The 72,089-nt window shown below is 36.9% G+C and overlaps 1 protein-coding gene and 1 long non-coding RNA gene across 2 annotated transcripts; one reads left to right on the forward strand and one right to left on the reverse strand.

Annotated features, from left to right (window-relative positions):
* Positions 1 to 25,919: 25,919 nt before the first annotated feature.
* On the reverse strand, positions 25,920 to 28,649 carry LOC129899570 (uncharacterized). The gene is made up of 2 exons (XR_008769552.1): positions 27,984 to 28,649; positions 25,920 to 26,317 (listed from the first exon to the last, which is right to left on the reverse strand). It is a non-coding gene; the product is annotated as an uncharacterized LOC129899570 (long non-coding RNA).
* Positions 28,650 to 30,621: 1,972 nt separating this feature from the next.
* On the forward strand, positions 30,622 to 35,703 carry LOC129899799 (uncharacterized). Its single transcript, XM_055974813.1, has 6 exons — positions 30,622 to 31,028; positions 31,128 to 32,369; positions 32,655 to 33,150; positions 34,595 to 34,786; positions 35,258 to 35,298; positions 35,406 to 35,703. Exons 1-6 carry the CDS (start codon positions 30,622 to 30,624, stop codon positions 35,701 to 35,703), a joined length of 2,676 nt encoding a protein of 891 aa, XP_055830788.1.
* The last annotated feature ends 36,386 nt before the right edge of the window (positions 35,704 to 72,089 follow it).

The following is a 72,089-nucleotide window of genomic DNA, read 5'->3' on the forward strand; positions in this document are numbered from 1 at the left end:
ATAAATAGGATTCCTTTTTCATTCATTAAAACACATTACATTGATATTAATATTATTTGAGAGAGTTGTTTTGAACCTTTGTGACTTGTTCTTTGAAAATTTATCTTTAAACCTTTACTAGTTTCATAATTTAAGGTATAAAGTAATTTGTTCTTGTGATATATTCGATTCGTTTTGGTATTCTTTAGAAGGTGATTAGTTTATACATACTAATTATTGTCTTTAGTTACTCATAAAGCGGTCAAGATCCAAATCTATTATTTTGATTCATTTTCTCAAGTAAAGGCACTATATTTCTTTCATAGATATATACATTGTTACTTGGATCTTTTCAAGGCCTCAAAATATCAAAGTCTTGGAAATTCTTGGTTCTTTCCTTCGAATTTCCCATATCTTTAGTTAGTTTTGCATTTCTTTTCTCTTGTTGCTTCCGCATTGTAATATTCAATTTTATATTTGTGATCTTCTTATCTTTATAGTTATCAAGTGGTATCAAAGTGGTTCTATCAAGATTCCATTCTTGATAAATCTTGGGAATTATTCATAACTTAAAGCAAAAAAAATATTGTAGCATGAACAGTAGCGTGGAAAATGTTTTTAAAAAGATGATGACTTGCTCTCTAAGAAACCTTATTACTTGCCTCCAAGAAATTTGATTACTTGCTCTCCAAGAAATCTTATTACTTGCTCTCCAAGTTTTGCATTAATTTGTTTCCAAATAATAATGAAACAAGAAGAGGGGATTCTAAATCTTTAAGGATAAAAGGAATTTTTTTTCTTGTTCTTATAATTCTAAAACAAGTTTCTTTTTATTCGTGTTTTATTTCAACTAAATCCTACTTGTTCTAGGACTAGTTCTTTGTTTTTTTTTGTGCCCCAAAATTCCATACTTTATTACTACGAATGTGATACACGTTTTGGTTTAATTATAAATCTACAAAGTATTCTTGTTCAAAGGTTATTTTGAGGGAAAAAAGGCAAGTGTGGGTGAGTTTAAAAGAGGGTAAAAGCCATATTAAAAGTGTGATATTTGATAATTTATTCTTTTTTATAGATGTCTAATTCATGTGGTGATGATGAAAGGGCTCATTTTAGAAGCCAAGATCAAATGAAGAAACGACTTCACCCTTCAAGCTATGCACCAACAATTTGAGAGATAGAACCTTCAATTTCAATAAATGAGGAATATGATTACCGAGCAGAATGGAGCCATAGCTGCAATTAGGAGGGATAATAATGTTGTATGATCCCCTAATAATATTAGAACCCAAGTTAGAAGGAATGTACCCCGTATCCCTTTTGTAAATTCTAAATATGATAATGATGATTTTGATCTTGAATTTAATCTAGAAAGAAGAGATAGGAGGGGAAAAAGAGGTAGAGTAGAAGATGATAATATAAGTAGTATAAAGATAAAAATATCATCTTTCAAGGAGACAAGTGACCCATACTTTTACCTTGATTGGGAAACACATGTTGAATCCATCTTTGACTATCATAACTACTCTGAGGGTAAGAAACTTAAACTTGTTGTTGTTGAGTTTTCTAATTATGCTACTTCTTGGTAAAAAAGCTTGCTAGGGAAAAATTTTAAGATGAGCTACCACCTATTACTACTTGGGCAGAGATGAAGAGGGAGTTGAGGAAGAGATTTATTCTATCATACTTTTAAAGAGATCTATAGTCTCGCCCTCAACACTTGAAGAAAGGCTCCATGTAGGTGGATGAGTACTCCAAAATCATAGATATGGCTATGATCCAAACTAACTCCATGGAGTAGGAAGAGGCTACAATGGCTAGATGTTAAATGGTTTAAATACAAAAATAGCTGATGTAGTAGAGATACAACAACATGTAACTTTAGATGAGTTAGTTGATTTGTCTGTTAAAGTTTAAAAACAAATTAAGAAAAAGCAGAAAAATTACTCATAGAGAAGTCGATCAAACACTATCTCTAAGAAGCCATGGTCAAATCAAGAGGGTGAAGCTCCTTCCAAACCTCAAGAAGATAGAGATAAAGGTAAAGTTGAGGAGGGAGGTAAAACCTTTAATCCTAAATCTTCTAAATCTTTTATCTCTAATATTCAATGTCATAAATGTGACGGAAGGGGACATATAATGCATGAATATCCAAGTATAAGAAACATCATACTTAGAGAGAATGGAGAATATGAGAGTAAAACAAGTGAGGGGGGAGAAGAAGATGGAGGAGAGGTAAGTGAGGAAGATGATTTAGAACTACCTAATGATGGTATAATTGAGGTGGTTAGGCAAATTATGACTATCAATTTGGATAGTATTGATGAAGGGCAGACGAAACATTTGTTCCATACTACATGTGGGATAAAAGGAAAAACTTATTCTATGATTATTGATGGGGAAAGTTGTGCAAATGTGGTGAGTTCATACTTGGTGGATAAAATAGGAATTGCATACATGAAATGTTGTACCCCATATAGGCTCAAAGGTTGAATGATAGTTGAGAAGTAACACTGCATGATTTCATTCAATGTTGGTAGATATGAAGATGAAATTCTTTATGATGTAGTTCGAATGCAAGCATGTCATGTTTTACTTGGCCAACCTTGGAAATATGATAGGTACACTACTCATCACGGAAGAAATAGTAGGCATAGTCTTCTACACAATGGCAAGAAGTTTACTCTTGCACAATTATCTCTTTTTCAAGTGTTTGAAGATCAAAGACGATTGAGGGAAACAATGGGAAAATAAAGAGGGGAGATAAAAAGTGAGCTTGGGGAAAAAGAAAAATACCAAGAGATAGAAAAAAAGAGATGGCCATGACAAAGAAAGAGAGAGGGCAATAATCTAAGTAAAGAGGTAAAAGAGGGTTTGAGTAAAAATGTAAAAAGTTTTGATGAGAGGAAAAAGGCTAAGAAAAAGAAAAATAGGCGTATTTATATAAAAGTCAAAGAGTATTTGAATGCTAGAAAAGAGGGATTTCCCATAATACTACTTACTTACAAAGAAGTGTTGATTAATTTTGAACAAGTAACTCCTTTGACAAATAGTGTTTCTTCTCTTTTGTAGAGTTTTGAAGATATTGTTTTATGATGACACTCTAAAGGTATTGCCACCTTTGAGAGGGATTGATCACCAAATAGACTTTGTGCTTGAGTCTCAACTTTCTAATATGGCTACCTATAGGAGAAATCCAGAGAGACCAAAGAATTACAAAGCCAAGTTGAAGAATTGCTTAAAAAGAGTTTTTTATAGAGAGCATGAGCCCATGCTTTGTTCCATCCTATTAGTTCCCAAAAATGATAGAACAAGGAGGATGTGTGTAAATTGTCGAGCCATCAATAATATAATGGTAAATTATTGTCATCATATCCCTCGTCTTGATGATATATTGGACCAACTGTATGGTTCCAAAATGTTTTCTAAAATTGATCTAAAGAGTGGTTACCATCAGATTTGTATGAAGCCTAGAGATGAATGAAAAACTACTTTTAAGATAAAATATGGACTTTATGAGTGGTTATTTATGCCCTTTTGTCTTGACAAATGCACCAAGCACTTTCATGAGACTAATGAATCATGGTTTTTAAGATTTCCATGGAAAAAGTTTTGTGGTGTATTTTGATGACATCTTGATCTTTTCTCAAAATCTAGATGAACACCTAGAGCACCTAAAATAAGTTTTTGAAGTTCTTAGAAATCAACGCTTATTTGCTAATCTCAAAATGTGTACTTTCTATGTAGATCATGTGGTTTTCTTAGGTTTTGTGGTCAGTTCTAAGAGAGTTGAAGTAGATGATGATAAAATCACGGCAATAAAAGAATGACCTAAACCTAATAGTGTAATTGAAGTTAGGAGTTTTCATGGACTTGCTAGTTTTTATAGGAGGCTTGTGCAAGACTTTAGCACCATTGTTGCTCCTTTAACTGAACTTATTAAGAAAGATATGATTTTCAAATGGGTAAAAGAACAAGATGATGCATTTAACTTGCTGAAGGATAAATTATGTTTTTCTCCTCTTTTGCAATTACCTGATTTTTCAAAGTTGAGTGTGATGCCTCTGGTAAGGGCATATATGTTGTTTTGATGCAAGATTCCAAGCCAATTGCTTACTTTAGCGAAAAGCTAAGTGGAGCAATATTGAATTACTCAACTTATGATAAGGATCTATATGCCCTGATAAGGGCGTTAGCTACATGGAAGCACTACTTGTGGCCTCGCGAATTCGTGGTCAAGACTGATCATGAGTCATTAAAGTACTTGAAGAACCAAGGTAAACTTAGTCGTAGGTATGCTAAGTGGGTGGGTTTTATTGAAACTTTTCCTTATGTAATTGCTTACAAACAAGGAAAGGAGGAGAATGTAGTTGTTCATGCGCTCTCAAGAAGGTATGTTTTGATCTCTACTCTTTCTTTAAAGTTGTTGCGTTTTGATCAAATCAAGCTCTTTTATGCTAATGATTCTGATTTTGGTGAGATTTTTGCTGAATGTAAGTTGGGTCCTTTTGAGAAATTTAATCTTCAAGATGAATCTCTATTCAAGAAAAATAAATTGTGTTCCTAACTGCTCGTTGTGTGAAGTATTTGTTAGGGAAGCACATTTTGGAGGACTAATGGGACATTTTGGATTACCCAAAATACTGGAAATACTTGCTAAACATTTTTGTTGGCCTATCATGAGAAAGGATGTTGAAAAAGTGTGTTCTTATTATCTTAAATTTAAATAAGCTAACTCTAAAACATTGATGCACGATCTTTATACTCCTTTACCTGTTTCTAATTACCCTTGGATTGATATTTCTATGGATTTCATATTGAGGCTGCTAGGAACTAAATATGGTAAGGATAGTATATTAGTGGTAGTAGATGGATTTTCTAAAATGGATCATTTTATCCCATATAAAAAGACTAATGATGTATCTCATTTGGCTAACTTGTTTGTAAAGGAAGTGGTTAAATTGCATGGAATACCTAGAACTATTGTTAGTGATAGGGATGTGAAGTTTTTAAGTTACTTTTGGAGAATTCTTTGGGGAAAGTTGGGAACTACATCTTGCCACTCACAAACTGACGGGCAAATAGAATGATTAATAAAACTTTAGGAAATATGTTGAGGGCTGTTTTGAAAGGAAAGTTGACTTCTTGGGAAGATTACGTACCTATTGTGCAATTTTCTTATAATAGTACCTTCCATTCATCTACTAGTAAGACTCCTTTTAAAGTTGTATATGGATTCAACCCCCTTACACCCTTGATTTATTGTCTTTGCCTACTAATGATTTTGCTAATCTTGATGATAAGAAAAAGTCTAATATGCTGAAGAAGATTCATGAACAAACAAGGCTTACAATTGAAAACCAGATTAAGGAAATTGCATTACGAAGGAATAAGGGAAGAAAATGTGTTTTTTTTAAAACCTGGTGACTTGGTTTGGATGCATATGATAAAGTAAATATTTCCTTCCAAAATAAATACCAAATCTAGATCTTAGAGAAAGTGAGCCATACAAATTGAAAGGATTGGAGACAATGCATTTAAATTCGAGGACGAATTCTCTTCAAGAAGAGGGGAATGATAGCATCCAAGGAAGCTCCACTCTATTGAAGGACAAGGATTAAGCTTTAGAAATTCCAAGGAGGCCCATAAAAAGATCTCAAACCAAGGAGTTCAATGGGTTTTAATCCCTGATCCAAAGGTGTCTTATTGGGGAAGAATAGCTCAAACCCAAGGGAGATGAATTGTCCAAATGCTATAATTATTTTGTGCCCAAATTCAAGTCCAAGAGGAGGAATATTAAGGTCCAATTTTGTTCAAATTATGTAACGCCCTCCAAAATTCGTCTCTAAGATTCGGACCCTTCTTCGTATACGTGTAGGATCGAACCCGACTACTTTGAAGCGTATGCATGAGAAAGATGAGTTCCCAAGTAATTGAAGAGTGTTAGGGGTGATGTGGGGTCACAAAGGATCCCTAAATCCAAGCTAAGTCCAAAGAATTCATCTTGGCTAAGTTTTAGAATGAGTCCGTAGAAGGGGTCGACTTCTAGCGACCATATCTTTTGAAATATGACGATATGGGTGGCCCATGACCTATTAAATTAAATATCTTCGAGTCTTCTCTCCAATGCCGCCAAGAATGTAATTTTTGGAGTTTGGAGTCAAGAGTTATAACTATCCTAAGACGGACTAGTACTGCAGGAATTTCAGGCCTGGGTGGCAACTGCTTGAAACCTGGGCTTGGCGCGATGCGCCACTATCGTGCCAGGAAAAAGCCTCAATAATTTAGTCCCTAGCGCGGCGCGCCACTACGAAAATGGAGGGTTTTCAAGCTTATTTTCCAGAACCCAGAAAATATAGGCTTGGCACAGTAAGGGTGTGACGCGCCATTGTAGCGCCATAAAACAGCCTCAATAGTTTGGTCCTTGGCGTGACATACCACTATCAGATATATAGGTTTTAAGCATATATTCGACTTGGCGCCGCAGTGGTGCGAAGTGCCACTATCTCACCAAGAGTGTTTTAGCCATTTTTCCAGATTTTCGAAGAAAGGGCAAATTGGGCATTTCCCAAATTATATATACACACTAGCCTTGGACATTTTGGACCATTTTTCAGTTCCACTCTATCTCTCTAAAAAGCCCTAGAAATCCCCTCTCTTTTCCTTCAAATCCTTTTCCAACAAGGATTGCCTTCAAGAACTTCAAGATTCAAGCTTTCCATTGAAGACCCAACATCAAGGTTTTCTTCAAAGTCTTCACCAAGGTATGTAAGGCTAATAAAAGTATGGGTTGAGTCCACCCATGTGCCCTACATCTTCTTTGAGATTGATTGTTCATAAGAATGAAATTTATTGATGGAGTTAGGTCCAAATAGGTCCTTTTCATCTTTTACCCTAATTTCTATTATTATGTTGATGTTTTGGAGTCAAGAAAGTGATGTACTACATGTTGGTATGAGTTGATTGAGATAAGAGGTCGAACATATATTGTTAATTTCTTAACTATGTCGATTATGATAAAGAATGTTAATTTTCTTAAATATGTTGCTTATCTTGAATTGTTGATTTAAAATCTTGGAGTTGTGTTGAGTCCCAAAAGATTTGTTAAATGAATAGAGGAACGATTGGATAGGTTTGTATGTTTATAAATGCATATTTAATCTACTCTTGAAAGTTATGATTGGGATTGATCGAATAGTATGATTGGGAGAGGTTTGATTGTGATAGAGTTGATGAGTTGACAAGGTCCTAAATGAGACTTGTCAGTATAATTTGATTGAGTTGATTGGATGGAGTTTTATGAGCATTGAGTCTTGGAAGGAGTATCGAGCACTGAATTGGATAAGAGTAGGTAATAACTCGAACCCAATAACTACGTCGCCAAACGTAGGAGGGGATTGAACCATTAAAGTCGGATGCTTCCCCAAAATTATTGTCCTGACATTATAGGACTTGGTTGGATTGGATACATGATTGGTTTATTCATTCATACCCTGGCAAAGTATGAACGGAAGCGACAATAACGTCAGTTTGTTGTACTGTCATTGTCTCATAAGTGATGGTTGTCGGATAAGAGAAACTCCCATATAGGTCTTGATAGTACTCTGAGCCGGATTGGGTTGAATTGTATGTGATTGGTCCCATCTAAACCATATTCTTGTTTAGACTTAGGACACTTGATTGAGTTGTTCTTCATTTTGAGTTGAGATTCCGAATTGGTTCGATTCTTTTTGATGTTGTTTCATTCATCCATTTTACATACTCGTACGTTCGATGTACTTATGCCATTTGTCCTGCATCATTTAATGATGCATAGACAGGTACTAGAGATCATCAACTGGCGCACCATTGAAGATCGACTTACTTCCAGCTAGTTGGTGAGTCCTCCCTATTCCAGAGGATACCGAGATCTATCTTTGTAGTTGTGATTTGTTTTTCCTTTATTTTGATTTTTTGGTAGCCATGGACTTGTCACTGGCACCTTTGGATTGTTGATAGAGGCTTCATAGACTAGAGTGTAGAAGTGTTGAATTGTCCATTTTGACTAGCTTTATTCTAGCTGATTATTGATTTGATAGTTGTTTGGCCTTATATTATGGTTAGTAGCCCATAATAGAGTCTTCCGCTGATAAAATGTGATTGAATGAAAGTGTGACTGGACCAATGGTTCGCTTGAAGGCCAGAAATGGCTTTCAAGTGCCGTCCATGTCTAGGATACCCTCCCGGGGCGTGACAAACATGGTATCAGAGCATAGAGTTCAAGAGTCCTAGGGAGTCTATGAAGCTGTTTCTAGTAGAGTCTTGCTTATGGGTGTGTTGTGCACCACACTTATAATTGGGAGGCTTTAAGAAATTAAGAATTGTTTCATTTTTTTCATACTCTGAATTCGTGCGATAGAGTTAAACTCTATAAAACTTCCTTTTTAATTCGTGTATTTATACGTTACAGATAATTCCTCCTAAACATACTGCTAGCTAGAGGAATGTTGATAACGCAGAGATGCCACAGTCAGAGGTATGCCCATTAAGGGCTTGGGGCCGACCTACGAGATATGCGGAGGCACCTCAAGTGCCTACTACACCGCCTACACCAACTTCGGAAGCAGATTTTTGAGGAGCGATTGCTATGCTCACTCAATTAGTGGTTGCCCGAAATGGTAACCAGATTCACCAACTCTTAACTCTAGTTCCCAAAAGCCGTCTGCTGCCACCAGAATTAGAGACTTTCTGAAAATGAATCTGCCGGCATTCACGGGTTCTAAAGTCGATGAAGACCCCCAGAATGATTTTGATGAGATGTGGAAGATCCTGAAAGCTATGCATGCTACAGAGATCGAGGGGGTTGAGTTGGTGTCTTATTAACTCAAAGATGTGGCAAACATTTGGTATAACCAATAGGAACAAGGTAGAGGTAAGGATGCTGAACCTGCTATATGGGATGAATTTGAGGGAGCCTTTCTTGACCACTTCTTTCCTAGAGAATTGAGGGAAGCAAAAGTGGAGGAGTTTGTGAATTTGAAATAAGAAAGTATGACCGTTAAGGAATATAGTCTAAAGTTCATCCAGTTGTCCAGATATGCTTCAGAGATGATCCCAGATATGAGGTCGAAGATGAGGAAATTTATCTCCCGTTTGGGAAGACATGTAAAGAAGGAGTGCAAAGCAGCATTGTTAATCTCCGACATGGATATTTTAAGATTAATGGTGTACGCTCAACAGGTGGAGGATGAGAAGAGGAGAGACAGAGAGGAGCATCTGAGCAAGAAGGCAAAATCAGTGGGGCATGAGAATGAACAGAGGCAAAACAAGGGCAACAGGTCCTTCTTCTAGAAGAGGCCTTCCAACTATGCCTCATCTACTGCCAGTGCACCTATGACGTAGAACAGGTATGATCGGCAAGGACAGAGTCGCCAGAATTTTAGACCTCAGGGTTCTCAATCCCAGGCTAACATGGGTCAAGGTTCGCAAGGAAAGCCACCATACGGCAAGTGTGGTAAGCTCCACTTGGGGGAGTGCAGAGCGGGAAGGGTTGGTTGTTATAAATGTGTCCAAATGGACCATTTTCAGAAAGAGTGTCCAACATGGGGGAACAGAGCCCACTATTCTACCACTGTACCACCAGCTAGAGGTAATCAGAGGGGAACTACTTCAGGTACGAGCGGAGGTACAAACCATCTATATTCCATGGGTAGTCACCAAGATTAGGAGGACTCCCCAAATGTCGTGACGGGTATGATTCGAGTCCTTTCTCTTGACTGTTATGTTTTGATGGATCCGGGTGACATACTATCTTTTGTGACTCCTTACGTGGCAAGTAAATTTAATAAAATTCCTGAATGTCTTCGTGAGCCTTTCTGCGTAACTACTCCTGTCGGTGATTCTGTCATAGCTGAGAAAGTCTATAGAGATTACACTGTGTCAATCCATCACAGGGATACCTTGGCTGACTTATTTGAGTTGGACATGGTCGACTTTGATGTGATCCTTAGCATGGACTTGCTTTATGTCTGTTGTGCCTCTATTGATTGTAGGAATCAGATTGTCAAGTTCAAATTCTCGAATGAGGCTGTCAGAGAGTGGAAGGGTAGTCCTGTTGTGCCTAAGGGTAAGTTTGTTTCATACCTTAGGGCTAGAAAGCTAATCTCAAAAGGGTGTATTTATCACATTGTCCGAGTGAAAGATGACAAGGTTGAGTCTCCATCCCTTGAATCGGTTTCGATTGTCAATGAGTTTCTCAAAGTTTTTCTTGAAGACCTACCCGGAGTCCCTCCTGATAGGGAGATTGACTTTGGGATGGATGTTCTTCTTGATACCCAGCCTATCTTTATCCCTACATATAGAATGGCTCCGGCTGAGTTGAAAGAGTTGAAAGAACAGTTGAAGGACTTGTTAGATAAGGGATTCATTAGGCCGAGTGTCTCACCATGGGGTGCTCCTATCCTATTCATGCGAAAGAAAGATGGGTTCCTTAGAATGTGTATTGACTACAGGCATCTGAACAAGGTCACCATAAAGAACAAATACCCTCTCCCCAGAATAGATGACTTATTTGATCAACTTTAGGGTGCCACCTGTTTCTCAAAGATAGACCTAAGATTGGGCTACCATCAGTTAAAGGTGAGGGAGTGTATATCCCAAAGACAGCTTTTCAGACCCGTTATAGCCAGTTTGAATTCATGGTTATGTCTTTTGGGTTGACTAATACCCCCGCAGCTTTTATGGATCTCATGAACCGAGTATTTAAACCATATCTGAATATGTTTGTGATTGTATTTATAGATGATATTTTGGTTTACTCCAAGAATAAGGAGGAGCATGCCTATCATCTTAGAGTCGTCTTGCAAACTTTGAAAGACTAGGTATTGTATGCAAAGTTCTCCAAATGTTAATTTTTTCTTGCATCAGTGGCTTTTCTAGACCATATTATATCTGGAAATGGTATTCAGGTTGATGCTTAGAAGATTGAGGTAGTGAGAAATTGGCCTCTACCCATATCCCCAATAGAGATAAGAAGCTTCTTAGGTTTGGCTGGTTATTATCGAAGGTTTATAGAGGGATTCTCATCCATATCATCACCATTGACCAAGCTAACCCAAAAGAAGGCTAAGTTCCAATGGTCTGATGCGTGTGAGGAGAGTGTCCAGAAATTGAAGACCAAGCTAACCACTGCTCCTGTTCTAACTTTGCTGGAGGGAACAGGGGATTTTGTGATCTATTGTGACGCATCTAGAGTTAGTTTGGGTTGTGTGTTGATGTAGAGGGGGAAAATGATAGCCTATGCTTCAAGACAGCTTAAGATTCATGAGAGAAATTACCCATCTCATGACCTTGAGCTGGCAGCTATGGTATTTGCTCTTAAAATTTGGCGCCACTATTTGTATAGAGTGCATGTTGACGTGTTCACCAATCATAAGAGTTTACAATATGTCTTCAGCCAGAAGGAACTCAATCTGAGGCAAAGGAGATGGCTCAAACTACTCAAAGACTACGATATGAGCATCCTCTACCATCTAGGTAAAGCTAATGTTATTGTTAATGCTCTTAGCAGGTTGTTTATGGGTAGAACTACCCATATAGAGGAGGAAAGGAAAGAATTAGCAAAAGAAGTGCATAGATTAGCCCGATTGGGAGTTCGTCTTGAAGAGAATAATGAAGGTGGATTTAATGTTTAGGATGGGTCTGCATCCTCACTCGTGGCTGAGGTAAAAGAGAAGCAAAACCAAGAACCCATCCTTCTCCAGTTGAAGGAAGTTGTTCATAAGAAAGAGGTGATGGTTTTTACCAAAGGGGGAGATAGTGTGTTGAGGTACCAAAATAGATTATGTGTACCAGACGTCGATGATGTTTGGGAAAGGATTATGGCCGAAATGCATAGTTCCATATACTCTATTCATCTTGGCTCTACAAAGATGTATCATGACTTGAGGGAAGTTTATTGGTGGAGTGGAATGAAGAGAGATATCACGGAATTTGTTTCCAAGTGTCCGAATTGCCAACAGGTTAAAGTTGAGCATCAAAGGCCATGTGGGTTAGCTCAAAATATAGAGATTCTGGAATGGAAGTGGGAAATGATCAACATGGACTTTATTACGGGTTTGCCGAGGTCCCGAAAGAAGCATGATTCGATTTGAGTGATTGTGGATAGAATACCAAAATCAGCTCACTTCTTGGCAGTTAAGACTACTAATACCGCAGAAGATTATGCAAAATTATACATTCAGGAGATCGTCAGATTGCATGGGGTCCCCTTGTCTATCATTTCAGATAGAGGAGCTCAGTTCACTTCCCAATTTTGGAGATCCTTTTAGAAGGGACTGGGTTCAAAGGTGAACCTTAGTACGGCCTTTTATCCCCAAACAGATGGCCAAGCAGAGCGCACCATCTAGACGTTGGAGGATATGTTGAGGGCATGTGTACTTGACTTCAAAGGAAATTGGTATGATCACTTACCTCTCATAGAGTTTGCATATAATAATAGCTATCATGCAAGCATTCAAATGGCTCCTTATGAAGCTTTGTGTGGAAGGAGGTGTAGGTCACCAATTGGGTGGTTTGAAGTTGGTGAAACTGAGTTGATTGGGCCTGATTGTTTTCACCAAGCTATGGAAAAGGTGAGAGTTATTCAAGATAGGCTAAAGACAGCCCAAAGACGTCAAAAATCTTACACCGATGTAAGGAGGAGAGACTTAGAGTTTGAAGTGGATGATTGGGTATACTTGAAAGTGTCACCCATGAAGGGCGTCATGAGGTTTGGAAGGAAGGGAAAGCTTAGTCATCGATACATTAGTCCTTACCAGGTTGTGCGGAGGATAATGTGTGTTACTTATGAATTGGAGTTACCCTCAGATCTATCCTTCATTCATCCGGTATTTCACATTTTAATATTGAAGAAATGCTTAAGTGATCCCTCATTGGTAGTCCCCATTAACAGTATTAGAGTTAAGGATAGCTTGTCCTATGAAGAGGTTCCAATCCAAATTCTTGATTGCCAAATTCGCAAATTGAGGAACAAAGAGATTGCCTCAGTCAAAGTTTTGTGGAGAAATCAATTCATTAAGGAATCTACGTGGGAAGCGGAGGAAGATATGAAATCTAAATATCCACATCTATTCGTGCCTACCGATAAGAATGTTGAAGGTAATGTCCATCTTCTTGACTTGAATTCATATATGCATTTTGAGTTTGAATAGTAAATTATTTTGAGAATTTGATTGGTTGAATGACTGAATTCTTATTTTGATATGTACCCCGAGTCCATCCTTGGTTTACTCTTCATTCGAGGATGAATGATCCCAAGGGGGAGATAATGTAACACCCCTCAAAATTCTTCTCTAAGATTCGGACCCTTCTTCGTATACGTGTAGGATCAAACCCGACTATTATGAAGCGTATGCATGAGTAGGATGAGTTCCCAAGTAATTGAAGAGTGTTAGGGGTGATGTGGGGTCACAAAGGATCCCTAGAACCAAGCTAAGTACAAAGAATTCTTCTTGGCTAAGTTTTAGAATGAGTCCGTAGAAGGGGTCGACTTCTAGCGACCATATCTTTTGAAATATGACGATCTGGGTGGCCCATGACCTATTAAATTAAATATCTTCGAGTCTTATTTCCAACGCCACCAAGATTGTAATTTTTGGAGTTTGGAGTCAAGAGTTATCACTATCCTAAGACGGACTAGTACTGCAGGAATTTTAGGCTTGGGTGGCAACTGCTGGAAACCTGGGCTTGGCGCCGCAGTGACGCGACACGCCACTATCGCGCCAGGAACAAGCCTCAATAGTTTGGTCCTTGGCGCAGCGCGCCACTACGAGATGTGCATGGTTTTCAAGCCTATTTTCCAGAACCCAGAAAATATAGGCTTGGCGCTGTAAGGGCGCAATGCACCACTATAGCGCCATAAAACAGCCTCAGTAGTTTGGTCCTTGGCGCGATGCGCCACTATCAGATGTACAGGTTTTAAGCCTATATTCGACTTGGCGCTGCAGTGGCGCGACGCGCCACTATCGCGCCAAGAGTGTTTTAGCCATTTTTCCAGATTTTCGAAGAAAGGGCAAATTGGGCATTTCCTAAATTATATATACACACTAGCCTTGGACATTTTTGGACCATTTTTCAGTTCCACTCTATCTCTCTAAAAAGCCCTAGAAATCCCCTCTCTTTTCCTTCAAATCCTTTTCCAACAAGGATTGCCTTCAAGAACTTCAAGATTCAAGCTTTCCATTGAAGACCCAACATCAAGGTTTTCTTCAAAGACTTCACTAAGGTATGTAAGGCTAATAAAAGCATGGGTTGAGTCCACCCATGTGCCCTACATCTTCTTTGATATTGATTGTTCGTAAGAATGAAGTTTATTGATGGAGTTAGGTCCAAATAGGTCCTTTTCATCTTTTACCCTAATTTCTATTATTATGTTTATGTTGTGGAGTCGAGAAAGTGATGTAATACATGTTGGTATGAGTTGATTGAGATAAGAGGTCGAACATATATTGTTAATTTCTTAACTATGTCGATTATGATAAAGAATGTTAATTTTCTTAAATATGTTGCTTATCTTGAATTGTTGATTTAAAATCTTGGAGTTGTGCTGAGTCTCAAAAGATTTGTTAAATGAATAGAGGAATGATTGGATAGGTTTGTATTTTGTTAAATGCATATTTAATCTACTCTTGAAAGTTATGATTGGGATTTATCGAATAGAATGATTGGGAGAAGTTTGATTGTGATAGAGTTGATGAGTTGACAAGGTCCTAAATGAGACTTGTCGATATGATTTGATTGAGTTGATTGTATGGAGTTTTATGAGCAATGAGTCTTGGGAGGAGTATCGAGCACCGAATTGGGTAAGAGTAAGTAATAACTCGAACCCAATAACTATGTCGCCAAATATAGGAGGGGATTGAACCGTTAAAGTTGGATACTTCCCCAAAATTATTGTCCTGACATTATAGAACTTGGTTGGATTGGATCCATGATTGGTTGATTCGTTCATACCCTGGCAAAGTATGAGTGGATGCAGCAACAACTTCGGTTTGTTGTACTGTCACTATCTCATATGTGATGGTTGTCGGATAAGAGAAACTCTCATATAGTTCTTGATAGTACTCTGAGTCGGATTGGGTTGAATTGTATGTGATTGGTCCCGTCTAAACCATATTCTTGTTTAGACTTAGGATACTTGATTGAGTTGTTCTTCTTTCTGAGTTGAGATTCCGAATTGGTTCGATTCTTTCTGATGTTGTTTCATTCAGCCATTTTACATACTCGTACATTCTATATACTGACGTTATTTGGCCTGCATCGTTTCATGATGCAGAGACAGGTACTAGAGATCATCAATTGGCGCACCATTGAAGATCGACTTACTTCCAGCTAGTTGGTGTGTCCTCCATGTTCCGGAGGATACTGAGATCTATCTTTGTAGTTGTGATTTGTTTTTCCCTTATTTTGATTTTTTGGTAGTCATGGACTTGTCATTGGCACCTTTGGATTGTTGATAGAGGCTTCATAGACTAGAGTGTGGAAGTGTTGAATTGTCCATTTTGACTAGCTTTATTCTAGCTGATTATTGATTTGATAGTTGTTTGGCCTTTGGCCTTATATTATGATTAGTAGCCCATAATAGAGTCTTTCGCTGATAGAATGTGATTGAATGAAAGTGTGACTGGACCAAGTGGTTTGCTTGAAGGCCAGAAATGACTTTCGAGTGCCGGTCACATTTAGGGTACCCTCCCGGGGCATGACAAATTAGGTCAAGAAGAGTCCAAGAATCAACCACAACAAAATTTGCTTTCTGCCCAAGTTTTGAGAGAAGACTAGTCAAACTTTCCACTATTGTCAAGATTCTTTTCCTAGTTGGATGTTACCTTGCTTCTTTATTTAGTTATAGTTAGTTAATATTTTACTTATTAGTCTATTTATGGACTCGTTAGTACTAATTAATGCGTTCCTAGAACTGCATAATTTATTCCTAGTATAGGAATTACCATGTAATTTTCTTTCTAGGTATTGGCTGACCCTTTAACTTAACCTAAAGGGTCTTGTACATCCTTCCCCCATATACTATAAATAGGAGTCCTTTTTCATTCATTAAAACACATTACATTGATATTACTATTATTTGAGACAGTTCTTTCGAACCTTTGTGACTTATTCTTTGAGAATTTATCTTTAAATTTTTATTAGTTTCATAGTTTAAGGTATAAAGTAATTTCTTCTTGTGATATCTGTGATTTCTTTTTGGTATTCTTTAGAATGTGATTAGTCTATACATACTAATCATTATCTTTAGTTACTCATAAAGCGGTCAAGAACCGAATCTATTATTTTGATTTGTTTTCTCAAGTAAAGGTGATAGATTTCTTCCATAAATCCATATGTTGTTACTTGGATCATTTCAAGGCCTTAGAATATCAAATTCTTGGATCTTTCCTTCGAATTTCCCATATATTTAGTTAGTTTTTTGTTTCTTTTCTTTTGTTGTTTCCGCATTCTAATATTCAATTCTATATTGGCGATATCCTTAACCTTGTAGTCATCCCTATCCCACTAAGAGGAACACTCTAACTTATAAAGGTACTCAAATGGGCATTAAAAGTACATTAACTTAACTTCTCAAAAATAAGTCTCAATATTCAACCACATAAATAATGGGATATAACTCAATGTTCAAAAATAAACTAAAATAATTAAACTGGATTCTGAGTAACTAGTCTATGAAGCCTTTAAGATTGACTTTGAAGTAGTATCAGGACATGTCCATGTCTACATCAAACATATAAATAATAACTGAAATGTAAAGACTCAAGAGCACCTTTGAATGCAAAGAGGTCTCGCCAAAGCTGGGTAGAAGGTTAGATCTTCAACGGTGTGCCTGTTGAGGATCTCTATCAACTGTGTCTGCATCATAAAAATATATAGTATCAAATAATGTCAGTACATGGAATGTACGGTACATAAAATAGTTGAAAGAAAACTTACTCATGATACTCAACTCAAGGAACTAAACTCTGAAAATAGTTCAACTCAATAAATCATGCAATATTAGTAGAACAATGCTTTAAAAGATATGCACTAGTAAATGCAACTCAGTAATTAAAAATATAATATTTTACTTCTTAGGGAGTTTCTCTAACCAACAACTATCACTATGAGCCGCGTGATGAAACAACCTTCTACACACATTACTAGAGTCATCCTATAACTTGCCAGGGTATAGGGCAATAATTGAACTATGTATCCATCTGAAGAGTCCTCTTTTGGTACTATGAGGAGTTGTCTGAATTAACGGTACAATCCTATCTACACTGACAGTGTAGGTTATGGGGTTGGAGTTATCTAGACTCATACCCAAATTGATGCTCGGCACTACTCCGAAAATAACTTTACTCTGTTCATATCTGAAGTGAGTGTACTTACTCAATTTAATTCTTTTAATCTCTTTTGGACTTAGCTAAAACTTAACTCTGCTTAACTGGTCTCTTTTCATTAAGATAGGTAAATTTCCTATCTTAATAATGTATGTAAAAGTATACTTTAACTTCTCAATTCAATATCAAAATAGATGCTTAAATGTTATAGAGATCATCTCATTTATACATAAAATACCCATGCTCAAAATAGATATTAAGAGACTTCTTTCAACTTAACTAAACGCATGCTCAAACTCTTCTTGATTAAATGATATAGATAATCATATTTTAGTTAAACAATGCATAAAATATTAACTATAAAATTCAACTAGGATTCATGTGAATGCAAAAATAAATCCATCATCTCAAAGACTTAACTCATCAAAGTATAATGTACACATACTAGAATTCAATAGGAAATATTTTAGATACTCAAAAATTCACTTTATTGGAATTGAAACTCAAACTCAAAGCTTAACTTGACTGTATGAAGATGAAGAGCACAAGGAAAAACTTAGTCCAATGTTATGATAGCCTTACATACCTGGAACAAATACTATCTAAATGAAAATTGAAGACTTGTCTTGAAAATCTTAAAACCCTAGCTCATGTTTTGTCAAGATTCTTCATCAAAGCTTGACCAAGGCAATCTTCACGGACCACCCCACGACCCATGGAGATTTTTACGGACCATGAAGATGGTCAGTCCAGGAGTCCATTCAGTTTTATTTTAGGGGTGTTAAGGTTAATTCTTTAGTGTGGGAATAGATATGAAGAGTTTTTATGGTCACAAGAATCCTTTAGCACAAAGTCGAGTTAAAAGCTTCCTTGTCGATTAAGTTTCAATATAACATTTTACATAGGTCAACTTCAAATAATCATATCTCCTGGAATATAAAGAATTAGGTAGCCCATGATCTATCCAATTAAAGTTCTTTGAGTACTCTGTCCAACTCCACAATGTTTGCCTCATGTAGAGTCGGAGTAAAAAGTTATGCTCAATTAAGTGATGCCTTCCAGGCAGTCGCATCTTCACGACCGCCACTATGGGACATGAAGGCTTCCATGAAGGATTGTTACAACAATATTTCAGGAACTTTATGCACGTGTCCCAGGGATACTTTGGTCCTTTCCAAAACTTTTTAACCCAATTCTAAATCATTTTTGGGTGTTTTGAAGGAATATATCATTCCACTAACTAGTTTTCCTCTCATAATCATCAATCTAAACATTCAAGTATCTAGCAATTATCTCAAAATTAATGTAGGGTTCCACTTCTCCATCAAGAACCCTAAAGCGTTCAAGTAAGAAATTTCAAGAATCAAGAGAAGTCCTCTATCAAAGGTTTTCCCAAGGTCTTCTTTCCAAATCAAACTAGAGTTTTAAGAAATTAAGTCTCCTTTTCAATTTCAAGGCTAGAATTTATTACGGTATGTGGGAATTCATCTACGGATCCTTTAACCCATGGATTCCCAAGTTTCTTTGCAAATTCTCTTATGAATTCTTCTTCTAAAAGCTCTAATTTCATAAGATTTTATCAGGTCTTCTTAGTTATGGTTTATATTATAATTATTGATCAAATTATGCATAATTCACAGCATATTGCATGGTTTCAAGTAGAATTTCAATGATCCATGTTATATGTTATTTTCAAAGTATGTTTTCAATTAATTATGATTGTGAATTTCAAAGTATTTCAATTAATGTTTTGTGAATGTTTATTAAGGCTTATGAATGACTCATGAAAGTTAGCAATGATGTTTCAAGCAAGTGATCATGAATTATGAAAGGTTTTCCCACGATATGAAAGAAATCATGATTTAGATACCGTTAGTAGAAGCGAGAGTCGATATGAATTATGTTATGATCATGATATGTTGAAGGAGCTATTCTTATGATTTTCAAGTATTTTTGTTGAACTTGGTATTACTAGATTCTTACCATTTGCAAAGTCTATGATATATTATATTCCGTTTAGAGTTAAACTAGCACCGAGTAGACCTTGGGATAAGAGGCTCAACTATTAGTAGATGTATGGGACTGTTAGTAGAAATCCCATTATTTCATAACTACGTGCCACCATAGGAAGAAGGATCATCCATTAGTAGATGCTTCATTCCTTAGAAAGGGTCACCCGTTAGTTGAGGCATGATTCCTTAGTAGCTTAGTGGATCCACTTTTGCATGATGAAGTCTACCTTGGCAAGTATCTTCTCTCTTCTCGATGTGAGAGTTACATCGGAATTCCATATTATAGCTCACATGGTTTCATATGTTGGTTAACGGTATCTCTCACAAAAGGTTTATGTAAAGGTATAAAGTTCTCATGATGATGATGTTTTTGATGCATTGACCAATGATTATGATTTTTTAATATTTTTATAGTTTTACTCATGTTTTAAAATATTGGTTTTGTATCTCATGATTCATATTGATTATGTACTATGTTTATTGTTCATACACACTTCTCACATACTCAGTACATTCTATATACTAACGCATACTATTTGCCTACATTGTATCATAATGTAAGATTCGACGATCACGCTCATCCTTCCGTTCATGGTAGAGCTTAGTACAGTTATTCTTATGGTGAGTCCTTATGCTTCGAAGACAAGACGTTATATTTTCATTATTCATTGACTATTTTATTTCTCTTATATTTTCATGGGTGAGAAAGATACCCTATTCAAAGGAATGTGGTTAAAAACCAAAGCTCAACATTACAGTTCAAGGGATACCCCATACTGATTTTACAGTTCTATAAGAGATGATTGGCCTGTGCCGTTACGACTTGAGAAAGTACTTGAAAGACAACTCAGAGCTCAGCATTAGTCACTTGGTCATTCAAGGGATCATTCAAAGCTTGTTTCTCCTTTTTAACCACATTCCTTTGAACGGGGTATCTTTTGGAGTTATTTTCTGAAAATCGCACAAAACAGGAGTTAGACGGAAAGACTTAGAGTACCACTCTACCGCACGATATAGATCATAAAAGAAGTGAGATTTCCCTAATATGCCTCACATCCTCCTATCCATAAATGTGGCACGCTTCACACCGTTGAACAAGACTCTACTTGACATAGCATGTTAGATTCCCTAGTACACTCATATACCTTGTGCTCTGATACCATATTTGTCATGACTCGATCCTAGGGCCTAGATGTGACACGACGATCAGGAACCCAAACCAAAGAATTCTAACCAAGTGATCTTAGCATATATCGCATACATAAGGTAAACGAACATAATGAAATAAGCGGAAGAATCAACTCAACATAGAAGTCAAAGGAAAGTAAACTCAATCACAATGTCCAAAATGGACTACATCAATCTTTCAACATCTAAACATGCTTCTATATTAGACTTTATGGGGCTTAGTACAAGCTCCTAGCTCACCCAAATCATAAAAAAAGTCAAAGTAACATATGAAAGAAAGTCCTTTCCTCGATGAATAAGGACTCACTAATAACAACTCAAGAATGCTAAATAAACTCTAGCCACGAATGTGAGGAGCGTGAGTATCATCCGTCCCTACATTATGAGATGTAGATAAAATATGCATTAGTATATAGAAAGTACTAAGTATGTGAAATATGCATGAACAAGTAATAGGACATGAACAATATGACATAGGATGCATGACGAATCATAAATGAATGAACATGAATAAGGCTTAAAAGCATTTGCAAGAACATCAAAACTTATGGTCAATGCATCAAAAACCTTTATAGTAAAACTTACATCTTTGCATACAACTTGTATGAAATAAGACCTTTAACCGACATTTAAGACCATATGAGCTAAAACATAGAATTCGATGTAAATTCCACATCGAGAAAAGAGAGACTAATTGCCAAGGTAGACTCCATGAGAACAACTTTAACATTATGAACTATAGTTGGATCCACTAGTTAAGTCATAAGGCAACATATGGTGGCAATATAGTTTGGAACTTTAGGTTTCTACTAGGATTTTCTTGGGTAACTAACTACATTACCGAATCGAACCCAACCTAAAATTCCTCTCGGTGTTTAGTTAATATCCCAACAAAATTCATTAAAACATAGAAGCATCATCATTACTTCATCATGAAAATAATCATTAGAGTAGCTCATAAACTTTGGTGAGAATTTTCCTTATCATCATCTTAAATCATAATTTGTGTGAGAACTGTCCTTATCACACCATAATAACTTTCTTGGATTATCCTTGATCATTATTATAACTTTCATCATTCAATCATAAACCTCAAATTTTTCATAAAAGCTTTCTTTTGAAAATTATTGAACTTCATAATCATTCTTCATGTAAATCATCATTGAAAATAACTTCATACATAGGCATTCATAATTCAACTTGAAATAATGCAATTAATATAGAATCATGCTTATAATGATCATTGATAATAATTACAAACGTAATTGAAGAAGCCAATACAATTCATCAAAACTAAGGTTAGAAAATCAATGAAATTTAAGTACATCTTTAAGGAAAACCTTGGGACTCCATGGGTTAAAGAAACCCATGGATCAATCCCCACATGCCTTGATCAAATCAACTCAAAAATTGAAGAAGAAACTGATTGCTCTTGAAACACTAGCTTGAGTGTGTGAGAGAACCTTGGAAGATTTAATTGATCTTTTCTTAGAAAAATTTTGGAGAATGAATTAGAATATGAGGGGAATTTGAAGGTTTGGGTGTTTCTAGGCTCTGAACTTGGCCATAAAAGTGTCTAGTTTCATTGAATATAACATGGAGAAATGCTACATCACCCTTCATTAAACCCAAAACTTGACCCTACGAATTGACTCCTACGAGAAGTTGATCCATTTATGAATCATCATTATGATTCATCCGGCAGGTCTGAGAAGACCTTGATTTTAGAGTCTCTGATTCCTTCCTACGAGTCGTGCTTACTATGGGTTATAGACCCTAGTCATCCTAAAGGCACTGAAAACCTGCATATTTCTTGAGTCTCTAAAGTTTTGTTACGAGTTGATATTACGGTTCTTCCTTGGTCCTATGACTCGTCCTGTTGAATTTTAGGATCACTTCTGAGATTTCATCATTTCAGACTCGGGGGTTAACTCTACGACTCATCCAATGAGTCGTAGGAAGGTTTATGAGTCGTAGAGTGAATCGTAGACTTAAGGACAGTCAATATTTTCTTGAGTTTTTCCCTTTGACCAAACTTTCTGATTTTGGGGTCTTACACAATAGACACCTCTTCTTCTTTCTCTCCTGATACTTTAATATCATTAATTCTGATGATCTTGTCATTGGATCGCAATGCGGTAAGATTTGTGATTTTTTCGATCTTGAAGACATCCTCCAAAGCTTATCCCACCTTGACGAACTCGGTAAATTTTTGTCCCATTAGACACAACATCGTCTCCTAGTACTTAGACTTCTGATTTCGAATAAATATTTCGGTGATCTCGCATTCGATCAGAGGAGGTTGAATTCTTGTAGCCTCGTTTTTCCAATGAAAAGTGTATTCTCAATAGTTTTCTATAGACTTCTTTTTATCTTCTCCAAATAGTAGCGATTAGAGACAACTTCCATGTTATATGCAAATCATTCGATAAAATCCTTTGCGAGTACCTTCCAATTCAGCCATTGTTTTAATTTTTGTGATGTAAATCATTCTAAGGCTTCTCCATTCAGACATAATCTAAAGATCCTCATCAATAAAGCTTTATTTTTTTCAACTCCCATGAGTTGGTCACAATATGTTCTCAAATGAGCCAAGGGGTTTTCAATTCCACAAAAAGTTTCAAACTTTGGTACTTTAAACTCTTTTGGAAGCTCCAAATTTGGATGAATGCATAAATCTTTATAGTTCAGCCCCATAGAGTCTGGGATATAGTGAAAGTCTTTCATAACTTTCGCAATTTGTTCTTTCATGCTCTTCTTAGTCATTTTCTCTTTTCCCTTCCACTCCTTCTCCTTTTCCTCATAGTGATCGAGTTTAATATATGTGAGGTAGGAAGGATATGATTCTGTGAGGACCAGAACATGAAAATTAGATTTTGGAGGCATGGTTTGAGATGTAAGCGGGCTCTGATATTTCGAGTAAGGGTTTGGTATATGGTAGGGAACATCTTGAAATTATAGATATTTGGATTTTTAGCAGGAGGTGGTATTTGGTATGAGGATCTAGCGTGATGTGGATTGGGAATTGTTAAGTCGATATTGGGAGGTTTTTGGACTAAAACGATGGATGGGTTGTTTAGGAAATATTTGGATGTTGGATTCAGAGCAAGGAAATGGAATGAAGGTCTTCTGTCACTCGGAGTGGGAGTATTGGTAGCAATATCCAAATTTTCCAAATTCTAAGTCTTATGCAATTCGACCCTTATCTCAATAATTTGTTGTACCAGTTGTGCAATCAATTCATTATGTTTAGTGACGTCAAGGTCCATCACAGTGATTTCTGTCAGATCAATGTCCCCACTATCTTCAAACATTTTTACTTTTCCGTTTGACAAGATTTGGTTAGAAAAGGAATCTTTGGGATCTTTAGACCTAGTGAAGGAAGAATGTTCAGCCATTTTCTCTACACAAATTAATTTAAATTACCTATAAAGAAAATTAACTCAAAAGGTAAACATGTTAGTCTCTGTAGATGATAAATAATACAAGATATCACACACACAAGAGTTTTTTTTCGAAGATAAACTAGTCCATGGGTATAGGAAAATGACTAAACAGACATGATTTTGTCTATTCGATTTGGAAATTATGAATCAGGAAGGATGACTTGTGTTGAACTGAGGTTTCCATGCATTTTCACGGTTGTATCTCGACATTTTGTTGGTGTGAAATATGTATTTTCTTGTAAAAAATAAAGGAGGAAAAGTAAAGTTTGATATATAGGGACCGGGCCTTGAAGGTTGCCTAAGTATCTTACAAAGGAGAATTCAGGCCCTAAGTAGTTCGAATAACTTGAACCTCTTTTTGACTCGATGTTACAAATGAACCTTTTGTGAGAAGAGAGAATAAGATTTAGGATTTGAAAGGGAAGTTCAAATTTTGTTGTGCAACCAAAAACTCGAGTATTTGGGCACACTTTTGATAGTGACTTGATATTTGTGCTTAGGGAGTTGTACAAAAATTTTGAAAAAAGAGTGGGCTAGAACTTCTTCAAGTAAAGCAATACATTCACTCAAACAGTTATAACATATAAGCAGATAAACAGTTATTGCGCTACCTAAGAAGATATGTGACACTTTATTGCCAAGGCTAGACCTAACGATTTGAAGGATGTATAACGTCATTTGAAATATTTCACTGCCCAAAAACCATATTTATACAAGCTTTATGAATAAACTAAATGGGATACATAATAGGAAAATAAAATATAAATAATAAGTCTCACGCAGGGGTACAATCCTAAACTAAGGCTTCGTGGAACATCCTTCTTTCTTGATTTATTGACATCTCCGAACGCCAACACCTTTTGGATAGATTAGAAACTTGTGAAGATCCTTCTTCGTTTATACTAAGCTGTCAAAATAAACTATCAACCCTAAGGGACAATGATTTGTCAATCGGCATACATATCCTTCAAATTAAACACACAATATAACGTCCATTTAGGCCGGAGGCTATCTTGGTCTCAAGGTAGTCTCTCTAATGGGTCCAATACGCCTTGGGTATTAGGTCATCTTAGGCGATGCGATACATTCAAGGTTTTGATTTTTCTCTACGCCAGTTGACTAAGAGTGAGCTTTATTTAAAAGTGGACCGATGACCTAAGCGAACAACTCGGGTTGGAGAAGTTAACGACCGTTGACCGCGCGAGGTCAACTTACTTCGTCATGGTACCCTAACAAAATAATTTGTTTTGAACGGCTGCGACCCACATAACCTTAATTTAAGTAAGAAATAAAAAAAGTCAAGTGACAGGAATAAGTTATGCATGCGATGACAGTTTAATATTCATAATTAAACACATAAAGCGCAAATATAAAAAGTAAATTACTGATTATTACATTTACAAATAGTTAATCAAATAAGTCAATCAAATCTAATGATTAGAACCTAATTAAATCCCCAGTGAAGTCGTCATTTATATTATTTGTTGAAAAGACGATTTAAAAGTGATTTAGAGAAAAACCAATTTAAAAGGAGTCGACACTTAATTTTTTAATAAAATAAAATTAAAAAAAAAACTTAATTTAAAAGACTCTATCAGATCAAATTTTAAAAATTTAGAGAAAACTGAGTAAGAGGTTCATATTACTACTTTAAAAAGGTTTTAACACTTAAAATAGCCGCTAATATGCGATTATCTAACTATTTAAATTATTTGGCTATTTAGAAGAATAATTTAAAGAAAGGCAATTTAAAATCATTTGCAAGAATATCAACTTGAAACCTTTAAAACAATTTGAAAAAAAATTCTATTTGTCAAAATTTCTAGGTAAAAAAAACACTTTGAATAAAATTATTTTTTTAAAGAGTAAACTAATAGAAAAATGGTTTCTCTTTTAGGGGATTTCAATTAATTTAAACCAAACAAAAATTACATCTAAACAAACATTAAAAAATAAATTATTACAACCCGAATAAAAAATATATATAAACAAATCAGAAAATTTTGCCCAACACTTAGTTTCTGTATGTCTGGACTAAGTTGTTGGACCACCTGTATTTTGGACTTTTAGCCAAAATTTACCATATATCACTAATTTATATCAATGTATATTTCACGTTTTTCCCTTGTATCTCCTGTATATCAGTTTGTATACTGAGTGTATACAATTGATTTTTGGCTTCCAACACCTGTAAATTATGCTTTCCAAAACCCAGATATCAGCTTCCAGCCCTTTTGATCAATGACGACGCAGACTAGAAAGTGTTGGTCGGTTCAACCAACTCGAAATGCAAGAGAATGAAGAGATGAGTCCAAATTGGACTCTCCTAATATCACATGCAAGAAAAATGAGATATACATAAGAAATCAATTCAACTATACTGACATCAGGAGATTAAAGAGTCCTGCATGCCACTGTATTGATGAAACTAAATTGACAACAAAGGCTAATTCACTTATAGAGAAAAGATAAAATCAAATTATAAAAAATTTACTAACATAAGTAACTTCGTTTATAACTCTAGGTTTAAATACCGTGAATAAAATATTAACAAGTTAACTAAAGTCATTTGTAAAGAACTAATTCAAAATGGTTAGAACTAAACCTACTGGGTTATATATCTAGAAGTCTATTGATGCATATCAATCTTTGTAAAAGAGTCACAAACCTAGTGAAAGAAATCTTAATCACAAATCCATAAAAATTTCTAACTTCTCCTTTCACATATGCAGTTCACCTCAAACAAAACTTATGTAATCTAACTAATTGAAATAAATCCTACTCTTGACACAATACATCATTACAGTAGCCTTAACCAGGTACCAAACAAAAGATTAATATTACTCTATTGTTAGAACACTATAAACTATATTATATAGAGAAGGAATTCAACTTTAGTGCAATAATTGAACCAAAGTCCATATAAATTTACTTAGCTACTAATGGTGGGAAAAATAGTAAGAGGGAAAGCATGAGAGCAACAGATCACTGGGAAATTCATGGTAGCAAACAGACTTGAATTATAATATTTACATTGAAAACAAAGAGATCAATATCCAACAAGATAAAATAGAAATTCTAGACGAAATAAGTAACAATTGAAGCCAACATATTACTGTAAGATGTTGAAACTAAACAAACCCAAGTACAACTGCTCAACACTCATTATGAATCGACACACCATAAACACAGAATCAGATGCAACTTTAAAGAGGACGGGTTATTCACATTTCATTTGATGGTCAGAGGCAAATTGAAAGTTAAGCAGTGGGAATTCGAAAAATTCCTCAGGGGAAAAATATCATCTGTTTCTAGAAGAAATCGAAGAATTTCTTGGGAATCCTACAAGATCCGTTCATTCTTTTTTCTCTGATAGATGGTTAGAACTTCATCTGGGTTCGAATCCTACTGAGAGGTCCACTAAAGATTAGAAATTGTTGAAGAAACAACAAGGTCTTTCTTTTGTCCCTTCCAGGCGATCGGAAAATAAAGAAATGGTTAATGTAAGTTATGCTCGGAGAGCCACAAATCATATGACACACAACACGAATTTATTCAAGAAAAATAGGATCTTGATAGCTAATAAATTTAAGTTCTAAGGGAAAGGGGTAGTTCGAATCCAATTTGTATCAAGCAAAAGACACTGCCTTAGAGGGGAACACAGAGATAAATATCAAGAGATAGACATGTTTTAGGCATGGATTTCAATCTATACAAAGTAATAAACACATTCAATCAAAGCTTATAACAATTGATTAGAGCCATATAGACTATATTCAGAAGAATATAAACGAGAAGTTATGCACTCTAATCAGCTAGCATCCAAACTAATATAGACACTCATTTACAATCGTAACTAAATTTCGAGCAAGAAAAGGAGATTTTTTATCAATTTTAATACACTATAATTAAATCGCAATTAAGAACACCTAAATAGAGAATATAGAAAAAACTAGGATTTAAACAGAACAATGCTAAGGAAAGGCTTTTACCTCTTTCTGGGCAGCAAACTTGGACTACGACTTCGAAGCAATTCCACCACCTATGAGCTGAATCCAGTAAGGAAGAACTTAGAATTCGAGAAGAAACTAAAAAGCTTAAGCTTTTAATTCTCTTTTTCTTATATCAATCTTCTTCTAATCCATCCCCCTTAAAACAGTGAAGACGACGGGGTATATATAGGAGATATTTGGAATTCAAATTGGGGGGGAGGGGGTATCTGAGGGAATTGATGAGTAGAGGAAATTCAAAATTCAAATATCTTAAGAGGATAAGGGATGAGCTGGCTAGAGTCGTACTAATTCCCAAAGAATTAAGAATTATAGCCGTCTGATTTTAAACGAAGGACGATGGATACATGAGATAGAACCACCAGGTGGATTCTAGAAGATTCTTGATACAAATCCAGTGCTCATCGCGTGACTGCATTGTACGAATAAAGGAGATAGGAGGGACACCACGTCATTCTGGTAGTTTTGGGGTTCGTCTGGTTCGTGTGTCTGTTGGAGAAGAAGACGCAAGGGTGTACGCTGGTGTGGATGAGTATATTGCCGTATATGTTGTAATGTGTTGGTGGGCTTTGGAATTGGGTATTTTAGTGGTGTAAGTATAGTGTGGAAATGTTATGCTGTGGGCTTTTGCTGTGGAGATGTTGCAGTTGTGTGTAATGTTGTAGCATATTGTAAGAAATTATTGTTGAAATTGGGGTGGGGGAGAATGGGACACGTGGGAATTGGAATTATTATGGGTAAATATATTAAATGTATGAGTTGGTTGGAAATTGGGGAAAAATGGGTACATGGGGGAAATTGAGTTGGGAGGGAAAAATGGCTAGGATTGAAATTAGAAAAGGGCCACAACAATGTCAATTATAGCCAATTTGAGTTAAGAAATTAATTAAATTTGAAATTAATTAGTGAATTTGGCTAAAAACTAAATAAGATGAATTGATACTAATTTATTAACAAGCTTCTTAATATTAACAAAATGAACTAATTAGTTTAATTATGAACTAATGAATTCGAAAATATAAGTTATCAATTTACGAAAAGATTAATAAAATAATTTTTTTTTTGAGATCATTTTCGAATATTTATTAAGGCTAATATTTATATAAATAATTATATAGAACTATATATATCATTTAAAAATTATAAAAATGACAAAATTACTTTTAAAATAACTTGAAAATATTTTTTTGGAATTTGTTAAAAGTAGATACTTCAAATTGTTTAAAATTTAAGAAGCTCGATAACTAACTTATGTTGTGGGGGGATCAAAATTAGGTTTCAAAAGCACCAACTCGGGTCCTATGAAAGCAACTTCACCAACCTCAAACCAACTGATAGGAGATCTAAACCAATTGATAGGAGACCTCAAATGGAGTCATCTAAATGCTAGAATGATAATTGTTATTGTAGGCAAACTCTATCACAGGTTCTGATGGAAAAAAGAATAACATGAGCAAGAAGAGAAGGGATGCGATTAAAAAAAGAATTGTTGAAAAAGACTCTTCTGTCAATGAACACACATGTCAGCAATTTGTCTTGGATGATGATCAAGTGGGCATGGATACTCCCCTCCAGGACCATTGTATCCTCACCACTCCCCCCCACTCATGTGTGTATCTGAGAATGAAGAGGATAATGATTATCAACCAATGACTGACCATGAGGATGAGGATGCTGTGAGTGAACAATTGATTAAGGCTTTCAGCCCATCCAGGGACAAGGTGTATGAGGATGAGGTCCAACTGGTTGCTAAGTCCCAGGGAGTCTCTGATGAATATAGGGTCACTAATTCTGAAGATGAAGAAGACCATGACCAGTGGGAAGAGGCACAACAAGAAGATCAACTGGAGACATTCAGATCCACAATGACAGCTATATTGCAGAAGAAAACTCAGCAAGAAAAGGTGAAGAATGATCCACCCTCCAAAAGTAAGCAAGAAAGGAAGAGGAGTAAACAAAGCTTAATCAGCAGCCCAGATAATGTTGCAGTCAAAAGCAACATCAACACAAGGTCTAAATCCCACAGGTTATTATGATCAGTGCACTCTATTGGAATGCAAGGAGTATTGATATTCAAGGAGCCTTAGACAGACTACAAAGGTTGAAAGACTACCACAAGCTCTCTATGATTGCAGTGCTGGAACCTTTCTCCAACAAATCTCAACTCCACTTCTACAGAATTCAGTTAGGTATGGATAATTCCATGTCCAATCCCAACAACAAAATGTGGCTATTTTCGAATAAAGACTGTGTGTGCAATCTTGTGGATCAGGATGAACAGCAGCTTACCTGTAAGATCAGCCATGCAGCTTGGCCTAAACAATATCTCATTACCTTTGTATATGCCAAATGCAAAGACTACATGAGAAGAGAACTATGGGACAAGATGCTTCAATTCTCTGATAGGGAAGAACCTTGGTGCACCATTGGAGACTTCAATATAATTACTCATGTTGAAGAGAAGATGGGGGGTCAACCTTACAACATGAACAAGAGTTTTGAGTTCATTAGTGTCATAGAAGCTTGTGGACTCACTGATCTTGATTTTTATGGACAACAATTCACATGGTGCAACAAGAGAGATGCAGATGCCAGAATATGGAAGAGACTTGACAGGGCCATGGTCAATGATGCTTGGTTGGAGGTCATGCCAGTGAGCACTCTTAATCACCTGGCCTCTACAGGTTCTGATCACTGTCCTCTCCTGCTGAAATGTACTGAAAGACAAAGTCATGCTATCAAATATTTCAAGTTCTTACACTGTTGGGTTGATAATGAAAACTTTCTTGATACTGTAAGATCTTGCTGGGAAAGACCTGTGGATGGAAATCCAATGAGGATCTTCCATCAAAAACTGAAAAGGGTGTCTAATACCCTTAGCCACTGGTCTAGAAATCAATATGGAGATATATTTTCTTCAGTCAAACAGTTTGAGGAACAGGTGATACAAGCTGAAGAGAATATCATCAATGATAATTCTGAGGATAACAGAGCCAAGCTAAATCAGATAAATGCCCAGTACATCAGGTATTTGAAGATAGAGCAGTCCATCTTGAAACAGAAAACTCAATTGCACTGGTTTAAAGATGGAGATGCCAATACCAATTACTTCCATGCCATCATCAGAAGGAGAAGAAGAAGGTTGTTCATCCATCAGATCAGTGATGAACAAGGAAACTCTATCCAAGGTGATGACAATATTGCAAGTGCAGCTTGTACACACTTTGAGAAACTCTTTACTGCTGAGGAGAAACATATCAATGAAGATGTGATTAAATGCATCCTAAATATAGTTACTGATCAGCAGAATGAATTACTACATTCCATACCTACAAAGGAAGAGTTAAAGGAGGTAGTATTCTCTATGAGTCCTACTTCAGCTGCAGGGCCAGATGGCATGAGTGGCAAGTTCTTCTGGGATATCATTTGTGATGATTTGCTGAAGCTAGTGCAACACTTCTTCAATGGTCACTGTATTCCCAGATACATATCACATGCTTGTTTGGTTCTACTCCCTAAAATTGAACACCCAAACAAACTGTCAAAGTACAGGCCCATCTCCCTCAGCAATTTCACTAGCAAGATCATATCCAAACTACTTTGTCTCAGACTTGCTCCCATTCTACCTCAGCTCATTTCAGACAACCAGTCAGGATTTGTTAAAGGTAGGAGCATATCAGAGAATATAATGCTGGCTCAGGAAATTATTCACAACATTAAGAGGCCCAATATAGGGGACAATGTAGTGATCAAGTTGGATATGGCTAATGCATATGACAGGGTCTCTTGGTCCTTCACTTGTATGGTTATGAGAAGGATGGGATTTGGAGAAATCTTTATTGATATGGTGTGTTGGGTCATGTCCAACAATTGGTACTCAGTCATCATCAATGGGGTAAGGCATGGCTTTTTTCATTCCACAAGAGGTCTCAAGCAAGGAGACCCCTTGTCACCTACATTATTCATTATAGGAGCTGAAGTTTTATCCAGGATACTGAATAATCTTCACCAACATTACCTATATACTAGATTCCATATGGAAAGAAAAGGCCCCCAAGTGAACCACTTGAGCTTTGCAGATGATGTGATCATCTTCATAGCTACCAACAACTTTTCCATGAATCTTAATACCAAGACTTTGAAGGCTTATGAAACTACTTCAGGACAGCTAATCAATAAGGACAAGAGCCAGTTCATGCTTCCTCTTAATACCAATCCAGATGTTATTGAAAGGATAGGTAGTATCACAGGCTTTAAGTGTACACATGGTCCCATTACTTACCTGGGTTGTCCACTCTACATTGGAAGGCAGAGAATCATTTACTATACAAGTATGGTGTCCAAAGTTCTAAGCAAAATCAGAGGATGGTAGACTAAAGTGTTGAGATATGGAGGCAGAGAAACATTGGTGAAATCAGTGCTGCAATCACTATCAATCCACTTGTTGTCTGCAATTAGACCTACTGCTACCACTATGAATTAGATCAGAGGCCTCATAGCTGACTTTTTCTGGGGGTGGGACAAGGAGAAGAAGAAATATCACTGGGCATCATGGGAGACCCTCAGCTATCCTGTGGAGGAAGGGGGTATTGGTATGAAGAAAATACAAGATGTGTGGTTAGCTTTGCAATACAAACAATGGTGGACCTTCAGGTCTAAAAAGACTTTATGGGGAGAATTTCTGAAGGCTAAGTACTGTCAGAGGGCTCATCCTGTGATAAAAAAATGGGACACAGGTCAGTCTATTATGTGGAAGCACATAATGGCTAATAAAATTGATATTGAGCCACATATACACTGGCATATCAACTCAGGTACAAACAGCTTCTGGTGGGATGATTGGCTGGGTAGTGGCCCCTTAGCTTATCATAACAACCATCTACCTAGACTCAACAATACTAGAGTATCTGAATATATTGAGAATGGGGAGTGGAATGTGCAGAAAATCAGAAAATATGCCCCTTCTCAGCTGGTGCAACAGATACTAGACACTGAGATAGACTATCACCCTAACACAGCTGATCAAGCCTGCTGGAAGTTGACTTCACATGGCAACTTCACTTCTAAATCAGCCTGGGAACTAGTTAGGAAGAAAAGAGCCAAGACCCTGACTGATGGGTGCACTTGGCACACTAACATTCCCTTCAAAGTGTCTTTTCTACTATAGAGAGCTTTGAGACAGAAACTCCCTACTAATGATAAACTTGTCCAATTTAGAGTAGTACCAGCAACATGTTCTTATTGTTACAGACCAGGATTGGATAATGTAGATCACATATTTGCTTCAGGAAATTTTGCCAAGCATATTTGGCAACACTTCTCTAGCTCATGGGGGATAATGCAAGGGACCTGCCCCTTGAGAAGCATCCTGATGAAGTGGTGGACTGCCAAGTCCAATAATGAGGTTCATAAGATCATGTTGCAGGCCACTCTTATCTTTGTTTGTTGGCATATATGGAAGAATAGATGTGCAAGTAAATATGGAGGAAAGAAATCTAGTACTACTAGATTTAAATTCTCCATAGTCAAGGACCTATACATGCTGATAAACACTGCTTACCCTTACATTAAGTGGCCTCAGAGCTGGAAGGAACTGGTTCCTATGATAGAACAGTGCCAACAAGACATGAGAGTGACCAAAGTTATGTGGATCAGACCTCCATCTTCCATTGTGAAACTGAATACTGATGGGAGTGCATTAGACAACCCTGGGAAAATTAGAGCAGGGGGAATATTAAGAGATCATAATGGTAACTTAATATATGCCTTTGCTACTCCATTGGGAATGGGTACTAATAACCAGGCAGAGGTGTAGGCAACAGCTATTGGCCTTAATTGGTGTCTCCAACATGGATATAATAGAGTGATATTGGAAGTTGACTCAGAACTATTGACTAAGTGGCTGAAACAAGACCTCAAACCACCCTGGAGCATTCACAGATATATTACAAATCTACAATCTTTGGTCCAACAATTGGAACTCTTTCAGTGCAAACATATCTTCAGAGAAGCAAACCATCCTGCAGATACCTTATCAAAATGCAGCCACAGGTTCAATGATACACAACACTTCTACAACCTCCAGTAGCTACCACAGGAAACAAAGGTCTACATCAGGATGGACAAGCTAGGAATGGCAAGTTTCAGAAGGAAAACTCTAAAAAAGATCAAACTATCTTCTTGACTGAACTATTTCTCAAATATGTAATAGACTATCTATTTGTAATTTGTTTTACTCTTTATTCCACCTAGTTATCACCTATTGTAAGGGGAGAGTCTCCCTTGTTTACTACTTCAGTAGCACTACTAACATACATCTAGAAGTAAGAGCTAGAGTAGTGGTGTCTTCTTGTTTGTTTACCTGGTGCAGGTACTTTACACAGCTGCACCCTCAAAGAACAAGAACTTCCAACTACCACAACACACAGGAGCATACAACAACACCAATCCAGACCAGCAACCCAACATCCAACACATGGATCCAAACTCAACAGCCATAAAAAATGAAGCTTAAGTTCCAATTTTGTTTCCTGTTGGGTGCCTCTTTGTGCAGGTATCATAATACTTTGAGCCTTGGATTGGAGTTGTAGCAGCTGAGTTTGGAGTTCCTTCACCAGCATCTCAACAACATCACTTGCATATACCACAATACAGCAGCAACAGTGACTGCAACTGATCAACAGCAGCAGCCAATCAGCAACAGCAACAGAGACCAGAAGCAACCAGCAACCTTCAACAAATACACCATGCTACACCAAAATGACTCCAAATTATACAAGATTGCAGTAAATATAACTCCTGCAGAGCCCAAGAAGTTTCAGCTCAAAAGGATAATTGGAGACATTAGTCGAGCGACCTTGAAAAAGTTAGCCGACTTAAGTCTCAAGATGGAGCATTTCACAAATTGGAGCTTCCAGATTGTGAAAAAGGCCTCCAAAAGTTGCAGGATTATAGCAAATATTGTATTTGAAGAGTCCAATAAGTTTCAACTAAAATGGATAATTAGAGACATTAGTCGAGCGACCTTGAAAAAGTTAGCCGACTTAAGCCTAATGAGGGAGCAATTTATAATTTAGAGTTTCCAGGCCTCCAAATGTTGTAGGACTACAGAAAATATAGTAATTGCAAAGCCCAAGAAGTTTCAGCTCAAACAGATAATTGGAGACGTTAGTCGAGCGACCTTGAAAAAGTTAGCCGACTTAAGGTTTGTGTCTAGTTGTTTTTGGTCTTGTTGGCTTGTTTCTATGTATTTGCAGGTGGATGGAGATACATTAAAGCACGTAAAAGTTGGGGACATGTTTATAAGCCACAACACTCAACAACTACAACAACATGCAGCACACAAGGAGAAACTACAAGTCCACAATGGACCTTCAGAACTACAGCACAGTTTCTGCTGTGTAGAAGTCTTGGAGTTGACAGGAACTCCATTCAAAGAGGCATAGCAATACAACTCTGGATTCAACAATGGGCTGCTTGGTTTGTTACCTTGTCAGCAGCAACTAAAATACAGAGAGGCAACAGGCTGGATTCACTGCAAGTTACAGCACTATTGGAGGCCCTTGTTTGTTTATTTGCTTGTGCAGGTACACTAAGGAGCTGCAACACAAAAGTTGAAGTTACTCTTGGACCTCGTGCACTACAAACACATAATCAAGAAACCAACAAGATAGCTGTGATGGATACAGAACCTCAGCAATAACATGGGATATCTGGGATCCTGGAGTACAACAACTTGGAGTCTTGTAGTGGAATTGCAGCATTAGACCTTAAAGCTCCTCCAATGTGGACCAACAACTACACCAACAACATCTGCAGCAAAGATTCTTCAGTACAACAGAAGCAGCAAACTCTACTGCATCAGCAATTGTCAGAAGCAACACACAATCATAGCAACAGTCAACAGTACTCATCAACAAGCAGCTTACAACTCCAAAACACCTCAACATGCAGCACAACTTGCAACCTGGAAGGAAGAATATGCACACTGCAGCTGCTTTCACCTTCCATTATTTCTGTTGTGCAGCACTTTTGCAGCAGAAAGTGGAGGCCTTTTTCATTCTTATAGCTACCCAAACCTCCCTTGTGAATGGAGTGGCAGCAGCAGCTCAACAGCAGCAGCAGCTCAACAGCAGCAACAGATGCCAGAAGCAGTCAGCAGCCCTCAAAAACATGCAGATTCAACATACAAATTCCATCACACAACAACAACAACAATTTCCAATAATCTATACAACAAACAACAACAATATCTCGATATATTTCAGATTTGGAAGCTCCTGCAACATAGCATCCAACACTAGGAAATCCATCCAGCAGCCATCAAGAATTCTTAGGTTCCTGTTGTCTGTCTCTTTGTGCAGGTATCCTGCAAAATGTAACCTAGTGTTGGAGTTGCAACATCACTTCCATAGGATTCATTACAGCAGCAGTTTCACAGACCAACATACAGCTGTGGAGAAGACAGTCACAACAACTTGGAAGGAGATAAGCCTTTCCAACTGTGCAAACTCCAACATACCATATCCATCCACAGAGATGCAACAACCCTTCATATATATGCATGATGCAATCAACAAAAATCCAGACTAGCAACACAACACCCAATGCTTGGAGCCGTACTCAATGGCTATCAAAAATGAAACTAGTTTTCAATTTTGGTCACCGTTGTGTGTCTCCTGGTTTAGTTGTACTGACCTTGAGCCTTGTGTTGGAATTGTGAGGCTGATCTTGGATTTAGGGAAAATCGATCCTCCCTCAGTTATTCTTTCTCTTCTTAGTTGCATTATACCGAGAGGAGTCTTCTCATAGATTTACCGCTTTTCTAGTACATAGATAGCACCTTTGTATCACGGATAAGTATGCCGACCTTAAAGCCAGCTTCTCATCCATATTATTTTTGGAGGTAAGGCTTTACATGTCCCCCTCCTTGTACTTGTTCTTTCTTTCTACTTTATATAATGAGGAAAATTTCGACTAAAAAAAAAACATGTCCTCTAGGGTTTGAATGGTAGGTTTGGCCTGACCATCTGTTTATAAGTGAAAAGTTGTACTAAGCTTCACTTGAGTAAGATCCTTTTGGAAAGAAATCCAAAATTTAGATGTAAACTGAGTACCTCGATCCGAAATAATAGACAATGGAATACCATGAAACTTAACCAACTCTCGGATATACAATCTAGCATAATCTTCAGCTGGATATGAAGTCTTAATAGGAAAAAAATGAGTCGACTTAGTCATTTTGATCAATAATTACCCAAATCAAATCATGTTATCTATGAGTACGAGGCAAACCTATAATGAAGTCCATATTCAAGGCTTCCCACTTCCATGTAGGAATCTCAATATCTTGAGCCAAACCTCCTGGTTTTTGATACACAACACCAAATCAGACACATCTAAAACAAATTTGCTCATACGAGCCCTTAGATCCGCAACCATAAAATGAGCATACTTGAAAATTTTAGTGAACTTGAGGGCATACTCCCTCACACTCATGCTACCCTGGCGCAAATTGATAAACTCTTTAACCTTAGCCTCTCTCAATTCCAACAGAAAGAATCATCCAAGAAAAGCATCCTTGAATTCCTCCCACTCAATGAGACCATCATCTCTACCCCACTCACACTTCTATTGACCATACCATACTTGAGCAACTCCCTTGAGTTGATATGCTGCTAGGTCCATTTTTTTCCCTGGCTAACACCCATGATGTCAACGATCTTACCAATACCCTCCATGAACTCTTGTGGATCCTTATCCACCCTAGAACCACGAAACTTGACAGGGTTCATAACGGTTAAAATCACGAGCTTGGCTAGCCATAGTGCCCATATGTGGATTCACCGGAGCTATCACCTTTCGATTCGCCTGAGTCGACATTGGTTTAGCAAGGACTTGGAAAGCGGCTCAATACTCCGCATGAGACACTTGTTCATTAGAGGGGTCATTTGGAGCTTATTGCTCATATTCAACATTCCTTCAGATGGGGTATCTGATAAAGCTCAAACTACACTTCTTAAAATTTTGAGTGCAGGAAATCGTCAATAATATAACCCCAATATATAAAATTGGGGTTGAATCCCACAAAGAACAATTAGGAATAGAATTCGATCAAGAAGTAAGAGAGTGTTCTAGACTTTTTAGCGTAAAAGTAAATGAATTCTAACATAAATTAAATCTATAATTTCAGGATATTAATTTATTAGATTTAACTAGATTCAATACCAACACGATCAATAATAGTTGGGGTGTAACAAGGTAAAAGAGGCTTCTAGGGTGGGTGCGTAGTTAAACACATTGTTCAGATAAGGGTAAATGCACAAATTAATTTCATTAATAATCAATGGATAGGCAAAGGTTAATCAATCATACAAAAAGCATCTCTCGATCACTATTCATCTATCCATGCTAGCTTTTTCAATCCTAGACATGTGTACTAACAAAACTAACCCAATCCTTAGCAAAACCTACTCTCTCGAGCGAGATTACAATTGATAAACTCAAATCAATGGCTATTTGTTAATTTAGCCACTTCACATCACCCTTTCAAGCTGAAATAAAGATCTAAAATAGAAAATATGTTTGCAACCATAAATCATAAATGAATACACGCTAAATTAACAAAACACATATCAAATTAACAATTCTTGAGCTAATACAAAAATTCCAAATCCAAAACAATAAATTAACAACATACGTACCCCTTTAGAAGTATGAAGTTTAGCTATACATTGATAAATTAAAAAGAGTTTTACCACAATAATTGCCTTCTATTTAATTCAGCAATATATCACCTCCAAATTCAAATGCCCAAGTCTAAATTCCCACTAATTTCCCAAAGAACAAAGTTAAAACCCCAAGCTCACTAAAACGTTCTATTCTAAGGTCCTTAGCAGTGTAAAAACTCTTCTTCTTAGACTTTGAAAATCAATTCATACTTTTTCAAAATGCAGGCAAATATTCCCTGCATGTACCACATTGGTGATGTTAGTCGTGCTCGCCGAAGTGATCGGCGAGTCACCGATGACTTAGGCTTATTTTCTTTTAGCGCCTTCCTTCTTCAGTTCCTAAACTGACCATTTGGTGATGTCGATCAAGATCATCTATTGATTCGACAAGTCACCATTTTAACCTTTTGTCTCGATCTTCAATCACCCACTTTTTATGAATTTCAGATCTTACTAAGCTCACCTTTTCGATCAGTATATTGCCTTCTTCACTTCTTGCTCTCTCTTTTGTGCCTTAAGCTGAACCATCATTTCAAATATTTTAGGAGGGCACGTTGTGCCTCGCCTTTTACACTAGGACAATCACCAATTTCCCTTTATCTCGCTAAGTTTCTTTGGTTCTTGGCCTTGGTTTCAGAAATCCTCGGCGAGCTCCTGTGCCCTCTTGGTGAATTGCCAAGGGCTCTTTGCGATCTCCAGTGTGCATTTTTCCCATTTTTACCACTTTTTAGCTCTTTTCTTCAACATTTTTTCCATTTTTCCATTTTTCTCATGGCTTTTCCTGAACACTTCGCATCTATAACGATCATTTTAAAGTCAATATTGGACATAATATAGGCAAAGAGCGCACTAATTCATTGATTTTAAGCTTTAAATGAGTCTAAATTCTCGACTCATCAACATCCCAGTCATGACCCGACCTAGGACCTTTTTGTAACATGACGATCAAAACCCTGAAGGGCTCCAATCAAGCCTCTTGTTCATATCATAAGCATACACAAGGTAAAGTAAAAGCAGAAACATCATAAGAGAGTCTAAACCATGAATAGAACATGAAGAATATCACATGACAACATAGGCTTGAAATATTTGTCCAACTAGATGGCTCTACTCATGAACATGGGCGGGGCTAAGACATGCCCCTAGCTCACCCTTAAAATAAAACTAAATAAAAAGTCTTTGAAAATAATAACCAACTTGACGACTAGTCCCCGATAAATAAGGACTCACCACCTACTCCGCCGGATAGGAAAGCTTAACTAGGCATGTGGATGAATATGTTCTTCAATCTCAAACCCTACATTATGAGACAATATAGGCAAAAAGTATGCATTAGTATGTTGGAATGTACTAAGTATGAGGGCATGACATGCAATATGAATCATAAGATACAATGATCAAGAAATACGTGATAAAAAGGTTAAGTAAAGTCATGAGTAATACCGTGATGATCAAAGCATTCAAAGGACATAGTTAAAGAAAATAAAGTAGCATAATAGTCATTAAACATATGTGGAATAGGAACCATAACCAACATTAAGATCATGCGAGTTATAATATGGAATATCACTGTCTCCCCATACAACGAAGAAAAGGGGAATCTACTTGCCAAGGTAGACTCTACCCTACTAGGTGGGTCATACATACGCTACATGTGGATCCACTAGCTAGGCCAAAAAGGGCAATCCTATGGTGGCATGTAGTTATGGGGCAAGAGACTTTATATAAGGACCCTATATTTTGATCCCCCACCTCAAGTCCATATTCGATGTTAAGTCAAATCCCACGAAATACATACATAACATAGAAATAGTAATGAACATATATCATATTCATGATCATAGGTTTGAAATCATAGAGTAGCTCATTTTCATAACATGTATGCAATGAGGAATTTTCCTTCAACATTACAAATTATACATACATACTTCATACCATTAGGGCTTAAGTCACCTTTTCCCTAATTTGCATGAAGAAAGCATAATTTGAAACATACTTGAAAATCATACTTGAATAGTTATGCTTGAAAGTAAGTTCATGTAATGGAGGAGTAATTCATGCTTGGTTGAGAGGTTAAATCATAAATGAAATATAATTCATGCACTTGGAGGAGTATTTGATGAGAAGTAAGGATCAACAAAATAAATTAAAAGAATTTTATCACATACGTTGCATTTGGTGAATGCGTTTTATAGAAAACTGGGCGATGGCGCTATAGTGGTGCATCGCGCCAAGGTGTAAAACACTGGGTGCTCTACAGGCTCTATAGTGGCGCATCATGCCAAGGCACGCCGACCCAGTGTTTTTCCAGCAAATTCTTGAGTTTTTCATCATTTTTCATGAGTTTTTATCTCCTATAATGAGATCCTAAACCTCAATTAACAATATAATGAATATATATGAAGAATCTACCAATCCCAAGCAATGAACAATCAATTTATACCAAAAATAGATTTTAATTCACAAAATACATCATAGCTCATGTAATTGAAGTTGAAATTAAGAAGATTCAAAGTTTTAATTGAAACTGATGGAAGATTTAAGAAATTCTTTGGGTTCCATGGGTGTAAGGTACCCATGGATGAATCCCACATACCTAGAATACAAATTATGAAGAAAACTTAAAGAAGAACTTGAAGATCAATGGAGAATTTAAGAAGATTCTTGCTGGGTTTTCAATGGAAGTCTAGAGAGCCCTTTTATAGAGAGAAGATTTTTAGGATGGGTAATTAGTGAATGAATGAGGAAAAATTAAGAGCTTTGGGAATAAAATATGTTAGGAACCTAGCCCAAAAACTGTCTAGATTCATTTCCCCTATAAAAATAGGGACAAGGCTATTTTGCCCTTAACGAAAATCTCTCTTATCCTACCAATGGATTCACCAAGGCTAATTATTCATCTTATTATGTCATAATCTATCTTTCTCACACCCAGGATATTACTATCCCCAACTTAAAGTTTTACTTGTCCTCAAGTAAATCAAGAAACTTATCTGTTCAAAACCAATGACCACAAGTAGTGCTCATTAATAATCTATACATAAGTGCAAACAAGGTTCAATTTAGCATGCAAAGTTCAATTATACACTCAAGGCTTCAAACAATGACTAATCCATCTCAATGCAAGTTCATGCTCACAAATGCTCGCTTTAAAATGCAGATTTATGTTCAATGCACCTACAAGAATTCCCTCACATCAAAGAAATGATTCCAAACTCTCAAGAATCCATTCAAAGATTATAATAATGGAATCAAACACAACTCTCACGCACACAAAGAAAAAAAACTCATAACTTCACCCATAGGCTTGCTCTTATTTTCCAACCAATAGATCAATCGGATTATGCAAGAATCAAAAAGGTATTTTAAGAGCTTGTAATGGGGCTGAGGGTAAGGTATGATCATTTAGGCTTAGCGACTCTTCCTCCTTGAAGAATAGATCAATTTCATTTCTCTTCCTTTTACTTCATTTGTCAAGCTGGCGGATAACCCTTTTTCATTTATAGCACTCTATGATCTTTGACATATCCCTTTGGACCCCCTTTTATTTCTAACTATTCATCACAGTAAATTGCCTCATTTTCTTTTCTTTTTTGATTCTTTTCTTCTCTATTTTTTTTATATGGAGGGATTTCCATTTTTTTTATCAAGCATCCAAGGGTAACTCCTCATGAACCATTTCTCTGGCTTCTTTTCCATCTTTATCACACCCCCACTTAGGCTTTTGGCAATGCTCCAAGAAGGTTATAGGTAGGTAAAATAATTGAATTTCAAAGATCGGTTCAGCAATTTGGGTTCAAGTTTCATCCAGAGAAAACGTTTGGCTCAAATGGTGCCAAACTAGGTTCACTCGCTCACAAGGAAATCACAAGAAGTTAAGGCAATTTTAGGTTCATCTTAAAATTAATGCCTAAGATTATTTATTTCAATCACCAATTTTAACCAATTGGATCAACGAGGCAAGTTCTAGGTGTCATCAAGCATCTCTTTCATGTAAGATTCACACACATGGCATTCCAACACGAACATCAAACATAACTCTATAATTTAGGGTTACATGCTACAATCATTGTAAGACTCACAATTGATATTTGATTAGTTATGGAGATATGCCAAGAGTTCACACAAGACTTAAGTAAACCTTATTTGCCTCATTGGAATTAAACAAAATGTGTCGTTCATCACGAGCACTATTCAAGTCATCGATATTAGTCAAGAGCAATCCTCGAATGCACAAGTGAATATTGGAAACAACCATAGAAAATTAAGTGGGAGAGCAAGTGAAAAACTTGTAAAACCAAATATATACAACCGATCAAAATAACAAAATTATAGCCCAAAATGAACAAGTTTCTAAAAAAACAGAAGTAAATGGTTTAGGTACCTAAGGGACCCTCACCCTACCAAAAAGAAAAAGCAATATCCTCAATGTAAAAATAAAAAACAATAAAGTAAAAGAGACAGAGAGATAAGGATCCCCCTATCAGGCTAAGCCTGAGGAGATCTCTAGGAGGTGTAGAAGGTGGCTCCACTAGGAACGGATCAGCAAGTGAATGCTCCATATCTACCTATAGCTGCACATCCTCAAAATCAGCAAAGCCCTCATATACGTCCTCCGCCTGTAACTCAGTAACACCCATGTCTTTCTCATCTATCTTGTGAGGCTCCTCATCATCATCACCAGCAACTGTATCAATTATGGTTGTAGAAGCTGGAGGGACCTAAACTCCAATAAATCCCTAAACTGGAGGGACCTTAGAAATTGGACCCTTGGGGGAGTCAACACCACCCAATAGCATAGTAATATCTGTGGACCTAAGATCATCCACATCTCTCCTCAAATCTGCAACATTTGTCCATATGGACTCCAAATTAACAGAAGGCCCCTCATCCTTTTCATGCTCCCCAACTCGAGCGATGAGAGTAGCTAGCCTTTGAGCAATATCCATCAACATAGCACGATGTCCTGCTACCTCAGTCCATAAAGGGGTAAGGGCAGCCTCAATAGCCATAGAAATCATGGAAAGGACAAAAGCCTCAAGTCTTGAGGCCATCACATCCTCTAAGAGGGAAAGGTTGCCCATTCGATAAAGAGTGGCCTGTGTCAAAGGATGCTGGGATGTGGAACTAGATGGAGGGATTACAGAAGTACACGGGATAGAAGATATACCCGATATAGTAGGAGTGGGAGGTGTAGTTCCTACCTCTAGAGACTCCGTATCTATGATCATCATAGTATTAACCGGTGGTGGTCTTTTTTGGGTCTCAACATCTCTCATATAATCTATCTCAATCCTGAGGATGTCACTAGACAATGCGGAAACCACACGTACATCAGAAGCATTAATAAATAGGATCTTGGCCTTATCACACAAATTCTTAATTAACACAAAGAACGAAAATTAAAGTTTGTTGCAGTCAAGCCCTTAGAAATGTCTCAGGGACGATGATCGTACCCAAGTTCAATCTCTCCTTAGCAATAATGCACCCCAACAAAGCTGCCTTGGGATTACGAAGAATCAAATCATTCTATGAAGGTGTTAGAGTGCTGCTAATGAAACCAAACCAATACCGGGCAACAATCTTGAGGTCCTTCTTTTCTATCACCGCTCCCTCCTCAATCCACGAAGGAGTAATATTATATCTCAATGGATCCAACCAACGCTTAAATCATCCAATATGTTGATTTTGATTTTATCTGCCAAGGAATGATGGTACCGATATGTGCACCCCAATGCCTCATTAATATCAGTTTGACTGCACTTAACTTCCTTCCCTCGGGCAGTCACAATCTTAAGAGGACATCCAGCATTGGCCTTCTTCTTTCCTTTGGGAAGTGCATTAGCATAGGCCTCATCAAACTCCCGAACCCAAGCTGGGACATATGGAATCTGTGCTCTAGTAAAATGCTTTAACTGGTAAAATTGAATGTTCCTCCAAATGTCGGGCTATATATCATTGTTTCTCCTCTATGATTGTGCAAATCCCTGCAGACTTTAATTAATTTATAAAGCAGGGTGCTACAACGAGGACTACCCAAGGCACCCTATTAGCCATAGGGTCGTGGAGTGCTTTGGAGTGCATCTCAATTCGTGAGAACTCATGTACCTACTTTTCATCCAAAGGAGTAGGTTGGGACTCTACAATAGGTGCATTCACAGGAGTAGAAGCACCCTAACCCGATTCAGGCATGGCATCATCAAAGGTTGAATCAAAACTAGAATTGGGCTTATCAACTAACTGTCTCTTCCCTTTTCCTTTGTCTTTTTCTATTGAATTCACACATGGTGGTGGGTGTTGAGCAGCTCTGGGAGGTTTTGTCGATTCAGTAATAGTAATGCCTCATGCTTTTTACCTAAGTGGGAGGCAAAATTTATCAATCATTGGATGTTTGTCTCATGCCATACTTGTATGCTAAACATACACCATAAGAAAGAATTTGGTAATAGATTAGTCAAAAACCATATAAAATTCTAAGTAGAGGTTTCAAGAAAACATTGAATAGCCGAGGCTCACCGAACTAATCAATGAGTCGCCAAATGAGGAAAGGTGGGCTCAGTTTAGCTCGGCAACCTCAGAAGAAATCATAATGAAGCAATTAAGAAAGAAGGCAGTTGCTTAGGCGAGCCACCGAACACCTAATAGAGCTAGCGGGAACTCGGCGAAAGGCATAGAAAAACATGATCAACCACATCAAAGTAAGGGGAGAAAGAACGAGAAAAGGTTCGAAAGGGCGAGTCGCTCAGTTGGTTGGGTGATCCATCAGAAGATTGCTAAATAGTCCTGAGAGGACTGACAACCGAAGTCAAAAAAGACAATCGAACAGACCCTTTGGCGACTCATAAAAGGCGTAGGCGAGAATGTTCAAGCTCGCCTAGTAGCCCAATTTCAAAAATACACCCAAGGTTTCAAAATTTTAACCCCTATAGTGTTTTCATAGCTTCACACATATAATTTACGCAAGAATTTCAATGACCCACATGCTAGACATCAACATAGGTACTTAGATTTCCCTATGAGACTAACCCAACCACCACAAATCGAAAAATTCACCCTTAAGAATAATGTCACCCATCTATCATCAGACAAAAATAGGAATTTATGGGTATGAGGTTAATCAGACTTCACCCCAAACATATATAAGCAGACCAACAACAATGAACCATTTCCAATAATAAGAATACATTCGCTATTAAGTTCTAGACCACAAAGTTCTAAACGGAGGAATTAAAAATTTCAATGTACATTATAAACCCATTCATTCAAGAATTCAACACTAACAAGTGAAACCCACATTAATCAGATAAATTGAATGCAAAGGAATCATGAACACTAGCAATGGGTATAAAAACATATTGATCACACAAACCATTAACAGAGCATAATAGCATGGGCATTGAAAAATGAACAATAAAAGCTAACCTGTAGAATGAACTCAGAGGAAAGAAATAATAAAGTGAGAGTAATGATGCAATCTATACAAATGCACAAGGAATGAAAGGAAATCAAGAAAAATCTACTTAAAATAAAGAAAATAGGGGAGGTGAACACAGTGTATGGAAGAAGAAGGAGCGAAATTTGAAGAGTTAGAAATTTAAATGTGCTTTGACCCTTTAAGTTCCTATCTGGTGGTACAATTCGATGAGTAGGTACTAACGTCACTAAACATTTAGTGAGTCACCAACTATGATCCATGTCACCAAAATGAATGGTTGAGCCAAGGTAATGGTAGGAAAGGTTGGCAAGCCCGTTGGAGTTTCCCGACCAACTTTGGTGAGTCCCTGATGTGCAATATTGTTCACCCAAACTTCCAGATCTTACAGGGATTATGGGATCGTTCGGAGCCCATGAAAGTGAGCTAAAGGGAGATTACAGAAGAGATTTGGAGGCTCGCCAAAGGTATAAGAGCTCACCTAATAACACAAAACATATTAGCTTCAATGCACCTCAGGAGCAAAAATTTTAAGTGAGCTAGAGCGGGCTCGCCGTTTGTATTTAGCAGATCGCCGATTTGCAATAGGATCTCACCCATCTCTTTTTTTCATTAAATGCCAACTTCAACCTATGCAGTGAACACACTATTCAAAAACTACTAAAAACTTGGATTACCTCCCAAGAAGTGTCTTAGTTTACGTTATGACACGACGTGGATGTGTGTTCAAGCATCGTCCAAATACACCACTTTAATCTTCCCCAATCTTAGACCTTCACCAAAGTATAAATTTAGTCTTTGCCCATTAACTTTGAGTCTCAAACCATTTTTAGTCTCAACCTCAATTGCTCCATTCTCAAACATACGAGTCACCTTAAAAGGTCCAGACTATTTGGATTTTAACTTTTCAGGAAAAATTCAGAGACGAGAATTGACAAAATCATGTACTGTTAAATACGGTTTGAGAATTTAAGTATCATGCCATTTCTTCATTCTTGCCATATAAATAGCTGAACTCTCATATCCTCAAAGTCAAAACTCCTCCAAAGCATGAAGGTTGTCAATTCTACCCTTCGACGATGTTTCCCAATTCAGATTCATACCTTTTAATCCCCACAAGGTGTTTTGTTCCAACTCAACTGGCAAGTAACAAGCTTTACCAAACACCAATTAATACAGGGATATGTACCTCTTAAGAAATTGAACCACACTTTGCCTCTCAGTGTTAGATAAGGCCTCCACCTCTACCCATTTTGATAGATAATCAACCACAACTAAAATACGCTTATTCCCATAGGAAATCAAAAAAGGACCCATACAATCGATCCCCCACACATCAAACAACTCAACCTCTAAGATTAGAGTAAGAGGCAACTTATGTCGTCTAGATACACCTCCTTACTTCTGCAATGATCATACTTTTTGACGAACACATTGGCATCTTGATACAAGGAGGGCCAATAGTAATGGCTTTGAAAAACCTTAGCTGCAGTTCGAACCTCACTATGGTGACCAATGACTGACGATGAATGACAAGCATGAAGGATTGCTTAAACCTCCACTTTTGTAACACATCTCCGGATCATATGGTCTGCACATTCTCTAAACAAATAAGGTTCATCCCAATAGTATTTCTTTGCATAAAAAAAAACCTTTTGCATTAGTGAAAATTCAAACTATTAGGGAGAATCCCGCATGCTACAAAGTTGGTAAAATTATGCATACCACGGGAGTGAACTATGAGATATCCCCATCACTAATTCATCTGGAAAGGCTTCATTAATCTATTTTTCTCCTAATACCACCACATTAGATTCACATCTTGATAAATGATCGCCCACTTAATTTTTACAACCCTTACGATTCTTGAACTTAAAGTCAAATTCTTGCAACAACATTACCCAATGGATCAAATAGGGTTTTGCATATTTGTTTGTCATCAAATAATGGATCACGGCATGATCGGTATGAACCACTACCTTGTACACAAGAGGCAGGCATGAAACTTTTCAAATGCATAAATAACCGCCAATAACTCTTGTTCAGTAACTGTGTAGTTCTTTTTGGCCTATGTTCGGTGTATTTCTAGCATAGTATATGGGGTGGAATTAGTTTCCCTTTCTCTAGCCAAGAACAGCCCCCAAAGATACACCACTTGTATCACACATAAGCTCAAAAGAAATGCTCCAATCCATAGCAATAATCACCGGAGCCGATATGAGCTTCTCTTTAAGACACAAGAATGCATTGACACAAGCCTTATCAAACTCAAACATACTTTCTTTCTCAAGCAACTTGCAGAACATATAGTCCGCCTTAGAGAAGTCTTTAATGAACCTTTGATAAAACCCAACATGTCCCAAGAAACTCTGGACACCCTTTACCAAAATAGGAGGAGGTAACTAAGCAATCACTTTAACTTTTGTTTGATCCACTTGAATACCCTCTCCTAAAATTTTGTGACCCAACACGATACCCTCTTTCATTATGATGTGTTAGTTATCTCAACTAAGCACAAGGTTAGTTTCGACACATCATTGCAACACTCGACTAAGATGCTCAAGACACGCATCAAATGTATCCCCTACAACCGAGAAAATATCCATAAAGACCTCTATTGTGTCCTCTACCATGTTAGAAAAAATAGAGAGCATACATCTTTAAAAAGCTGCAGAAGCATTGCATAACCCTAATGGCATCCGCTTAAAAGCAAAAGTGACATATGGGCATGCGAAAGTAGTCTTCTCTTGCTCCTCGAGAGCAATAGAAATCTAATTATACCTGGAATACCCATCCAAAAGCAATACCAACCATGACCTGCAAATCGATCTAACATTTAGTCCATGAAAGGCATAGGGAAGTGGTTTTTTTTTGTGCAAGTATTTAGTTTATGATAATCTATGCATACCCTCTAACCGACCACCAGTCACATTAATACAAGTTCATTCTTTTCATTTGGCACAACAGTCATACCACCTTTGTTAGGAACATATTGCACCAAACACACCCATTTACTATCTGCAATAGGATAAACCACATCCGCATCGAGCCACTTGATGATTTCTTTCTTTATCACTTCTTGCATTGGAGGGTTAAACCTTATTTGGTTCTCAATGCTTGGCTTGCTATTACTGGCTAGCTGAATTTTGTGTGTGCACACACCAAGAGGAATTCCAATAATGTCGTTGATTTTCCATTCGATGGTTTTGATGAATTTCCTCAACACGCTCATAAAATCCTTCAAATCATCATCAACTAAATCAACACCTATAATGACGGAAAATATACCATTGGCCCCCAAGAAAACATATTTAAGATGAGATAGAAGTAACTTTAGTTTAAGCTTGGGCGGTTCATCTATAGACAGCTTGGCGGGTAGTGTGTCCCTATTTTTCAAGTCAATCTCCAACCTCATGGGTTTCTAGGGGTTTGACCCAACACCTGACAGTGCATCTACCATTTTTTCATACTTGGAAATTTCCTACCCATCATAGTTTAATAACACAGCCCTAATGATTTTCCAACACTCGATACTTCTTGCACACTTTCAACAGCTTCGTCAATTACATCAATAACTGAGAGTACATGAAAATTACTAGGTTTCTTTATTGACTTGCATACATTAAAAGTGACTTCCTTACCATTCACCCAAAATTTTAATTCACCACTCTCCACATCGACTAATGCTCTTCCAGTAGCCAAGAATGGCCTACCAAGAATAATGGACACCTCCGCATCAATCTTATAGTCAAGAATGATGAAATTCGCTGGAAATATAAATTTATCAACCTTCACCAAGATTTCATAGAGAATGCCAATGGGGTGTTTGATAAATCAATCATCCATGAGCAACCACATAGTAGTTGGCTTGGGTTAACCCAAACCGAGTTCTTTAAAGATTGCATAAGGCATAAAATTTATACTTGCACCTAGATCATTAAGTGCCTTGGTGAATTAGTACAGCCCAATAGTACATAGAATGGTAAATACCCCGAGGTCATCTTTCTTTAGTACAATATTACTCGACATAATTACGCTACAACAGTGAGACACTTCAGTAGTTTCAAAGATCATACTAAGCTTTTCTATTACTAACTCCTTCATAAACTTGGCATACTTGGGCATCTCCAATAATGCTTAAACCAATCGCAAGTTAACGAAAAGAGTCTTGAAAATAGAGAGGAACTTTTGGAACTTAACGTCCTCATCTTTTTTTTTTCAAATGTTGAGGGAAAGGAGGCTTCACTTTAGGGAGTGGATTTGTAGGATCCACCGATGGGACAATACCCATATTGGACTTTTGAGATACACCAGAATCAATATCCATTGGTGCATCATTCACTTCATCAGATTGGTCATTATTAAGCTCTTCAAATAACTTATCACTTTTGAATACCATAGTCTCCCCCTTTCTTGAACTCATCGCTTCATCATTTGTTGCTTAATTATCGATAACTTTTCCACTCCTTGTCAAAATAGCCATATATTGTGCATTTTCGTTCCTAAGATTTGCCACGGTATCACTTGAGAAACTACCTTTTGGCCTCAAATTTAGATGGGTAGAAATTTGACCCATTTGAGCCTCTAGCTACTTAATTGACATTGAATGTGACGTGAATGTTTGGTTTAAGGAGGAAAAATCAGCTTTCATCTCCTTCAACACCTTGTTCGACCCCTCAACCTTATTTAGAATTCTAGAAAGCATATCTACTATTCAGAAATTTTTAGGATCAACATTTACCTCTTTGGGATTTTGATGAGGAGGGACATATCTATCACGATCACCATGATCTTCCCTCTAAGTATTACCTCTTTCTTGCAAATTCCTATCTCTCTAACTGCTCTCTCGGTCCTTATTCTAACCTTGGTTCCCATTCGACCTTGGATAGGTCGGTGGAGAACTCACTGATTGATTTGCCAAAAATTGTACTTCCTCATTGTATATGGCATCGAACTTGGCATCTTTTGGGTTCAATCCAACATTGGCGTCTACTGCATTCACCATTTTGTATTCTCCACCCATAACATGTTTGGAGAGCAAATCAAGTTAAATCATCATTTTTGCCATGTTCACATGTCATTCATGGTTCTTTTTAAGTTTTTCCTTTTTCATCCAAACATTAAGAGGAGACAGATGATCCTCTCGAGTGTGCCAAGCATAACTGATTTTTGTCATTTTATAAGGAAACGCCAAAGCAATGGCAAAGGGTTGGCATATGATGCCACCCCTAATAAGTTGATATGCTACACCTTTGTTCACCATATCAATACTATGATAGAAATACTATCGCAACATATTGTCCGGTAGCCCATGGGTCAGGCATTGTAACAACAACTTTTGGAACCTAAGCCAAGTTTCATGAATCGAATCCCCATCGATCCTCTTAAAGTTTTGGATACTATCTCTCAATTTCAGTATCTTGGTAGATATGAAAATCCGTTCATAAAACATTGATGTGACTTCATCCCAAGAGGTAATAGAATCCCTTAGTAGCTCTGCTAGCCACTTGGTTGCCTCCCCCATAATAGGGAAGGGAAACAACCTTAGTCGAATAGACTCCTGCGATATGTTCTTGAAAGAGAAAGGGTTGCATACATCTATGAAGTTTCGAATATGATCATGAGGATCCTCATGAGAAAGACCCCAAAGAAGCCCTTCATTTGAAGCAGTTACAACATAGTGCCAGTGACGTGGAATATTGCATTACCCATACTTGGGGCTAACCTTATAGCTCTGGCACTACCCATTTGTTCAATATTAACATCATTTATTTTATCAATGTTGTTATTCATGAACCTAGCATTACTTCCATGAATGCTCATATCTTTACCTAGAAAAGAAAAAAACAAGCAAATGATAGTAAAAGAGTTATAGTAAAAACAACTAGTTCATAAACAACTTCAATAAAACAACTCTAATCACCAGTCCCCGGCAACGACACCATTTTTTATAATGCTCAAACAACACTTCTTACAATTCATAGTGTACGTGATCATCAACAATATAAATCCAACGTAAAAGGTCTAAGTTGAATCCTACAAGAAACGGTTAGGAATAGAATTTGATCAAGAAGTAAGAGTGTGTTCTACACTTTTGTAGTATAAAAGTAAATAAATTATAACATAAATTAAATCTATAGTTTTAGGATATCAATTTAGAAGAGTCAACTAGATTAATACCAACACGATCAATAATAGTTGGGCTATAATAACATAGAGGAGGCTTCTAGGATGGGTGCATAGTTAAACACATTATTCAGATAAGGGTGCATGCACAACTCAATTTCACTAATAATCACTGCATAGGCAAAGGTTAATCAATCGTATGAAAAGCATCTCTCGATCACTATTGATCTATCAATGCTAGCTCTTTCAATCCTAGACATGTGTACTAACAAAACTAACTCGATCCTTAGTAAAACCTCCCCTCTCGAGTGAGATTACAATTGATAAACTCAAATCAATGGCTATTTGTTAATTTAGCCACTTTACATCACCCTTTCGGGCTGAAGTGAAGATCTAACATAGAAATATATTTGTAACCATAAATCATAAATGAATATATGATAAATTAACAAAACCCATATCAAATTAATAATTCTTGAGCTGATATAAAAATCCAACTCCAAACCAACAAATTAACTACATAAGCATCCCCTAAAAGAATTGGGTTTAGCTACACATTGAGAAATTAAAAGGAGTTTTACCAAATTAATTGTCTTCCATTCAATTCAGCAAAATATCAACTCCAAATTCTAATGCCCAAGTCTAAATTCCTACTAATTTTCCAAGAACAAAGTTAAAACCCCAAGTTCACTGAAAAGTTCTATTCTCAGGTCCTTAGCAGTGTAAAAATTCTTCTTTTTGGACTTTGAACATAAATTTATACTCATTCAAAACACTGAAAAAAATTCCTTCTGTGGACCACTTATGCAAAGTTAGTCATGGTCGGCAAAGTGATTGGCGAGTCACAAACTGCTTAGGGTTCTCGCCTTTTAGCATCTTCCTTCTTCAGTTCCTGCACAAGCCATTTAGTGATGTTGATCAAGCTCGTCTATTGATTCAGTGAGTCGCCATTTTAACCTTTTATCTCAATCTTCAACCACCTACTTTTCATGAATTTTTAATCTTTTAGGTAAGCTCAATTGAGCTCACCTTTACGATCGACGTGTCACATTATTTACTTCTTACTCGCCCTTTTGTGCCTTCAGTTGAACCATTTTTTCAAACATTTTAGAACCACACAATCTGCCTCGCCTTTTGCAATAGTTGAATCACCTATTTTCATTTATCTTGCCGAGTTGCCTTGGTTGTTAGCCTTCATTTCATGTATCTTGGGTGAGCTCCAGGGCCTTCTTGGTCAGTCTCTAAGGGCTCTTTGGGAGTTCAGAGTGCATTTTGCCTATTGTTTGCCACTATTTAGATCTTTTCTTCAACATTTTGCTCATGCCTTTTCCTTAATTCTTCACATCTGCAAATGATCACTTTAAATTCAGTATTGGACATAATATAAGCAAAGAGGACACTAATTCATCCAGTTTTAAGCTTTAAAATAGTCCAAATTCTTAACTCATCAGTATTTTCGTGGAGGCATGATTCTATAATCGCAAAGAGAAAGTGTTAGAGGAAGAATCCTTAGAGTTCAACTCTATAGCACGATGAGATCATGAAAGAAGTGATGTTTTTCCTAAAATACCTCATAGACTTGTATTCATAGATGTGGCATGCTTTATATTAATGAACAAAACTCTATTTAATGTGGCATGTTAGACTCTCTAGGGCACTTGAACCTTTGCTATGATACCAAGTTTGTCATGACTCAAGCTAGGCCTTTGGTGCAACATGGCAATTAAAATCCTGGAGAACCCCAACCAAGCCTCTTAACATACCATTCATGAGCGTACATAAGGTAAATAAGCAAATAAGCTAAAGCATATATATGGAAGCGTAGTCTTAATAAGGAGCATAAGTCTCAAAATACGGAATAAAAAATAATATAGACTCGAAATATCCAACATGCCTATACTAACTAGATGAAAGCATAAGTCCAGCTCCTATCTCACCCAATATAAATGATGAAACAATGTCATAAACTCATGAGAAAGTAAAATTTCACATCCTCAAAACATGAGGACTCATCACTAATACAATGTAGTAGCTCTAGCCACGAATAGGAGGATGAGCGTAATCATCGAACCCAACATTATGATACAATATAGGTAAAAAGTATACATTAGTACATGTAATGCACTAAGTATATGAGAAGTATGCATGAATAATAAATATAGGACATAATTAATATAAAATATGAGATGCAAGACCAATATCTTAAAATATGAATAAAACCATAAGCATATTAAAACATCATAATTATTGGTCAATGCTTCAAAACATCATCATCATGAGATCTTTATACCTTTTCTTTAATGGGATAGGACCTTAACTGATACTTAAGACCATACGAGCTATTACATTGAATCTGATGATCCCCATATCGAGAAGGGGGAGGCTGCCTTGCCAGGGTATACTCCATCATTGTACTCTCTTTACTTTTTCTATATATGGATCCACTAGCTTCGCCATATTGGCATATTTAAACCTACTCAGGCAATGTACTAAAGGACTAAAGATTGCTACTACGATTCCCTTGGGAAGCTACCATGGATACCGAACTAAACCCCACCTTAAAGTCCTCTCGGTGCTAGGTCTTTATCCAAACAGAACATTCATGAAACATAATCATTAACATTATTAGGAAAGATAATGTAACATTCCTCAAAATGCTCATAAGTACTATAAAATAATTTGGGAATAGGCTACTCGCATAACGTATTATCCTTATTCTTTTTGGAAAATCCAAGTCCAAAATATTGATCAGAGGGTCAAAACCTGTGGGGAAATGGTCTCGATGGATTTTTAAAACTCGTGTATCGAAAGATGAATTTGGTCAAAGATTGCACAAAATAGTGAGGTGCGCGAGATCTCCACATCGCCCACTTGTTCCTGTTTAGTGTAATGTTTCCCCGATTTAAAATCTGGCTCAAATCCTATTTGCTAAAAATTAGCCTCTTCGAGAGCAGCTCCGCATCGCGGACCTGGGAGAAGTTTTTTTCTTCCGAATTCAATTTTTAAGTAAGGACACATAGACTTTGTCCTAGTTGTTAGTTAATGAACCTAAACACTTTAGGGTCTAATTCTACTCTATAAACTACCCTAAACCCTTAATTTGATTCATTCTTCTATAATTCACCTACTAAAATATTTTTCTCTACAAGAGGCTCTCAAAGACTCCATTGAAGACATCCAAGAAATTCACTCAAGCTTTCCATCAAAACTTTGAAATTCTTCCAAATTCTTTTGTCTTCTCACTCAAGTTATGTGGAGATTGATTCATGGGCTCGTTTCACCCATGAAGTCCCAAAGATTTCTCAAGTTTTCATTCAATTAGTAATTGATTATGAACCCTAGTTTTGATAAATTGTATTGGGCTGATTTTATTTCATTATTAAATATATCAATGATCTTTATATGCATGTTCTCATATGAATTGCGTGATTTCAAGTTGATTTATAAATTCCCATACATAAAGCTATATTTTCAAGCTATGATTATGAACTTAAGATGAGTTTATGAGTTGATGATGAGTTAAATAATTTTCAATGAAAAGTTTTATATGAGTTAAAGGTGATATTTATGATTCTAAAATTAAAGTTATGATGATGATCAGAGTTACGATTAAAAGATATTTAAAGATGGTAATAAGGACAATTCTCATCAAAGTTATGAATTCTTATGAATCACCAAGTAGATGAGTTATTCCTAATTTGTTTTAAAGATGAATTGATAGGAAATTACTATCTTTCCTAACTATGTTATGATTATGCTTTAATGAGTTTCTATTGGGATATTGACTAAGCACCGAGAGGACTTCTAGGTGGGTTCAGTTGGATAATGTAGTTGGTTGTCCAAGAAAATTCTAGTAGCAACCTAAAGTCCCAAACTACGTTACCTACATAGGTTGGCTTCATGTCCTAGCTAGTGAATCCACATAGCCTAGTTGATTTAAGTTGAGATACATTTGGAGTATGCCCTGGCACGGTAGCCTCTCCTATTTCAATGCAGGAGTCATCGGCCTATCTCGATGCAAGAGTCATCGGATACCATAGAATAGATCGCATGGTCTTAGTTATCGGTTAAAGGTCCTATCCCACACAAGTTCAGATGTCAAGTTATGAGTTGGAATTGAATTTCTTATGATATGCATTGACCATGAGTTCCTTATGTTTTTAGTTTCTTTTAAACTATACTCATATTCGTTATGATTGGCCTTGCATCTTATGGAATATTGATTACGTTCTTTACTTGTTCATGCATACCTCACATACTTAGTATATTCAAACATACTAATGCATATTTTGCCTAAATTATCTCATAATGTAGGGACGGACGACACCCACAATCACCCCACTCGTGGTTAGAGCTTTGATTTAGATTTCGAAGAAGTTGGTGAGTCCTCATTCTACCAAGAACAAGACCTTTATTTATGTTACTATTGTTTACACTTTCTTCTATTATTAGGGTGAGCTAGGAGCTTATCCTAAGACTGCATCAAAGACTAGAATAGAGGCATGTTTAGAAGATACTCATTGTGTAGTCCAGATCGGACATTATAGAGTTAAATTTCCTTAGTCCTATTCCCTACTTAATGATTATTTATTCTCATCTTTATATTTTTCTTTACCTTATGTATGCGATGTATGCTAATATGGCTTATGGTTGGGGTCCCTCGCATCTCGATCACTATGTTACAACTAGGGCCTAGGTCGAGTCAGAACAAACTTAGTATCAGAGCACAAGGCTTAGAAGATTCCTAGGGAATCTAATATATTGCGTTAAGTAGAAACTTATTCATTGATGTGAAGTGCACCACATCCTTAAATAGGAAGCTGCGAAATATCTTAGGAAAAAGTCTCACTTCTTTCATGATTTATGTCGTATGGTAGAGTGGTTAAGTCTTTTCCTTCTAATGTTTGTTTTTTGAAATTTTTAGGGTATGCCTCCTCAAAGATAACTCGTTAGAAGTAACGTGGTTGAAGAGGAGAAACAAGCTTCGAATGACCCTATGAGTGATTAAGTATCTAATGCCGAGTTCCGAGTGGCCTTTCAAATGCGTGCTCAAGCTGTTACGGCTCAAGTAAATTGTATGGTGGTTGGTCCCATGATTCTGAATGCTAGTACAGTGGCAACAAGAGTTTGAGATTTTATGAGGATGAATCCTATGGAGTTTTGGGGTTCTAAAGTTGATGAATATCCCTAAGAGTTTGTCAATAAAATCCATAAGATTGTTGAGAATATGGGAATTAGCCCATTTGAAAGGGCAAAGTTGGCTACGTACCAACTAAGGGGTGTTGCTCAAATTTGGTTTGATCAATGGAAAAGTGAGATTTCTAGAGTTGAGGGAGGCCAAAGTTCAAGAGTTTATCAACCTTAAGTAAGGTGGTATGAGTGTAAAAGAGTATGCCCTCAAGTTTTCTCAATTGTCAAAATATTCCCCATTCATGGTTGCCGACTCAAGAGCTCGTATAAGCAAGTTCGTAATGGGTGTGTCGGACATGGTTGCAATAGAATGCAAAATGGCGATGTTGATATAGAAGATGGATATTATCTAGACTCATGACCTATGCGGAGCAAGTAGAAAGTGAGAAGCTAAAGGTGAAGAATAGGGAGTCTAAGAGGCCAAGGACCGGTGATAGTGAATTCTCTCATGCTAAGTCCAGAAATGGTGGACATCTTTACTTTTGCCAAAAGTACTCTGACCAAGCGTCTTCTAATTCTACTACTCCAAGGTTTGAAAAAATAGGGTGCTCAACCCTAAACCTCAAGGAGATGCTCCTATAGGCCAAGTTACTCCCGTATGCAAAAAATTTGGTAGGAACGACAAGGGTAAATGTCTAGCTGGGTTAAATGTGTGCTACTGGTATGGTAAGCCAGGTCATTATGCTAAGGAATGTAAGGTCAAAAATGGTCATCCTCAAGGCCAAGTTTCTCAAGGCAGCCAAGGGCAACCAAAGGGTGGCCAACACAATAATAGGTTCTATGCACTCCATGGTAGGCAAGAGGTGGAGGAGATGCCCGATGTTGTTACCAGTATGTTACGGATCTTTCACTGTGATTTTTATGCTTTGCTTGATCTGGGTGCAAATTTATCTTTTATTTCCCCTTATGTAGCCATAAGATTTGATGTTAGTCCTGAGACATTACTAAAATCTCTCTCCATTTATACTCCTGCAGGTGAGTCGATTGTCGCTAAAAGTGTTTATAGAAGTTTTTTGGTTACAATTTTCTAGAAAGTTACCCTATGTAACCTAGTTGAGCTTAAAATGACCGATTTTGGATGTTTTCCTTGGAATAGATTAGTTATATACATGTTATGCTTTTATTGATTATAGAACCCGAGTGGTTAAGTTTCAATTCCCAAATGAGCCTATCCTAGAATGGAAGGGTAGTAACTTCGTGTTTAAAGGTCAAGTCATTTCGTACCTTAAAGCTCGGAAATATTATTTCCAAGGGTTGTATTTATCATCTTTTGAGGGTTAGGGATGAGAATTTTGAAGATCCTATCCTAGAGTCGGTCCCCATTATAAACGAGTTTCTGGATGTGTTTTCAAATGATTTACCCAGTGTTCCTCCCATAAGGGAGATTGATTTTAGTATGGACCTTCTTCTGGATGCTCAACCTAGTTTTATCCTCCTTACCGAATGGCCCCGATGGAATTAAAGAAATTGAAGGATCAATTGAAGTACTTGTTTGACAAGGAGTTCATTAGGCCAAGTATTTCTCCATGGGGTGCTCCTGTATTGTTTGTTAGAAATAAGGATGGTTCACTACGTATGTGCATTGATTATCGGTAATTAAATAAGGTAACCATCAAGAATAAGTATCTAATTCTGAGAATAGATGAGTTATTTGATCAATTGCAAGGGGCAAGTTACTTCTCTAAGATAGACGTTCATTTCGGTTATCACCAATTAAGTGTGAGGGAGTGTGACATTCCTAAAATGGCATTTCGGACAAGGTATGGCCATTATGAGTTTCTAGTCATGTCATTTGGTTTGACCAATGCTCACGCAGCTTTCATTGACTTAATGAATAGGGTGTTCAAGCAATACCTAAATATATTTGTGATTGTATTCATCGATGACATTTTGGTTTACTCTCGAAATGAGGAGAAACATGCAACTTGAGGATTGGGTTGCAAGGTATAAGAGATAAAACACTATTTGTAAAGTTCAACAAATTTGAGTTTTGGTTAAGGAAGGTGGCCTTCCTTGTTCACATTGTGTCTGGTGAAGGGATTATGGTTGATCCTAAGAAAACTGAAGCGGTTAAGAATTTGCCTAGACCATTATCTCCTTTGGATATTAGGGGTTTCTTAGGCCTATCTGGATACTATAGGATATTTGTGGAAGGGTTTTCATTGATCTCGTCACCTTTGACCAAGTTTACTTAAAAGAAGGTGAAGTTTCAATGTTCAAAAGCATATAAAAAGAGTTTCCGAGAATTGAAGGATCGTCTCACTACCGCTCCTATCTTGACCTTGTCAGAAGGGTCGAATTAATTCTGGTATATTGTGATACCTCAAGGGTTGGTATTGGTTGTGTATTAATAAAACATGGTAAGGTAATAGCCTATACTTCTAGGCAACTAAAGGTGCATGGACAAAACTATCCAACCTATGATATTGAACTAGTAGCGGTTGTGTTTTCCTTGAAGATTTGAAGACACTATCTTTATGGTGTCCATGTGGATGTGTTCACCGATCATAAGAGTTTACAATATGTGTTTAAGTAAAAAGATTTGAACCTTCAAAAAAGGATATGGCTTGAACTGTTGAAGGTTTATGATATGAGTGTGTTGTATCATCCGGTCAAAGTTAATGTGGTTGTCGATGCACTAAGTAGATTCTCCATGAATAGTGTGGCACATGCTGAAGATGATAAGAGAGAATTGATTAAAGATGTTCATAGGTTGACACGTTTAGGTGTGAGTTTGGTGGATTCCAATGATGGAGGTGTTCTTGTTCATAATGGTTTGGAATCATCCCTTGTAGGGGATGTCAAGGCCAAGAAAGATCCTATATTAGTTAAAGAAGTCAGTTGTCAAAAAGGCCATTGAGGCTTCCCAAGGGGGAGATGGTGTGCTATGTTACCAAGGTTGTTTGTATGTACCTAACGTTGATAGATTAAGAGAGTTGATATTAAATCAGGCCTATAGTTCCCAATACTCAATTCATTGGGGTTTCACCAAGATATATCGTGATTTGAGAGAAGTGTAGTGGTGGAATGGCATGAAGAAGGACATAGCAGAGTTTGTAGCTATATGTCCAAATTGCCAAGAAGTTAAAGTTAAGCCTTAAAGATAAGGAGGTCTAGCTCAAGATATTGAAATTCCTACTTGGAAATGGAAAGATGTAAATATGGATTTTGTAACAGGTTTACCTCATACTAATAAGCAACATGATTCTATTTGGATTGTTGTAGATTGAATGACCAAGTCAGTTCATTTTTTTACCGGTTAAGACTTCCTATGGTGTTGAAGATTTGTATGTACATGAGTTGGTAAGACTTCATATTTGCCCTTGTCCATCATATCGAATAGAGGTAACAATTCACTTCATACTTTTGGAGGTCTTTTCAAAAGGGTCTCCGTACAAAGGTTAAGTACCATTTTTCACCCTCAAATGGATGATTAAGCTGAAAGAACGATCTAGATATTAGAGGATATGGTAAGGGTGTGTGTTATTGATGTTAGAGGAAGTTGGGATGAATATTTTCCATTGATTGACTTTGCCTATAATAATAGTTATCACTCTAGCATCCAAATGGCTCATTTCGAAGCATTGTATGGGAGGAGATGTAGATCCCCGGTGGGATGGTTTGAAATTTGTGAGATAGTCTTGATTGGTCCAGGTTTGGTTATCGATGCTATGGAGAAGGTAAGACTCATAAGGGAGAGGTTGAACACATCTCAAAGTTTTCAAAAGTCCTATTCCGATATTAGGAAAAAAGAGCTTGAATTTGAAGTGGATAATTGGGATTATTTGAAATTTTCACCCATGAAGCGTGTAATGCGTTCTGGCAAGAAAGGGAAATTGAGTCTTAGATACATTGGACCATACAAGATATTGAGACGTGTTGGCATAGTGGCTTATGAGTTAGATTTGCCATTTGAGTTAGCTATGGTTCACTCAGTATTTCATGTGTCCATATTGAGGAAGTTTGTGAGTGATCCAAACTCTATTGTATCATTGAAATATTTAAGTGTTGAGAAAAATTTGACTTATGAAGAAGTTCTGATGGAAATCTTAGACCGGCAAGTTAGGAAGTTAAAAAGAAAAATGTTGTGTCCGTGAAAGTGTTATTAAGCAATCAACAAGTAGAAAGTGCTACTTGGGAGGTAGAGACGGATATGATGAAATGATACCCGTACCTTTTTTCCTCTACTTAAGCCTAAAGTAGTAAGTTGTTCTTAGGCACGATAAATTGAACTCTTACGTATTCAGTTCATCCTATGTCACTCGTATGCATGCATGTTCATGAAAGAGTTCATTTTAAAGCCATGACTTTATGCTAAGTTGAAGTTTACATGTTCTATGCATTTTCAAAGTGTCCTCATGTACATGTTGGGTTGCTAATCCTCTTTCCCATATTCTTCCTATATTAGTCGAACCTCATTCGAGGACGAATGTTCTCAAGAGGGAGATATTATAACATTCCTCAAAATGCTCAAAAGTCCCTTAAGAATGCCTTGGGAATAGGCCACTCACGTAACGCATTATCCTTATTCTTTTTGGCAAATCTGAGTCTGGAATGTCGATTTAGGGGTCAAAACCTACAGAAAAATGATCTTGGTGGATTTTTAGAACTTGTGTATCAAAAGATTAATTTTGTCAAATATTGCACAAAAAAGTGAGGTGCATGGTAGCTCTGCATCACCCACTTGTTCCTGTTTAGTGTCATTTTTCTCCGAGTCAAAATATGGCCAAAATCTCACTCGCTAAAATTAGCCTATCCGGGAGCAGCTTCGCGTCGTGGACCTGGGAAAATTTTTTCATCTGAATTCAGTTTTTAAGTAAGGATACTTTAGACTTTTTCCTAATTATTAGTTAATGACCTTGGACTTTTGTAGGGCCAAATTCTACTCTATAAACTATCCTAAATGCTTAATTCTACTCATTGTTCTACAATTCACCTACTCAAATATTTCTCTCTCTACAAGAGGCTCTCAAAGACTCCATTGAATACTTCAAAGAAATTCACTCTAGCTCTTCATCAAAACTCTCAAATTATATCTTTTGTATTCTTACTCAAGGTATGTAGGGATTGATTCATGGCTCTTTTCACCAATGAAGTTCCAAAGATTTCTCAAGTTTTCATTCAATTTACAATTGATTATGAACCTTAGTTTTAATGAATTGTATTTGGCTAATTTGATTTCATTTTTAAATATTATCAATGATCTTTATATGCATTTTCTCATATGAATTTCATGACTTCAAGTTGATTTATAGATGCCCATGCATAAAGCTATATTTTCAAGCTATGATTATGAAGTTAAAATGAATTTATGAGTTGATAATGAGTTAAATAATTTTCAACGAAAAGTTTTATATGAGTTAAAGTTTAGATTTATGATTCTAAAGTTAAAGTTATGATAATGATCAGAGTTAAGATCAAAAAATGTTTAAAGATGGTGATAAGGACAATTCTGTAACACCCCCTAAAATGTTGTATGTCGGTATTTCAATTCTCGATGAAAATAATAATGTCTCTGTATTATGGGCATAACTTTTCAACCAGTAGTCCAAATTAGGTGATTCAACTTTTTGAGTAACCAAAACTTCATTACCTACAACTTTCATGAAGAACATATCTTAAGATTTGGAGGTTAAGTAGATCAAATAAATTCATTTTTGCAAGACATAGTGCTGTGACAGAATGGAGTATTTGTAGAATAAAATTCATATCTCGATGTAGAATGCTCCAAATTGGATAATTATTGAACCAACTAAAACTAGACTTCTATATCTATAATTCTTATAAAGACACCAAATCCTAATAAGGAATTTATCTTATTCAAACGCAGCTTCGAAAATAGATATTCTGTTAAAAGAGATCTCATCTCACCTACCATAGAAAGATCTAGAACCATTTGACATCGTCCATGAAATCAAAATCCTCCATTAAATTTTCAAAATCATCCTTTGTAATTAATTTTATTTATTATTAGGTCCCTCCTCCACACCTATAAATACTCACCTTATTTCCTTATTTTTATTCATCAAGTTTTCTTAAGCAACTCTTCTCTCTATACACTTCTTTACTCATTCTCAAATATAGTTTTAGTTTTAGTAGTATAAAAAATACTCTTCCGGTGATTCTTATACTCCGGGTAGTACACAAAATTCTCCAGCAAGAAGAAAAGGCTAGGGATCCAAGTTCCAATTCGGAGTAAAACTTCCGATTTAAGGTATGTAAGGCTTTCATAGCATCGGATTGAGTTCGTCCATGCACCCAATATTTAAATTTATTATGATTGAGTTATGGTTGAGTTTTATCCAAATCTCGAATTCTAAATGAATTAATTCTTCTTCTATTGAGTTAGATATATTTATGCATTAATATTATTATTATTGTTATCTCTCATATTATTGAAATTATTGTTCATGGATACTTTCCCATGAATCCTAATTGATTTGATGTTCATGAATATTTTTACACATATTTTGAGTAAAGATGTTGGCTTTTTAATATTTCCATTGATAAAAAAAAGTGATGTGAATTAATACTATATATGTATTTTATTGAGTTTTGAAAGAACAAATGAGTTGATTTTAATTGAATTTGAGTAAATGATATTTTGAGTAAGATGTTTTGATGAGATGTAAATGATATTTTTGAAGTATAATGATTGATGAAGAGGTAATGAGATGAGTTTGATGATTTAAATTAAAGTCCAATGAGACTAGATAATGAGATTAATATGAGCACATATTTTAGGAGTAGTATTGAGCACCGAGTTGGATAAGAGTTTAATTGACTCAAACTCCAAAACTACGTAGCCAACGTGGGAGGGAGGTTATGCCTCTTAAGTCCCAAAAAGAGGACTTTGATGAGTGGATCCAAGATAGTGATGTCCTTTACCTTGGCAAGGTATTGGATGGATATGACAATGACATCACTTCATTGTATCATCGCTAGCTCATAAGTGATGGTTGTCGGTTAGAGAAACTCCCAACTGAGTAAGCATTTCTTATTATTATTTTAAATTTGCATTACATATTAATGTTAAGATGATGTTGAGTTCTGAGATGAGTTTTCCTGAGAGGAATTTCTTGATATATGTCCTTACCTTCCTACCATTTTACATACTCGTACATTCCACGTACTGACGTCATTCGACCTGCATCATTTTATGATGCAAATACAGGTGTTAGAGATCCTCAACAGGCGCATCATTGAAGATCATTATTTTTCAGCTATTTGGTGAGTCCTTCTTGTATTCGGAGGAACTCTCTATCCTTTTATTATTTTTGAGTATTATGTTTCTTTTAAGGTAGTCATGGACATGTCATTGGCACCATCTAAGAGTATTAGAGGCTTTATAGACAGAGTTTGATGATATAATCAGAGTAGTTCTCCTTAGAAACTACTTCTTCTAAGAATTATCTATTTTTCCTTTGATGTTGATGATGACAAGCCCACATTAGTATTCTTAAGTCTTCCGGTGATGCACAAATGAGTAATGAGACCAAGTGGTTCTCTCGTAAGCCAGAGATAGTTTTTGAGTGCCAGCCACGCCTAGGGTATCCTCTCGGAGTGTGACAAATTCTCAATGAAGTTATGGATTCTTATGAATCACCAAATAGATGAGCTATTCCTAATCTAATTTAAAGATGGATTGATAGGAAGTTACTACCTTACCCTAATATGTTATGATTATGTTTTAATGAGTTTCCATTGGTATATTGAATAAGCACCGAGAGAACATCTAGGTGGGTAGGTCGGATAATGCAATTGGATAACCAAGGGAATCCTAGTAGCAACTTAAAGTTCCAAACTATGTTGCCTACGTAGGTTGCCTTCATGGCCTATCTAGTGGATCTACATAGCCTAGTTGAGTTGAGTTGAGATACCTTTAGAGTATGCCCTGGTACGATAGCCTTCCCTATTTTGATGCACGAGTCATCGGCCTGTCTTGATTCAGGAGTCATCATATTCTATGTAATAACTCATATGGTCTTAGTTGTCGGTTATAGGTCCTATTCCACACAAGTTCACGTTAAAGCCATGAGATTTCAAGTTATGAGTTCGAAGTTGAAGTTCTTATGATATGGGTTAACTATGAGTTCCATATGTTTTAAGTTGCTTTTAAACTATACTCATGTTCATTATATTTTTCATGCATTCTATGACATATTGATTACGTTCTTTACTTGTTCATGCATACCTCACGTATATTCAAACGTACTAACACATATTTTCCCTACATTGTCTCGTAATGCAGGGATGGATGACACGTATGATCACCCCACTCGTGGCTAAAGATTTGCTTTAGATTTTAAAGAAGTTGGTGAGTCCTCATTCTACCAAGGACAAGACTTTTATTCATGTTACTATTGTTTACACTTTCTTCTATTCTTAGGGTGAGGTAGGAGCTTTTCCTAAGCCTCCATCAAAGACTAGACTAGAGGCATGTTTAGAGGATACTCATTGGTGTAGTCTGGATTGGACGTTATAGAGTTGATTTCCCTTAGTCCTATTCCCCACTTAATGATTACTTCCACTCATCTTTATATTTTTCTTTACCTTATGTATGCGATTTATGCTAAGATGGCTTATGATTGGGGTCCTTCGCAACCCGATCATCGTCTTATGACTAGGCCGTAGGTCGGGTCATGACAAATAATAATAGATATCAATCTATCTTTATAAACACAACATAAGAATAGCTCATCTATAAACTTCATCATAGAAAAATCATAAGAATAGCTCATTAACTTGCTTGATTCATATAGAATCCATGAATTGGTGAGAATTTTCCTTATCACCTCTTTTAACATGATTGTGCAAGATTTGTTGTTTTGCACCATAAAGTTTTCTTATAGAATCATACAAATATCATTCATAACTTCTCTCTTAAACATCTTCGAATATCATTCATAGAGCTTCCATTGAAATAACTTGAAAATCATAATCATAACTCATAACTCATGCTTGAAACTAGCATATATCATAGGTTTTTGAAATTCATCTTGAAATCATGCAATGTAATGTGAATTATGAATAATTAGGTTAATAGCATTAAAATATATCATAATTTAGAAGACTCGATGCAAATCATGAAATTAGGGCTTTTAAAAGAAGAAATCATAAGAGATTTAAGAAAAAATAATTTGGATCCCACGGGTGAAAGGGACAAAGGATAAATCATCACATACCTTGACCTTTAGAAGATCTAAATTGAAGATAATTGAAGCGTGACCTTGAAGAAATCCTTAGAATTTACTTGAGAAAGAATGAGACTTGGAGAGCACACTTTTAGAGAAGATTTTGATACAGAGTGTTAGGGTGAGAATGAGAGGGTTAGGAGGGCTTAGGGTAGTTAATAGGTTAGCATAAACTCCCAGAAATGGTTCACATTCATTAATGAAAATATAGGAAATGACCAAACTACGCTCAATTTTAAACTAAAATGACACCTGGATGGGGTACCCACCACAGTCTGTATACCTTACCAAGGCCAGTGGTGGTGATCGTGGTCTTGGAATTAAAATTTGGAGAGCTGGAGTTCTGAAGGGTGACCTTCATGAAGGTCACCACGGAATGTGGTGTCCACCACATCTCGTGGTGCCTTCCCGTGGTAGGCACCCTGAATAGGGGCTTGAGGAGTTGGGCTTTACGGACCACACTACAGCTCGTGGTTAGCACCGTGGGCTGTGAAGCCATTTGTGGTCCCTCCTCCAACTTTTCCTTTTAATTGGTGGCCTTTCATGGTCACTCTTCATGGCTTATGGAGAGCACTACAGGCTGTGAAGGGGATCGTGAGGCTCTTAAAGGATCATCTAATGCCAAAATCTGAGCTTTTTTGAGAAACTTCCTTTGAACCTCATTTTCTAACTTTCCAACTTTTAGGGTCTTACAATCTTTGAGACCATCAACACTTGGAACATATAACCTTACTTGATACCTCAACACTCTATCTTCCCCTTGCCGAAAGCCATCACGTTTTTCTTATGAAAATCATTTTTCAGTTGGAGGAGAATATGATCTTGGTTCTGCTTATCTTTTACTTCAACCACTAGTGAATATTTGGCTCCATTCTGAACAATAACACCTCTCTCACTGGAATCCACAAGACAAACTCCCAAATGTGTGAGTCTATGCACTTCTTTGGCTAACTCTTTCTTCCCCTCCTCAACATGAGTGGTATTCCCCATGGACATCCTACTAAGAGCATCAGCAACAACATAAACTTTACCTGGATGGTAGAGAATACTCATGCCATAGTCCTTAAGAAACTCAAGCCATCTCCTCTGTCTCAAGTTCAAATCTTTCTAGCTAAACATATACTATAAGCTCTTCTAATCTATGAACACATAAACATGCACACCATAAAGGTAATGACACCAAATCTTGAGTGTAAATGCTACCGCTACCAACTCTAGATCATGAGTCAACTAATTCCTCTCGTGAATCTTAAATTGTCTTGAAACATAATCTATGACTTTGCCTTTTTTTCATCAACACATAACCCAATCCAACTTTGGATGCAACCCAATATATGATGAAACCATTTTTTCCCTTGGATAGGGACAAAACTGGAGCAGTAGTCAACCACATTTTCAACTCTTGAAAGCTCTTCTCACAAGTATTGAATCATTGAAACTTAGTCTTTTTCTGAGTCAACTTGGTCAATAGTGACGATATGGATGAAAATCCTTTAACAAATCTCTTATAATTACCACCCAAACCCTAGAAACTTCTTATGTCACTAGGTCTGGGCAAGTTCTTTACGGCTTCAATCTTCTGTGAGTCAACTCGAATGTCATTACTAGAAATAATGTGGCCTAAGAATGTCACAGATGCAAACCAAAACTCATATTTTGAAAACTTAGCATACAACCCCTTTTCCTTGAGAGTTTGGAGAACAATTCTAAAATGGTTGACATGCTCCTCCTCATTCCTCAAGTAAATCATGATGTTATCGATAAATATGATAACAAACATGTGTAGGTACTACTTAAATACTCTATTCATTAAGTCCATAAATTCTACAGGAGTGATAGCCAAACTAAAGGACATAACTAAGAACTTATAGTGACCATACATGATTCTGAAGGCTGTCTTCAGGATTTCACAATCTCTTACTTTCAACTGATGATAACTTGATTTGTAGTCTATCTTGGAGAAACAACCTGAAGTTGGTCAAATAGATCATCGATTATCAGAAAGGGATATTTATTATTTATAATGACCTTATTCAATTGACGATAGTCAATTCACATTCTCAAGGACCTATCTTTCTTGCATATGAATAAGACATGAGTTCCCCAAGGGGAGACACTTAGCCTAATGAACACCTTATCTAGAAGATCTTTTAACTGTTCTTTTAGCTCCTTTAACTTTGTAGGAGCCATTCTATATGGTGGAATAGAAATAGGTTGAGTATCGGGAAGAATATCTATTCCAAAGTTTATCTCCCTATCCAAAGGGACTCTAGGTAAATCCTTGAGAAAGACTTCTGGAAACTTATTTACTATAGGAATTAACTGAAGGATAGTGTCTCAACACTGTCATCTCTAACTCAAAAAAGGTGGTAGATACACCCCTTAAAAACTAACTTTCTAGCCTTAAGGTATGAGATGAATCCTTCATTTACTGTAATATGGATACTACTCACCTACTATCTACAAATATGCACATGATTTGATGAAGAGCTTTGACCAGTGCCAAAGGCAGGGGAACATATCTAGGCATCAAGTGTTGCCTATGACACCAATCCTGAAAGTGAAATTTTTTGATACATGAGGCATCAATTTCATGGGGCCATTCTTGAGCTCATATAGGATGAAGTACATTCTTGTGGCAGTTGACTATGTCATAAAATTGGTGGAAGTGGTCTCCTTACCAGATAATGAGCGCAAGAGTGTGCGCAAGAGTATTGCTGGTTTTTTAGAAGCAACATCTTTCCTAGGTTTGGGACTCCTAGGGTTATCATCAGTGATGGGTATTTTCATTTCTTCTATAAGATCTTTCGGATTCTTCTGGGAAAATACGTTTTGCATCAACACAAGGTAGCCACTCTATATCACCCCCAATCTAGTGGGCAAGTCGAGAGTCAAACCACAAAATCAAGAAGATTCTGGCCAAGTCTGTGAATGCTAATAGGACTGATTGGGCTAGGAAGCTGGATGATGCTCTATGGGCGTATCGGACAGCTTTCAAAACACCCATTGGTATGTCCCCATACCAGTTAGTGTTTGGAAAGGCATGTCATTTTCCTGTAGATCTAGACATAAGGCATTGTGGGCCCTGAAAAAGTTTAACCTAAGCTGGAGTAAAGCTGTGCAGATGAGGCTAGATCAAATCAATGAGATCGATGAGTTTCCCTTATATGCGTATGAAAGTGCTTCTCTTTACAAAGAGCGGATAAAACTGCATCATGACAGGCATATTGAGAAGCGCAAATTCAATATTGGGGACAAAGTGTTGCTGTTTAATTCTAAGTTGAGGTTGTTCCCAAGAAAGCTGTAGTCAAAATGGCCTGGAACTTTCACTATGACACAGGTATTTTTTTATGTACTATAGATCTAGAATCTCAAGATGATCATAGGTTCAAAGAGAACGGACAGCGTGTGAAACTATACTTAGGATCCCCTAAAGAATGGAAAATTGTTGAAGAGCTCTAGCTTTATAAATTCTGAGTAGTCAAGGAATCTACGTAGTGCCGCGATAATAAATCAGGCGCTACATGGAAGGCAAGCCATGGAGAAAACCTTCACAAAGTCTGAGTAGTGGAGTTATCGGTGTCGTGTTGCAATGTTAAATCAAGCGCTGCTTGGGAAGCAACACAAGGATTGTATGTATAGTAGATATGTTATATTTTAATATTTATGGTTTTTATAGAGTCACGGTGTGTTCTATGAGTGCAGGGTGTCTCAAAGGAGGAGAACAAAACATTGAAAATTATCAAAGGTTTCCCACCATGGACACCTACACAGACCATATAGGGCACCACGTCTCGTGGTAGAGTGGTGTAATGAGAATATGTTTAAGGAACTTTAGGATTACAGGAGGGATTATGGCTCGTAACGAACTTCACAGACAGTTTTGCCTTCCCTAAATCCCAAGTAAGGTCACTCACCTTTTCTCCAAGACCATCACTACAAGAGGGATTATGGCCCATGAAAAACTTCACGGACCATTTTGCCTACCATGAATCCCAGGTGAGGCTCCTTGCTTTTTAAAGCCAAGTCCCATACCAAGATAGAGAATATAGCCTGTGGTGCTCTTCATGAGTCGACATCACAGATCGTACAACCTAAGCATCCATCTAAATATTAGCCCGACCCGATCTAAATTAATCAGGGTTATTAGGCTTATAACCTAATTGCACCCAAATTTGGGTCATTCTCATCTTCTCCACTATGAGCCAAAGCAAAGAACACCCCTCCGATCCCTTGTCATGAAAACCCTTACACTTTCCATCAATTTATATTACAAGTAGTGTTTTGTGTACATATCATCACTCATCTTCGATTCCAATCACTGTGCTGACCCTGTTATTTATGCTACAAGCATAGTGTAACAAGTAGGTACATTTTTACCTTATTTGGGTTAATGTAAATTGGAAGTTGGGTCACAGTTAAAGATCATAAGCGCATAATTATTAGATAGTTTGGACTAGGTGTGTGTCTGTGAATGTGCATATTATGTTGGAATAGGGTGATTTTAATTCAGAAATTAGTAGTTTGAATTTGGTGTTGATTCATACTTGTAATTGCTTAAGAATGAATTTATGATTAATGATTTGTACACTTGTGTGGTTCAATATGCTGAATATGCTTCCAATGTAGTGAATATTTAGCTGTGAAATAAGAGGTTGGGGATGATGACGGGACTGATAGGTTAGGGATGACGACCTTCACCACAAACTATATTGAACTTCACGATCCGTGGTGGTGGCCCATTGTCTCCACTTCTAAAATGTTCTTAGTGAGGGATCACAGACGACATCATGGACCGTGAACTTCACCACGGTCCGTGGTGTTATTCCGTGATACTAACACTTAGAAAATTTTTAGGGAGCTTCAAGAAGCCTAGATTCTGGAATAATCACGGAACCCTTCACGGCCCGTGAAGGTCCACCATATTGAAAAATGTTGAAATTTTTTTGAAAAAACTGATAATCCCAAAAGAGTTTTATTTTAGTTTCTTCTTGCAACCACCCTATGATAGATTGAGCGACATCATTTCTTAAGGGTTATTGTCTTGCTTGTATAAAACACGAGGAAGTGTGAGTACCCATTTAAATTCATCGCATCATCTTGAAAAGTAACTAACCACTTGTCACTTCCACGGGTACTATGGCACGACCACGCACCAAGAATGTATCCCAATCCCAACTTTACGACTCCACATCCGAGGAATAAGTCAGAGAAAGAGTCGGGAAGTGATGCATCCATGGATATAAAGTTCACGTTTCCACCACTATCTCTCCTCACATATCTCCCACTATGAGATATAAGAAAGTTGTTGAGGCTGATACCACTACCTTCCAGTCTGAAGCAGGGGTAGTTGACTCAGCCAATGAGGTAAGCGGGGATGAGGCATAATCCGGTGAGGAGGGTAATAAAGCTACTG

This window comes from Solanum dulcamara, chromosome 8, assembly GCF_947179165.1.
Source record: "Solanum dulcamara chromosome 8, daSolDulc1.2, whole genome shotgun sequence".
In the NCBI taxonomy this organism is placed as follows: domain Eukaryota; kingdom Viridiplantae; phylum Streptophyta; class Magnoliopsida; order Solanales; family Solanaceae; genus Solanum; species Solanum dulcamara.

Excerpts from the sequence above, each read along its gene's own strand:
- LOC129899799 (XM_055974813.1), top strand. The coding sequence starts at position 30,622 with ATGGTCAATGATGCTTGGTTGGAGGTCATGCCAGTGAGCACTCTTAAT. Across the intron at positions 34,787-35,257 it reads CCAAATTATACAAGATTGCA|GTGGATGGAGATACATTAAA; the intron begins GTAAATATAACT and ends ATGTATTTGCAG. Across the intron at positions 35,299-35,405 it reads CACGTAAAAGTTGGGGACAT|AAGTCTTGGAGTTGACAGGA; the intron begins GTTTATAAGCCA and ends TCTGCTGTGTAG.